At 51.5% G+C, this 69,822-nt stretch overlaps 5 protein-coding genes across 5 annotated transcripts in view; 2 read left to right on the forward strand and 3 right to left on the reverse strand.

Moving 5' to 3' along the window:
• Positions 1–1,095, reverse strand: part of LOC147526046 (olfactory receptor 14J1-like) — a 10,057-nt gene extending 8,962 nt beyond the window's left edge. The window contains exon 1 of the mRNA XM_086630611.1: positions 954–1,095. Coding sequence (XP_086486737.1) covers positions 954–1,095 — 142 coding nt within the window. The remainder of the gene's footprint in view (positions 1–953) is intronic.
• Positions 1,096–15,239: 14,144 nt separating this feature from the next.
• LOC147526047 (olfactory receptor 14A16-like) lies at positions 15,240–16,196 on the reverse strand. Its single transcript, XM_086630612.1, has one exon. The coding sequence runs from the start codon at positions 16,194–16,196 to the stop codon at positions 15,240–15,242; it is 957 nt and encodes a 318-aa protein (XP_086486738.1).
• Positions 16,197–21,086: 4,890 nt separating this feature from the next.
• LOC147526048 (olfactory receptor 2AP1-like) lies at positions 21,087–21,485 on the forward strand. The gene has a single exon (XM_086630614.1). The coding sequence runs from the start codon at positions 21,087–21,089 to the stop codon at positions 21,483–21,485; it is 399 nt and encodes a 132-aa protein (XP_086486740.1).
• Positions 21,486–38,264: 16,779 nt separating this feature from the next.
• Positions 38,265–46,855, forward strand: LOC104372825 (antigen WC1.1-like). The gene is made up of 14 exons (XM_086630615.1): positions 38,265–38,685; positions 40,323–40,631; positions 40,865–41,170; positions 41,713–42,039; positions 42,126–42,440; positions 42,788–43,102; positions 43,566–43,628; positions 43,713–44,027; positions 44,445–44,483; positions 44,744–44,881; positions 45,435–45,530; positions 45,974–46,045; positions 46,254–46,410; positions 46,708–46,855. The coding sequence occupies exons 1-14, from the start codon at positions 38,265–38,267 to the stop codon at positions 46,853–46,855; spliced, it is 3,021 nt and encodes a 1,006-aa protein (XP_086486741.1).
• Positions 46,856–66,241: 19,386 nt separating this feature from the next.
• Positions 66,242–67,205, reverse strand: LOC147526049 (olfactory receptor 14J1-like). Its single transcript, XM_086630616.1, has one exon. The coding sequence runs from the start codon at positions 66,971–66,973 to the stop codon at positions 66,242–66,244; it is 732 nt and encodes a 243-aa protein (XP_086486742.1). The 5' UTR covers positions 66,974–67,205.
• Positions 67,206–69,822: the final 2,617 nt, after the last annotated feature.

The following is a 69,822-nucleotide window of genomic DNA, read 5'->3' on the forward strand; positions in this document are numbered from 1 at the left end:
GACTACACTTTCTCTCCTTCTATGTAAAGACAGATTTATAGAACTCGTCCCTTTTAACTGGTAATGTTGGAGTTTGCTCAAGTAGCCCCTGCTTTGGTTCCTCTCCGCCATTGGCTGTTTTCCTCGACAGTCCTGCCTTGAGGCACAAAGTCCTCAGAGACCTTGTTGGTGATAACTGAGTCAAAGAGCACACAGAATATCTCAGACCTATCTATACCTACTCTTCCTACATTTAGGGATGATCCATACTGTCCCTGCTGCTTCTTTAACTGTCCCTGAAGTAGTAACAGCTCGTTAAGGTGCCCTTGAATTTACTTTCAACTGTGTTTTGTTATAGACCATGTCCGTGCCTGGAGGATGCTCTCCCTCGTCCTGGTCATGTCCGCAGCTGAAGGTATCAGCGCACATCTGGGCTGTAGCACCTCAGGTGTAGCACCAGGCCAAGCTCTCACTTGTCTGCAGGAAAGCTGCCACCAAGGGTCCAAGGCCCCGTGTGCACAAAGGCTTGGCTTCCAAGCAGAGACATGCCGAGTGGTTGGTGGATGGAAACACAGAGGTGAAATTGATGCCAAGAGAGTGAGCCAACCCTGCTGTCCCCAAGGCCAGTGAGAAACAGGGCTGGGAAGGACAGCTCAGGAAATAAATGTTTTTTATGTCAATGGTTTCTCTGCTGAGGGCCTTTGCCAGAGGTGAAGCTGATCTCCAGGAATGACAAGGTGCTGCTGACAGGCCCACTGTGAGAACTGTTGGTCTGTTCCTTGACTGTGCTGTCCAGGGGGTGAGGAAAGGCTGATGGAGAGAAAAATCAGAAGTTTGAAAGTGTAGGCACGTGCACGGAGACTCCAGTGATGTGCTTCCTATCCATGGACTGCCCTACATCTCCTGGGTAGAGAAGGGCCAGACCGTGCCACACTGCAGTGGTGGCCATCAGTTTCGTGTGCAAAGGCACTGACTCAGTTGCTGGTCAACGAAAACCGAATCTGCCTGAGATGCCACCTGGGCTTGCCCAAAGGCACCGAATCTGTCTGCAGGGCTGTCTGGGGTGTCTGTCACACACTCGCTCTGAATGCGGATGGCTTTCCTGTACAGGACCATCGAATTAGATCAGAGATAAGGAAGAAATTCTTCACTCTGAGGGTGGTGAGGCACTGGCACAGGTTGCTGTCCTGGTTTTAGCTGGGACAGGGTTAGCTCTTCTTTTTAGCAGCTAGAAGAGCTCCGTGTTTTGGTTTTACTCAGAGGCTCGCTCTGAGAAGAATGCTGATAGCAAGTTGATGTTTGTGGTTGGACGTGAGACTGCAAAGACTTTTCAGTGTGCCGGAGTGCAGAAGCACGGCGGGATAAGGTGGGAGCATAGCCGGGACAAGGGGGACACGATTCCCCTTGTGATTTGTGGTGGAACTTAAGATTGAGGGCCAAACTGGCTAATTAGTATTCCATATCATGCAGCGTCAGTCTATCTCAGGTGCAGGATCTGGCTTTTGTCCTTATTGCATCTCATGAAGTTCCTGATAGAACAGCCCTCCTGCCTGTCAGGTTTTTCCTGAATGGCGTTCCTAGGGCACTGGAATGGTCATCCCAGTTTAGTGTTATTGACAAACATGGTGAGAGTTGCCTCCTCCAGGTCACTGATACAGCTGTTAGACTGTATCTAGAGTGCAGGAGAGTCTGCTGTGCCGCCCCACCATGCCCCAGTATGTCCCACTGGCCTCAAGGTAGAGTATGGCTGCTTCACCACTGCTCCCTTACCCTGATCCTCCCACTGGCGTTTTATCCATCCGTTCCTCTACCCATCCAGATTAAAATGTCCTAACTTGGTGTCGTGGGTTAGGCTGAACCTCCCCACACAGCTGGTCACTCCCCCACCCCCAGGAATGAGGGAGAGAATTAAAGGAGAAACGGGAAACCCGTGGGTTGAGATAAGAACAATTTAATACAGATGATTTAATACACAGGGTAGGTGCTCACCACCCCCTCGTATGCGAAGCCCGTCTCGTCCCGAAGCTGCAATCCCGGACGAACGCGAGGCCCCGAAATAGAGAGGGGCAGAGAGAGAGATAGAGATAGAGAGAGAGAGTGCTCCGAGAGTGGGAGTGCTGGGAGAGAGAGAAAAAGAAAGAAAAACAAAAGAGCAACAGCGCAGCAAGCGCAAAAGAGCAAAAGCGGCAATTTTGGTGTTTGATAATCAACAATTGGGATTATCTTGCCAGGAGCTATTACTATTGTGGGGGCGCAGGTTAGACTTGTGCCTGTTGGAGTACAGCTCCCCCATGGGGATGGCCCCAACAATGTAAGGGGACTCAATTAAAAGCAGAAATTAAAAAAGGGACGGTTGTCTCCAATTGTACAGCCCATTCTTGTAATCCAGTTAACCTAACTATTATAAATCCAAAACAATGGAAAGACCAGGACGTAAAAATTGGACTGTTAATTTATGGACCTGGGGAAAATCAGGGAGTTGTTTTTACACATAATAATTAAAGAAAAGACAAGGCAATCAATACAGCACAGATTATTATTCAACTCCTTCTATCATGAAATGAAAAAAGGAGTAAAATATGAAATTCCCACAATAGCTAAAAATTTATTTGTAAATCTTGCAGAGAATATTGTTAAATCATTAAATGTAACTAATTGCTATGCTTGTAGAGGAACAAATCAAGGTGAACGATGGCCATGGGAGGCCATGGAAAGCAATATAAGTAATTCCCAAATATGGAGAAAAATAGAAAAGGGAAATAGGAAACAACAATGGGTACTCCACACAAGTATAATTGGAAGGAGTTGCTGGCAAAATCTGAAAGATAACGGAAAACAAGTAGGTAACCTGGAGTGTGAAGGAGGTTACCTATGAAATAAAACTTGAAATAATTGGAATAAGAGGGGAAACCCACTGGAAATGAATAATCAATTTAAAAATTGGACCAATGGAACCAATATACCAAATGGTTAGCCAGCTCCTGAAGGACATTATTGAATTTGTGACAAATTAGCTTATGCATTTTTGCCGGAAAATTGGACAGGGTCCTGAGTATTAAAAACCATAAGACCCAGTTTTTTCTGTTACCCATAAATCAAGGAGAGCGACTGGGAGTTCAAGTATATACAGAAACCGATGAGTTAAAAAGAAAGCGCTATAAGCGGAGTTTGCAAATTGGAAACTGGAAAGATATCGAATAGCCACCTGAGAGAATCATTGCCTGTTATAATCCAGCTACATGGGCAGAAAATGGATCCTGGGGTTATAGAACCCCAATATATATGCTGAATAGGATAATAAGATTACAAGCAGTGCTGGAAATAGCAGTAAACAAAACTGGGGATGCGCTTGGATTAATTGCTAAACAAGAGACCAAAATAAGAACTGCTTTGTACCAAAATCGCCTCGCCTTGGACTATTTGTTAGCACAAGAGGGAGGTGTATGCGGAAAATTTAATCTTAGTAATTGTTGTTTGACAATTGATGATGAAGGAAAAGCTATAGATGAACTTGTAAAGGAAATGAAAAAGGTAGCTCATGTCCCAGTTCAAACTTGGAATGGAATCAATCTAGGAGAGTTAGGAGGATTTTTTTTTAAATTTCATGAATGGTGATTGGCTAACCAAAATTGGAATAGTTATACTAGGAACATTTGGAGGATTGTTAATAATTCCATGTTTGATACCTTGTGTCATTAGGCCAGTACATTTGGCTATACAAGGAATGCAGATATCTGCAGTACCTGTTAATTCGGAATCACAGAAAGGAAAAACTCATTCCCTGCTAGTAATCAAAACAAGGGAAGATCAGGGACTGACACCCATTCAGCAAGTGCTGACACAATTGGAAACAAAAACACGAATCAATACCATCAAAAAAGAAAATGGGGGATTGTGAAATATGTTCATTTGATTCGTGTCAGTATGGGACAACGGATGGATGTGCAAATAGGTGTCGAGGAGCAGGGTGTGCTATTCAAGATAAGTGATTGTCTTAGTTTAAGATCTCTGTGAAATGCAAAAACGTGAACCTGCGAAATGCCTCATGATGCTGCTGACCAGGAGCCCCAGTTGTGAAATGTGTTCCCCTGATACATGGCGATATAAAACAATGTCAGGGCCGCACGGTGAAATATGACCTTCTCTGTATAGGTAACCTTTAACCATTCTGTTCCTTCTTATATAACTGTAGTCCTAGAGAAAGCAGAATGGTATGGATATAGTTCTCACTTCTTGCAAAAGCCACCTAATGTTTTGGGTTTTTTTTTCCTCTTCTTTTGCTTTACTGCCAGTTGCAAGGTGTTAGACAAGAGGGGCCTGGGGGCCTGTACGCGCTTAATCTCTAATCTCGCTTAACCACTTTTAAGTCAGCTTGCTTAAGTCATGTATCTGCAAGTTGCATAACCCTTGTGTAAGATAAGCAGGAGCCAAGATGGAGAACAAGGACGGTCCTGATAACTTCTCAGAGCACAGTCATGATGACTTGGCTAGTTTTCTGGGGAGGTGAAAAAGTCATCACGAGGAAGACATACAGCCTTCATCCCTGAGACCCCTACTCACGACCACCAGGAGACACTGCGCACGCGTAACTGGGAGGGTTAGGGGTGGAGACTATGGAGATGACTTCTCTGAACTCATTCTAATAAGACCACCTTTTCTCGGAAATAATTAAGAATATGTATTAGTAAAAGCAATATAAACCAGAAATAAGAACCATACGGGGTGTGTCTTGGTGGAGCAGAGACTCCCGGCGCACCCAGCGCTGTTTGCTTGCTTTTATTCGCCTAATAAATTGTAAACTTTAATTGGAGTTCTGTTTGGGACTCACTCATTTATCACACCAGCTTTGTGTTATATGTTGGCCCATGAGATCCTGAGGCACCACTGACCTCACCATAGCGTTCCCACCCATCTCCTCCCTGGAGCCTATGACCTGATCAGATGGTTAAGCGAATGAAGGGGGCTCGTGAATCTACAGGCTCTGGATAATATGACCAACGGAATTAATGTGGGTCAGAATGAGCTTTTGGGGGAAGGTCCGTATCGTATGCCAGGGTCACGCACAGGCAGGATTGCACCAGGCAGTTTTCCAACAACTGACTGAGTTGGCTCTGAAACCCTTAAGACATGTCCCTGACCTCGGGGCAGGGGAGGCTGCCTTTGCTTCCATTGGGCAGGGAGCACAGGAACCTTATGCACGTTTCCTTGATCAGCTGCGAACGGCAGTTCAGAGACAACAGGCACATCAAGGATAAGAGGGTCATTAGGAGCAGTCAACATGGCTTCACTAAGGGGAAGTCAGTCATACCTGACAGCCTTTGATGAGGACATCACCCAGTGGGTGGATGATGAGCAGTGGATGTGGTCGTTGGATGAAGTCAGTAGTCTTCCTCGCCTTGTCCCCGGGGTGACCCCAGACTTTACGTATGCGCTTTACAGGCTTCTCCTGCTCAGCACCATGTGGTTGGCAACAACATCAACTGGCTTAGGCTGGGACACCAAAATGCTGAGTGGCCCCTTTAAGAAACGAGAGCCACACACGTACCGTCCTGCTTCCTCAGAGCCTGTGGCTGTACAAGAACAAACAGAATGGTCAAAAGTCACATTCACAGAGAAGATCACACTTCGCTGTGCTGCCCCAGCATTGCTCCATATTGACACGACTCAGGTGTACGTATCTCACACCTCCAATCCCTGACATTCTGTGATTCTGTGAGTAGAGGGGGACAATCCCTCCCACTGCTCTCCTGACCACGCTCCTGCTCATACAGCCAGCACGCTGTCGGCCACCTTGGCTGCCAGGGTCACTGCTGACTGCTGCAGCTTGGTGACCAACTAGGACCTTTTCTGCTGAGCTGCGCCCCAGCAGGGGCTGTTGCCCAGGGTCAGGCCACCCCACGGGCAGGACTTGCATTTCTCCTCTCTGCAATCTAGTAGCTCCTTGTTGGCCCACTCTGCCATCCTGCCGAGGTCCCTCCGGAAGGCAGCCCTCCAGTGTACGTGCTGGTCCCCTGCCTCGGTTTTGTGTCCTCTGCAAACTCTGTGAGCTCCCCGGGGACACTGAGAACATCATGAAGCCCAAGGAGAGGCCCAAACGCATCCAAGCCAGTCTTTTACTGCCCTCTTTCCCCACCCTGGCTAGACAGCCCCTTCCCAGCTTTGATACAGATGTATTGCAGCAGACAGCGGGTGGTGGGGTGACCTTGGCTGGCTGTCAGGTGCTCACCCAGCCGCTCTCTCACTCCTCCTCCTCAACAGTGCAGGAGGAGAAAAACACCAAAACAAAAAGCTCATGGCTTGATATAAAGGCAGGGACATCACTTCTCAATTAGCGTCGTGAGCAAATGAGACTCAACATGGGGAAAATTAATTGAATTTATTATCAATTCAAATAGGTTTGGATAGTGAGAAAAAAAATGTTACAAAACTTTCACAAAATAATCAAGTAGAAAAATCAGGTAGAACAACTGAAAAGCAAAATGTGTAAGTTCGGATTGTTAAGTTTAATAAGTAGCTATAGAGGCCTCACTAGAAAAATTTCTGGATGTTTTCAACCAAGGAACATAAAGACCTCGCAGGCCAGTCGCTGGATTTCTGTGTGTATCGTTTTAAGGCAGAGAACCATGGAGCTCTCACCAGCTGACCACTGGGAGATCTTTTATTGGTTTAAGAAACAAATGAAGTGGTCACAGACATCAGTTCTGCTGCTTGAAACCCCCCTTCGTTACCCCTTCCCATCTTGATTTGAATATCAAGGATTGTAATCCGTAAAAATAAGTGCAATTAACCAATGATTGTTATAGGGTAGGAATATTGATAAGGTGATGTAACTAACGAAACCAATCATTTTAAAGGTCAAATTTAAGAGTGAGAATAATATGCAATTTTACGTAAAAGAACTTCTGTAATGATTCAACAAATAAAAGTATGTAAAAACCTACAGACTTTGATGCTAAGTCGGACACGCTTGGATGGAGCTATCCCCGTGTCCCCAGCGCTGAAATACAGAAGTGCCTGTTCATCTGCCTCGTGTAGGTGAATTTTATTCCCGGCTGGTACCAGTCTTGGTGACCCAGATGGGACCTTGCGAGTGAGACTGGAAGGGATCGAGCGCTGATCGAACTCCGGCCGGCGACAAGGAGTTCTCAGGGAGGACTGTCACCTTTGACCCATAAAGCTCCTCGCTACGTTCCTCAGAGAAGGGTAAGGCACTTCTTTCAGAACTGGGTGGCACAGCCTGCCCGTAAGGCACAGCGAGAGCTGCCAGTGTTGGGCGCGGGGGGCACCCGCTGGGCTGCGTTTGACGCCCCGGTGTCTGCCTGTGACTCAAAGGTGAAAGCTGTGGCTGGGTCAGATGTTTTTTGGTGACTCTTTTGAGTACTTGGGTTGTTCACTCCTTGGAGTGCTTGTTTGGGATTTGTTTGTCCTGTTTTGTGTGTCCTGCCTGGTACCGGTTTCTGAGTATTTTGTTTGGTATTTGTTTATTGTGCATTCTGTCTGTTTGTTCTATGAATATTCTCTTTAATATTTGCTTACAGAGTATTTTGCTTGTGTTTGTCTTTTGGGTATACTGCTTGGTATTTCTTTTCAGTGTTTTGTTTGGTAATTGTCTTTTAAATATTTTGTTGTGAGATGGAATCAGGACTTGTAGAATTGTTTAAGAACAGAATTTCTTGGAATGATTTATAGGTAATATTGGATAAGTTATTAGACAGTACTGAAAAACGGATGGTGTTAAAAACCAGAAAAGGACAGACAGAGGCAGTACTCATGATTAATATGCTTTCTGCAACTTTGGAACAGAATTTTTCTTTGGGAGACCCTCAGTGGGACCCGAATGAAACAGAACACAGGACAAGATTAACTTGATACCAAAAATGGGTGTTAAATGGAATAAAAACATGCAATGCCAAAAGCTTTGAATTGGTTTAACCTATGTGAAGTAAACCAAAACAAGAATAAATCTCCGTGTTCTTTAAAAAAAAAAAAAAGAAAGAGACTGTTTAAAAAAAAAATACACTGACTTGAAATTGGAGATGGAGGCAGAACAACAACAATGGACTCTGATTTTTATGGGACAGTTGGCTCCTGATATAAGGAGAATGCTCCAAAAATTAAAAGGATTGCCCTAAATTGAAAACAAGTCAGTGAGAAGCTGCAAGGATGATGACTTTAGATGAATGAAGGAAAGCGGAGGGGAACCCAGCTGAGCCTCTGGTTACAATTAAGCTGAAAGATAATAAAGTTGAATTTTTAGTAGATACTGGAACAACATATTCTGTTTTAAACACTTGTAGAGGAAAATTAGGAAATAAAGTGGCTAACATAATTGGAGCGATTGGGAAACAGGAAAATAGACCATTCTTTCAACCCCTAGATTTGAAATTTGGAGATAAAGTAATGACACTCGAATTCTTGTACATACCAGAATGTCCAATACCTTTGTTGGGGCAAGACTTGCTATTCGAATTAAATGCACCAATAGTTTTTGAAAAAGGAGAAATCCTTTCAAAAATTCTAGAATCCAAAACAGGGGAAATACTGATGCTACAAGAAAAAGTCAAAGGACAAATCCCACGAGAAATAGGTGAGGCTGTCATACCCATGATCTGGGACACAGACATATCTGGTAAATCAAAGACAGTGCAGCCTGGAAAAACAGAATTGAAAGAACAGGCAAAGCCAGTAAGAATCGAACAGTATCCAATTAAACTTGAGATCAGACAAGTTTACCATTTGTGTGGGGCCCGGAACAGCAAAGGGCCTTTCAGGAGTTAAAATGGGCCGTGATGATGGCACCAGCATTAGGACTCCCAGACCAAACCAAAGATTTCCAGTTGTTTGTTCATGAAAGGCAACATCTTGCCCTTGGAGTGTTGACCCAGAAGATTGGGTGTTGGAAAAGACTGGGTGCTGGAAAAGACTGGTTGGATATTTCTCCAAATCGCCGGACGCCGTAAGCAGGGGGTGCCCTACTCGCCTCTGAGCAGTCGCTGCGACAGTGATGCTCATGCCAGAGGCTGGAAACTGACTGTGGGAAGAACCAGAATGGTGCATGTGCCACAGATGGTAATGACTGTGTTAGAACAAAAGGGGGCCATTGGCTATCCCCTAGTAGGATGGTGAAACACCAAGTATTTCTGACAGAGCAGGATGATGTAATTTTGAAAACAACTAACCTGATCGACCCTGCAGTCTTTTTAAGTTGTGCACAGGAAGAAGAACAAACAGAACATGACTGCATGGTGACTATCAACCACATGTATTCCAGTCGAGAGGACTTAAAGGACACACCGCTGGAAAATCCTGATTGGGAGCTGTGCAGAGATGGCAGCAGCTTCGTGGAAAATGGAATTCACTACGCAGGATATGTGGTGACGACTGAAAACTCTGTTATAAATGCAAATTCTTTACCTTGCACAACTTCAGCTCAAAAGGCAGGGCTGATTGCCTTGACCAGAGCCTTAGAACTAAGTGAGAAAAAGAAAGTAAATATTTGGACTGATTCGAAATATGCCTTTGGTGTAGTACATGTCCATGGAATCTTGTGGAAAGAAAGAGGATTACTATCCTCTCGAGGAACAAACATCAAATATAAAGACGAAATTTTACAATTAATACAAGCAGTCCAGAAACCGACTAAGGCAGCGATCACACAATGTAAAGCACCAGTCAGGAAATACCAAAACAATTATAGGAAATAATTTGGCAGACAGAACTGCAAGGGAAATTGCAAAAAGGAATACTTTACAAATGGCATTGATTCCTACAAAGACCATTGCATTACCAAGAGATAAACCTAAATACTCAGAAGAAGATGAAAAATTAGGAAAGTTATTAAATGCAAAGAAAAATTTGACAGAATGGTGGGTGACAATAACAGGTCAAGTAGTAATCCCACCATCTTTAATGAGGGAAATAATACAAACAGAACATAAGGAATGTCATTGGGGAGCAGAAGAGTCAATAGCTCTCCTAAGGAGGTATATAGTCTCAGTAAAAATGCCAGAAATAGCTAAAATGACAATCACAAAATTTGAGATATGTTTAAAAAGCAATCCAGTTATAAAGAGAAAGGTTCAAATGGGAATACTGAAATCAGGAATGGAACCAGGAGATTACTGGCAAGTAGATTTTTCAGAATTACGCCAGCAACATGGATATCGATACATTCTGGTAGGGGTTGATGCTTTTACAGGATGGCCGGAAGCCTTTCCCTGTCAAACCAATCAAGCAAAGGAAGTCATTCAATGGCTACTGCAAGAAATTATCTCGAGATTTTCGGTAGCCATTGGAATTTCCTCAGATAGAGGTTCACATTTCATTGCAGAAATAGTATAAGGTGTTTGTAGAATTTTGGGAATCACTTGGGGTTTACACACATCTTGGAGACCACAATCTAGAGGGAAAGTAGAAAGAATGAATCAAATATTGAAAAGACAAATTGGTAAAATATGTCAGGAAACTAATTTGAAGTGGCCTCAGGCACTGCTGCCAGCCCTTTTACGAATTCGAGTTTAACCAAAAAGTGGAATATTAGTTAGTCCTTATGAGTTACTGTATGGGAAACCCTATGAGTTTCCTGACCCAAATCTGAATATGCATCTGAAAGGAAAACAAGATGTCCAGAACTATCTGCTTTTTTAGGAAAGACTCTAACTGCGTTTCAGGGTGCGGTTGTCTTGAACAGACCTCTGTCTTTGGAGAATCCAGTGCACGATTTCCAACCAGCAGATCATGTCTACGTGAAGACGTGGACTTCTGAACCTCTCAGGAACGTTGGAAGGGACCTTTCCAAGTATTGCTGACTGCCTTCACCGCCATCAAGATTGCTGAATCGAATGCTTGGGTACATGACACAAGGGTAAAGAAACTCCACTGTTGTGGAGAATTGTAAATAGGGATCCTGAGACTTCAAAATTGACTTTGAAATATGTTTAATTTTGTGCATCATTCTGAAAATTTTGGAAAATGGATACTGTGGTGGAGACTAATGTTAGTGGGAGCCTGGTTTGGAATGAGAATTGAGCAACATGAAATATAAGTGAGATATGAAAATCCATTAAAATTGAAATGTGATTTTACTCAAATTCCAGACTTCAATCTTGACAAATTGCAGGTGATACACGATACTTCAAAAGATGAAAGTCAGTGTCGTTGTTGGCCAGAATACGAGAAATCAGACTACAAAATCTCTACAATAAAGTCCCAGGTCCCTACAGAGGTCACAAAGGAGAAAAGGATAAGAAATAAAAGAGAAATAGAAGCAGAACAATTAATATGCCTCCCAAGAAAAGCTAAAGAAGAGGATATAATGTTAGGATTGATCAACGAATTTACCAAATTACAAAAGGTGTCACAAATTACTGCTTGTTTACCCATACCAAGAGCAGTGGGTGAATCAATTCCATGGGGAATTCTAACCATGAATTTGACTAAATTGGAACATAAAAATGAAACTACACAATGTAAACAACAAACAGTTATAAAACGGCAAGAAAAAGTGGAATTTATTAGAGAACAGTGAAAAGTTGCAGGAAATCGAGTTGATTGTGAGAAACTATTAAATCATGTTTTTACTAAGATAAGAAGGTTTCGGAATGTAGGATGGTTCTTATGATCAGCCAAGAAAGAAACACGTAAGCCAAACGATCATGGAATGGAATTGTGATAAAACTGTTCAAACATCGGATAAGGTGACAAGTTGGGACTCTGTTTGGTCAATGACCATTTTATCACAATCCCAGCACACGGCAAAGGCTTCTTGGAGTTTTACTTGGGACGGGTCAATTTTTACAACTTGGCCATCAGCACAGGATAAAGGAAGCTCAGCACGAGAAAAAGAGAACCCAGTGTCATGGTGGAAATGTGAAAAGATATAGAATTTCAGTACTGGTGACAGAATAATCCAGGATATTCCCAATCCAGCAGTCACTTTAAAATATGGATGTCTTTGTCGAGGCCTTAAAAACAGCCTCGTATTGACCAAAACCTAAACTCCTAAAAGAGGAACAATATTCAGTTGCAAAAAATCTTCAATTCCAAGTCCAGGACATTTGGTTTGGGCAATGAGTGATGGAACCTGGGCAACACATTTACCTCTGGATGGCAAAGTAAAACAAATAACTCTAGGCATGACAGCATTATGTCCGATTTGGAAAAAGGCTCCTTTTAGACGAACTTTAGAAAATTTGAAATTGGAACGAACAAAAACGTCAGAAATAAATGAAGAATAGAATGAACCTTCTTCAGGGGTAAAAATTGGTTGGGCACTGGAATCTTTATTGACACCTTTGGCAATCTATAGAAACAGAGAATGGGTATATCAGCTAACAGGCCAGGTAGAAAAACTGGCAAATAACCAGAAGGGGATTCAAGGATTTGAATGTACAATCACCAGCCACTTTGAAAATGACTCTACAAACTAGAATGGCTTTAGATCTGCTCTTGCTCCAAGAGCGTGGTATGTGTGGGTACCTGAGAGACAGAATGAACCACTGTTGTATACACGTTCCAGTTGTGACTCAAGATGTAGAACATGACTTGGACTTACGAGAGAAAGTGGAGGACAGCACTCAAGAACTTCAGCAAAGCATGCAAGGAAGTTGGATAGATAAAATTTTTAACGAATTAGGATGGAGTTTGAGTTCTTGGATAAAATCATTAATTAACACTGCAATTGTCTTGTTAATAACCTTTTTGGCAGTTATTTTGATTTACTGTTGTTTGAAAAAACAAATAACTAACAAGATTGCATTTAATCGGATGATCATCCAGGCAGTGGCCAGACAGCAGGATGAAATAAACACAATCCCAAGACTTCCACTAGCATAGAGTGAATGAAGTGCTGATAATGTACTAAAAAGATTATTCACCTTTGAGCATTAAGATGAAAGTATTGAAATGATTTTCAAAACTTTCAAAGGAGGGAAATGTTACAAAACTTTGACAAAATAATCACGTAGAAAAGTTAAAATAGTGTTATGGTTTGAAGTGGGGGGGGAGCTCCGGGTGGCAGAAGCTGCCCATCACACCGGACTCCCATCCCCCTTGGGGCTTGAGCCAATCGGCGCCTCTGCGAATTGCCCTATTTACGTCGGACAAAGGAACCGGAAAGGTGTGCCTGTGCCCAGGAGCAAGGAGAAAGGAGGGGGGCACGGCCCCCACTCCTGGCTCCCGGCCGGGCCGATGCCCGCCCCGTCGAGGATGGCAACGGCGGAGCCGCTTGGGGAACTCGGGGAGGGCCCCGCTCCTGGGGCGCCCACCGGACCGAGTTCACCCAAAATTACTGAGATCTGAGAGAAACGGCCACACAGATAAGGGGTCAGTGAAGATGGGACGGAACAACGTGTGCCGCGGCTGAGCCCCCCTTGTGAGTGGCCCCTTGCAGCCAGCCCTCGGTTGGGTGAGCAGAGACCCACTCGCAGCCCGTGGAGGACCCACGTCGAGCAGAGATGCCAGAGCCTGAGCACAGTGCATCTCGAGCCCGTGGGATGCTCCCGCCGATGGGGAGGTGTTTTGTTAAAGGAGATGCCTGAGCCTGAGACTGTTGTGACTCACGGGCACAGGGCGAGGCGCATTTACGTATTTTGCATTTACGCATCTCAGTCTGTGCGGAGGCGCATTTCAGGTCAATACGACGACCCACGCCGGAGTGCATCTAAAGTTTGTTGATGACCCACGCCAGAGCAAGTGGCTACAGCTCCTTAAAGCCCAGGGCTGGTAAAGCCCGCACTTGGGGCAAATCTGATGGGGTAAGGATTTGCCTCTTAGCAGGCAGGATTCACGCTTTCGCCGTGAGTAGGGCATCCATTGGAGCAAGGGAAAATGGTGTAAGGACTCCTCCTCCTTTAAGAAAGGAGCGGCAGTAACAACATGGATGAACTGACCTGCACTGCCCCATTCCCTGTCCCCCTGCACTGCTGGGGGGAAGGTAGAGCCGGGAACAAAAGGAAAGGGGGGTGGGGAGGTGTTGTTTTTAAGATCTGGCCTTGCTTTCTCTTTATCCTCTCAAGTAACTGGTTTTGTTTCCCTTTGTCTTTTTTAAGCAACTGTTAATAAATTTTATATTTTTTTTTAGAAAACTGTGAGTCTGTTTTGCCCGGGACCATGGTTGGTGGGTGCTCCCTCTGTTCTTGTCTCAGCCCTCAGTCCTCTTTTATTATAAAACTACAACAGTCCTTAAATTCACTGCCATGTCCTGCTACTTCTCCTGCTGTTATCTTGGGCTGATGGCTCACCACAAGCAGGGTGAGCCATTCGCATGTAAACTTTTAGAGCTGGGCACCTTGAGAAACTCAGGGATTTGGTGAACAAAAACTGTTTAAGTCTTACAAGGAGAAGTAGCCAGTCTTGCATCGGGGAGAAGAATAACCCCGTATGTTTGGGAATCTGACAGGCTGAGCAGTGACTCTGAGGAGAAGGGCCTGGGCATTATGAGGGACATCATGTGAGCCAGTGCTGCATGCTCACCATGAACAAAACCATCTGCACAGGGGGATGTGTTAGGAGGAGCATGGTCACCCAGACATCTTGAGATTTTATTTCCTTCCAGAGAGCAGTGGTGTGGCCACACCTGGACTAGTGTGTCCCTCTGTGGGAGTTGCTGCTTCAGACAGGTGGGGAGGAACTGGAGAGTGCCCAGAGAAGGTCTGCACATGTCCTGTACTAAAGGCATCAAACCCCATCATTGCCAACCTCTTCCATCCCAACACAACCCCAGAAACATTCAGAACCTGAAGAACCACCACGCTCTCCAGACAGCTCCAGATTCCCCACCCAGAGGTGTCCCCTGTGTGAAAGCCATGGATGTGTTCCTCAGTTACACTCACCATCTTGCCTGTAACCAATGACTGGTGGCTCCTAAATACAGTCCTATGTCTCTAGAAGGTCACCAAAAGATGTTTAGTCCTATAGAAGAACTTCAGGGTTACAGTTCCACAGGCCTCTGCAGAATGAGCCCACCATGAAAGCACTGAACCTGGGAGATCCCATTTTATCAGTATTTCTATTTTTATATTGACATTTACAGATGCTGTGAAAGAGGACAGCTCTGAGCCAGTGTCAGAAGCACTTTTATAAAGGAATCAGGTGAGACAAAGCAGGAACATGTTGCAGCTTTAATGACACGAATGCAAACCTCTGTGTAGGAACATAATAACCAAGAATGACAATAACCACAGCAATAATGATAAATATAATGATTAAAACCAGAAAAAATTAAACCAAAAAAAAAATGGAATCAGATAATGTGACAGTCATTAGAGGAGAGAGGTGGTAAATTTTTCCCTTTTGAAAAATGTCTGTGAAATCGGTTTCCTGACAGCGTCCTTGAGCTCCTGGTTCCTCATGCTGTAGATGAGGGGGTTCACTGCTGGAGGCACCACCGAGTACAGAACAGTCACCAACAAGTCTAGAGCGGAGGAGGAGATAGAACGGGGCTTCAGGTAGGCAAAGATGCCAGTGCTGACAAACAGGGAGACCACGGCCAGGTGAGGGAGGCACGTGGAAAAGGCTTTGTGCCGTCCCTGCTCAGAGGGGATCCTCAGCACAGCCCTGAAGATCTGCACATAGGACACCACAATGAACACAAAACACCCAAATCCGAAACAGACACTAACCACAAGAAGCCCAACTTCCCTGAGGTAGGAGTGTGAGCAGGAGAGCTTGAGGATCTGGGGGATTTCACAGAAGAACTGGTCCAGGGCATTGCCGTGGCAGAGGGGCAGTGAAAATGTATTGGCTGTGTGCAGCAGAGCATTGAGAAACCCAGTGGCCCAGGCAGCTGCTGCCATGTGGACACAAGCTCTGCTGCCCAGCAGGGTCCCGTAGTGCAGGGGTTTGCAGATGGCAACGTAGCGGTCGTAGGCCATGATGGTGAGAAGAAAATACTCCCCTATAATCAAAAAGAGAAAGAAAAAGAGCTGTGCAGCACATCCTGAGTAGGAGATGTCCTGGGTATCCCAGAGGGAACTGGCCATGGCTTTGGGGAGAGTGGTGGAGATGGAGCCCAGGTCAAGGAGGGAGAGGTTGAGAAGGAAGAAGTACATGGGAGTGTGGAGGTGGTGGTCACAGGCTATGGTGGTGATGATGAGGCCGTTTCCCAGGAGGGCAGCCAGGTAGATGGCCAGGAAGAGCCAGAAGGTCAAGAGCTGCAGCTCCCGTGTGTCTGCAAATGCCAGGAGGAGGAACTCAGTGATGGAGCTGTTGTTGGACATTTCCTCACTCTGGCCATGGGAGCCTGTTGAAAGAGAAGAAGACATTGACAATTTAGAGCAGATTTCTTTGAGCCAGTCCTATGCTGTTTCTTAAAAAGTTTCCTCAAAATTACTTCTCTTGCTTTGAGGAAACTTAATTCAACTCCTTTCAGTGAGCTCAGCCTTGTGCTGCTGAGTGAGGGCACTTTCTTGGAAGAGGCAGAAGTCCTCATCTTTCACATTGCTCCCAGCCTGAACACTGGTGAGCCCTGAGGGACACCATGTCTCCCTGTGCCCTACTGCAGAGTCAGGAGAGCTGCTCTGCCCACGAGTGACCTGCTGGTCACCGTACAAGTGCCCTGTGCTTGCACCTCTCTATTCAAGGCTGATCTTAGCTCAGTAGACTCCAGTTTCAAATCTCTTTCTCCAAACTCTCCTCTCTTTCCCCGTGCAGCTGAGCAGAGAGTGATGCAGAGGGGTGGCCTGGCTCTCTGTGCCTGGAGCTGTCCTTGCCGGGGCTGTTTCTCTGACCCCAGGTCTCCTCCCTGTCAGTGCTCACAGACCCCATCCCACCCGCTGGGTGCTCAGCTCTGCCCTGCAGACCCCTCCTGACAGCTGGGCACTTCCCAGGGGCATCTCTGGGTGGGCAGGTCCTAAGGAGTAGGTCAGAGAAGCACTGATGCTGCAGGCAGAGGTGATGCTGGTGCTGTCTGTAGGTAGGGGAGTGGGGGAAGGCACTTATGAGGCTCCTGGCAGATCTGCTGATCCCTCACTGTAACAGATCAGGAGTCTCAGGGACTTACTCAAACTTGACAGCATCTTTCCCCTCTCCCTTGGAAGAAAGCTGAAATCACAGACCCTGGAAAGTTCTTAATGTTTAAGGTAGCCCCTGCCTTGACATCGCTCTGGAAATGAGGCCTCTGACGTTGTCCTGGGGCTGATCTGGAGCTGTGAGCCGCCATGACCCACATAGCACCCTCTCAACAGCAGAAGAACCCTCTCCTGCCAGGAGTTGCTCCTTTCAACCACACTTTTCCCCACAGCACCATGGGGAGCTCCCCGGGCAGCTGAGTGCTGACCCTGGCAGGCGGCAGAGTCCCTGCCCCAGCACACAGCCCCTGGGCTGCAGGGACCCTGCTGGGAAGGACAGCCCTGGGCACCCCTGGCTGCACACCCACCTTCACACCCTGCAGCCGTCCCTGGCAGAAGGCAGCCATCATGCCCTGTCCCTCTGACAGTGCAGCAGGGCAGCCCTGCTCTGGAGCGTGTCCTCCTCCTCCATAGAAGAGAGAGATCCCACCGGCTGTGGGTTGTTCCAGCTTCACACGATCCCTCCCCGAACTGCAGCTGCCCGGCCCCGCACCCAGAGACTCACTGTGCCACGGGCTGTGAACATTTCTCCTCTTCTGAGCTCCCAGCACCCTCCCACCCCCGTCTGCCTTTAACCCCTCCGTGCCTCCCCCCTCTCCCCTGGGTGCCTGCAGGCAGTGCCCCCAGCCCTGCTCCTGGGCACAGCTGTCTCTCTGCAGCGCTGCCCGCTTGCCAGGAGCTCCCTCCATCCCAGGAGCCCGGCCCAGCTCAGCAGCACAGGACCAGCCCAGCACATTTAATGACCCCTCTGGTGGGTTTGGTGCTGACTCCAGGACCCTCAGGCAGTCAGAGGCAGTTGCAGATGCCTCTCAGGAAGTCCAAGTCAGAGGCAAACTCCAAAGTTTCTTGCAGAGTTAATGGGTCCCCCTGAGGACCATCACTGGCAAAGCCTCTCCAGGTGCTGGTTACAGCAGACAACTGGAGGCAGAGATGACAGGTAGGCAAAGGCAAGGAAAAGGTGGAACAGATCCTGAGGAAAGCTGGATGTGTTACCTTGAGCCAAAGGGCCAAGTTGTGACCCCCAGCCCCTGGGAAGGGAGATCCTGTCTCTCACACGGTGCTCAGGGCCCTTCCTGGGGCACTGCAATGTGGGGATGTGCAATATCAAGGGCAGAGCTATGGGACGACACCTCCCAGGCTCTCGGGTGGAGAAGGGGAGGCAATGAGACCCGGTGCCTGTAAGGACAAGGGGCTTCCTCAGAGGCATCAGTGGCAGAGACACCAGCCACAGCCGAGGGGAGAAAGATCTCATCTCTGCTGGGGGTTTCTCAGTTTCTTCATCCCTCTACCATCTCCACCATAGGCTGTCCTACCACACCTTGCTCTCACCTGAGCATCTTCCTTCCTGTATTGGTATCCCCCATCCTCCCTGACTGTTCCTGGAAACACGGAGCCTTGGGCTGATCCAGTCTCCCTCTGAGAGACTTGTTACACCACAGCACTGCCTGTCCAGTGACATTTCTTCTTCCTCATGTCTAGTCTGGACCTCCCCAGCTGCACATTGCATCATTATTTCTTTGTCATGCTGTTTCTTACTACAGAGAAAAGCTTCATCATCTCTGAAACCACCCTTCAGGCACTCTCAAGCTACTCCTATACTTTCTGGAGCCTCCACACTGCTTGGCCAAAGAACTCCAGGTCCCTCAGCCACCCGCACAGGTCAGGTGTACTAGGTCCCGAGCCCCACCTTGAGAGAACTCCATTGGATACACTGCATCTGCCATTGTTCATAGTGTCCACACTCTACTGGCTCATGGGGCATCCCTTGTAGTGCCCAGGCCCTTCTCCTCAGAGTCACTCCTCTGCTGGACAGATCCCAGACTGTCCTGATGGATGAGGTTATTCCCTCTCCGTCCCCCACCACCAACTGATGCAGGACTGGCCACTTGTCCTTGTAAAACTTGAAGAGATTTCTGTTTGTTGAACCCCAGGTTTTCTCGAGGTCCCCATGGACTGAAGCACCATTTGCTCAGCTTTTCATGTTTGCATGTGGCTGATTCATCTTGGTTGTGGTATTTGTCACAAGACAACAGCAAGAGGAATTGCAAGGCACTACAAATACCCCTTCTTAGATAAACTGTAGTGCGGGAGAAGAATGAGGACACCTGACACGATCAATGTGATCAAACAAGTGAACCTATCTTTATTTACATTCAGCGTGTTTTATAACCTTGCAAGCAAATAGCCCGCCTCTTAGTGTGATTGGTTGTACCAAAGGAAGCAGCGTCACTATAGTGTCCATTTTCCGTTCCGCATCCGGGGGTTGTCCACGCCCCCCTGCAGCTCTGCAGCTCTTCAGCATTCCAGCGTATGTCATCAGGAAAGGCTGGATTGTTCACCTGTCCGTTAACCCTTAGATATCTTCTGACACTGTGGGTCTTGGGGGTCTGGGACTGACAAAGCCATTGGTCTGGACTCAGAGGGGAAGTTGCCCTTTATGGGAGAGAGCAGCAGGAACCCATGGAGCTCTGCCTGGAGACAGACAATGAGTCAGCTGGTAGCTGAACAGCCAGCAGGAGCGGGCAGAAGCACATGGGCAATGCTGTGCTGGGTGGATGTCTGCTATGCACCCCACTGATCAGGAAGAGGAAGTAGCTGAGGCCTCTTCAGACAACTGGAAGAAGCCTCATGTTTGCAGGTCCCGTTCCTCATGGCAGACCTAAACTATCCCAGCATGTGCTGCAGGGGCAATGCAGTGAGGTTCCAGCCATCCAGGAGGGGTTTGGAGCTCATTGGTGACGTCTTCCTTACAAGGGTGACGGAGGAGCCAGTGAGGTGAAGTGCCCTGTGGGGCATCGTACTTACAGACAAGGAAGAGCTGGGCAGGGGTGTAACGGTCAGGGAGGAGACGGTAAAGTTGAGGCTCCTGAAAGAAGCAAACCCAGAGGTTTTTCCTTTGGTTTGTACGCGTTGTCTGTGTTGCTTTTTTAATTTTTTATTTTTCCCTCTGACAGCCAGAATGTTCTATCAAAACCGTTTTTCAGCAGGAAAGCTGTCAGTGACTGAGGAGGAATCTGTTTACAAAACTTTCTGTTCTACCTGGCACAGTGCAAGCGTGGAGGGAAAGACAGTCCTGAAAACGGGAGAGCTTTAAACACAAGATGTTTGTCTTTTCCCTCTTTGGCTCTGGTTTGGAGTGAAAACTGAACCTTTCCCAGAGAGTAAAACTTCCCTCTTCTCAAACTGTCCCTTTGCCTTCACTTCCCACACATCTCCTCACATGTCACCATCCTCGTGCCGCTTTCTCTCCGTTTCTCTCCTAATCAAAAGGTGAAAGCCACTTTGCTGAGGTGTTTCCAAGAGAACGCCTCACTGCAAGATCTGTTTGAATTAACTAGAGGAAGAATGGATGAGAAAAAGCCCATTTTTTCTCCATTGACTGTAAAGAGGCTCTTGGGTGAAGAGCTCAAACACAACAACTTCCATATTGCTCATCGTGCATTCCTACCCTAACCCCCACACGGAGTTTGCTCTTAGTGCATAAAATGATGTCTCTTTGCTCCAGGATTATTCTCCTCTCCTCTGTTTTCCTTCCAGCCTTTGCCTGAATGTCCCCATGAATCTCTTTTCTCATCCTTCTTCGTTCTTTCATTGTGTCTCATTTTCTTTAAACCTCCTGAAGCACTGTTTCCTCCACTGACCATCTGCCCATACTGCAGCTCAGAAGCAGAAATGTTGAACCATCCGAGTGCCACAGAGTTCCTTCCCTTGGGCTTCCTCTCCCTCCACCATCGGGAGCACCTCATGGCAATCACTCCCCTGGCTTTGTACCTGCTGATCTTAGGGGGACACCTGCTGATCATTCCCCTCGTTCTTGCTGAAAGAGATCTCTACAGGTCCATGTGCTTTTCCTCTGTAACCTCTCCTGTTTGGAGATCTTCTTCACTACATCCTTCACACCCAAAGCCATAGGAAACTTGCTGATGGGCAGCACAGCAATTTCCTACCCAGAATGCTTAACTCAGGGCTACTTCTACTCCCTTCTGGGCTACATTGACTTTCATTGACTTTTTTCTTCTGACTGTCGTGTCCCATGACCATATGTCACCATCTTCAGTACCCCATGCTCATGAACGGTCTTGCCTTCGGCTACTGTTGGGCTTGTGGACTGCGGGCTTCCTGGCCGCCGTTGTCTCCACAGTCTTGGTTGCCAAGGTGATGCTCTTCTGCAGTGCCAATCGTTTTGACCGCTTTTTCTGTGACAGCGTGCTTTTGATCAAGTTGTCCTGGGCAGAAACACAGATTGTTCAGCTGATCACCTTCATGCCTTTGTCCATCATCCTCCTGCACTTAATGAACATGATAGCAATGGCCTACCTGTACATCATTAACACCATACTTAGCTTGTTCTCCATTCCCTCACAGCACAAGACATTCTCTACCTGCTCTTCTCACTTCATCATTGTCATCTTGGTCTATGGTAGCTGCATCTTCCTGTAAGTCCATCCTGCGAGTCACCACATCTCCTATAACAAGACCGTGGCCCTTAACACAGTCGTCACTACTTTGATGAGTCCCTTTATTTTCAGCCCCAGGAACCAGCTGATGGAAGATGCTCTCAAGGCAGGCTTGAAGAGAAGGCTGATGATCTTCAGGAAACAATTTCTCACCTGAGAAGAAATTTTGTAAGTGAATTTTGAAAGGCGAGAGGGGTGAGGAGGGCAAACACATGATTATGATGCAACTGGGGAAATGAGACCTTTCTTCCTTAGGAGCATGAAATTTCCTGAAATGAATATCACACCAGGTTCTCTCCTGCAACAGCTCATCATAAGAAGACCTTACACAGAATTGCCTTCATAGAAGGCATGGCGAGGCGAGGCGAGGCGAGGTGAGGGCAAGGAGAGTCAGGGCGAGGAAAGGGCAAGGCGAGGAGTGGTGAGGCCAGGCAATGCAACCGTGAGGCGAGACAAGGGAAGGACAAGGCGAGGCGGACAAGGCGAGGCGGACAAGGCGAGGCGAGGTGTCCTAGTTTCAGCTGGGACAGTCACCTCTTCTTTTTAACAGCTAGAAGAGCTCCGTGTTTTTTCTTTTAATCTGACACTTGCTCTGATGTTTGTAGTTGGCACTGAGGTCTCAAGAACTTTTCAGCTTGCCGTGTTCTTGACAGTGTGCAGGACAGAGACCGACGGGCCTTGGTCAAGGGATGGTGAGCAATTACACCGTACATCGCTCGTTCGTATTTATTTATCATTGTACATATATGTATGGGGGAGCATGGCCAGGACAGAGGGTCCTTATGATTTCTCTGCCCATGGCAGGGGAGTTGGAACTAGATGATCTTTAAGGTCCCTTCCGGCACTAACCATTCTAAGATTCTATGATTTGTGCTTAGACTCAGGATGAAGGGCCAAATTGGCCAATTAGTATTCCACATCATGCAACGTCATGCCCAGTATAAAAATGAGGATCAGCCGGAAAGAAGGGCCTTTGCTCTTCCGGGACTCTCACTCTCGGACTCTCGGAGTGCTCTCTCTGTCTCGCTCTCTATTTTTGGGCCTCTCGCTTGTCCGGCATTGCGATATTGGGACTTATCTGTTTTGAGATTGTTAGTTCGGGACGAGATGGGCCACGGTCAAGGGGTGGTGAGCAGTTACACCGCACATCACTGGTTTGTATATATTTATCCTTGTACATATCTGTATATATTAATATATTAGTAGTAGTGGTATTAAATTGTTCTTATCTCAACCCACGGGTCTCTTTTCCTTTTTTCCTTTAATTCCCTTCCTCATTCCTGGGGGGTGGGGGAGGGTGAGTAAGCGCCTGTGTAGAGTTTAGTTGCTGGAGTGGCGTAAACCACAACATCTCACTAGCCCTCTACCGTCTGGTGAATGCACCAAGGAAACTGGGGCCTTGTTGGTGCAATAACGAGGAGACTTGTTGGTTACCAAGAGCCATTGCTGGTTACCCAGAAGCCCCTGTTGGTGCAGTAATCTTTAGCTCTCATTGGCTACCTGGAGACCTTGTTGGATACCGGGTGCCTTATTGGTTGCCAGGAGCCCTTGATGGTGCGGTTACTGGGAGCCCTTCTTAGTGTATCTACAGGGAGCCCTTGCTGGTTACCAGGAGCCCTTGTTGTTGTGGTTACCAGGAGCCCTTGTTGGTGCAGTTACCGGGAGCCCTTGTTGCTTACCGAGAGCCATTTTTGGTTATTGGGACCCATTGTTGGTTTACAGAAGCCCTTATTGGTTATTGAGAGCCCTTGTTGGTTACCAGGAGCCCTTGTTGGTTAATGGGAGCCTTTGTGGGTGCAGTTACCAAGATCCTAACTTGGTGTGGTTACCAGGAGCCCTTGTTGGTGTGGTTACCTGGAGCCATTCTTAGTTACCAAGAGCCATTGTTGACGTAGTTACCAGTATCACTTATTGGTTATTTGGGAGCCCTTGTTGGTGCGATTTCCAGAATTCCTTGTTGGTTACTCGGAGCCCTTGTTGGTTACCAGGAGCCTTGTTGGAGCGGTTACCAGGAGCCCTTGTTGGTGCGGTTACCAGGAGATCTTGTTGGTTACTGGGAGCCCTTTCTGGTTACCGTGAGCCGTTGTCGGTGCAGTTACTGGGAGCCCTTGCTGGTTGCCTGGAGACATTTTTGCTTACCAGGATCCCTTGTTGGTGCTTTTAGCAGGAACCCTTGTTGGTGCAGCTACCAGGAGCCCTTGTTAGTGCGGCTATTGGGAGCCCTTGGTTACTGGGAGTTCTTGTTGATGCGGTTACCGGTAGCCCTTCTTGATTACTGGGAGCCCTTGTTAGTTACCAGGAACCTTTTTCAGTGCAGTTACCGGGAGCCCTTGTTTCTGAAGTTACCATGAGCCCTTGTTGGTTACCAGGAGCCCTTGCTGGTTACCCGGAGCCCTTCTTGGTGCGGTTATCAGGGGCCCTTCTTGGTGCGTTTATCAGGGGCCCTTCTTAGTAAATGGAGAGCCATTGTTGGCGCACTTACCTAGAGCCCTTATTGGTTACTGGGAGCTATTCTTGGTGTAGTTACTGGGAGCCCTAGGTTGTGTGGTTGCCATGAACCCTTCTTGGTTACCAGGAGCCCTGGTTGGTTACTGAAAGCCCTTGTTGTTTGTCGGGAGCCCTTCTTATTTCGGTTACTGGTAGCCCTTATTGGTTACCAGGAGTCATTGTTGGTTAGTGGGAGCCCTTGTTGGTTTCTGAGAGTTTTTCTTGGTGCAGTTACTGGGAGCCCTTGTTACTGCGGTTACCAGGAGCCTTTGTTGGTGCAGTTTCCAGAATTCCTTGCTGGTTACCAGGAGCTCTTGTTGGTTATTGGGAGCCCTTTTCGGTGCAGTTACGGGAACCCCTGTTGGCGAGGTATACCAGGAGCCTTAGTTGGTGCGGTTGCCGGGAGCCCTTGTCTGTTAGAAGGAGCCCTTGATAGTTACCAGGAGCCCTAGTTGGTGCGGTTACCAAGATTCCTTGTTGGTTACCAGGAGCCCTTGACAGTTACTGGGAGCCCTTGTTGGTGCGGTTACCAAGATTCCTTGTTGGTTACCAGGAGCCCTTGACAGTTACTGGGAGCCCTTGTTGGTGCGGTTACCAAGATTCTTTGTTGGTTACCAGGAGACCTTTTTGGTTACTGGGAGCTCTTGTTGGTGCAGTTGCAAGTACCCCTTGTTGATTACCAAGATCCCTTGTTGGTGTGGTTACAAGAAGATCTTGTTGGTTACCGGGAGCCCTTGTTGATGTGGTTACCCAGAACCCCTGTTGGTGCGGTTTCTGACAGCCCTTGTTGGGTATTGGGAGCCCTTCTTCATTACCAGGAAACTTTGTTGGTATGGTTACTGGGAGCCCTCCATGGTTACCAGGAGCCCTTGTTGGTTACCAGGAGCCTTTGTCAGTGCGGTTACCAGGATCCCTTCTGGTGCTGTTACCCAAAGCCCTTGTTGGTGTGATTACTGGGAGCCATTGTTGGTGTGGTTACTGGGAGCCATTGTTGGTGTGGTTACTGGGAGCCATTGTTGGTGTGGTTTCCAGAATTCCTTGTTGGTTACCGGGAGCCCTTGCTATTTATCAGGAGCTCTTGTTGGTGCGCTTACCAGGAGCTTTGTTGGTGCATTTAACTGGAGCCCTTGTTGGTGCCATTACGAGAAGCCCTTGTTTACCATTAGCCCTTGTTGGTGCACTTACCGGTAGCCCTTATTGGTTACTGGGAGCCATTGTTGGTTACCGGGAGCCCTTACTGGTTTCTGAGAGTTCTTGTTGGTGTGGGCATCAGGAGCCATTGTTGGTTACCAGGAGCCCTTGTTAGTGCAGTTACCGGGAGCCCTTCTTGGTGTAGTTACCAGGATTCCTTTTTGGTAACTGGGAGCCCTTATTGGTTATCGTGAGCCCTCTTTGGTGCGGTTACCAGGAGATCTTGTTGGTTACTGGGAGTCCTTGTTGGTTACCAGAAGCCATTGTTGGTGTGGTTACTGGGAGCCCTTGTTGCTTATCAAGAGCCATTGTTGATGTGGTTACCTGGAACTCTTATTGATTACTGGGAGCCCTTCTAGGTTACCGGCATCCCTTGTTGGTGCGGTTACCGAGAGCCCTCATTGGTTACCAGGAGCCCTTGTTGGTTACCGGGAGTCTTTGTCGGTGCGGTTACCAGGATCCCTTCTTGGCGCGGTTACTGGGAGCTCTTCTTAGTTACTGAGAGCCATTGTTGGTGTAGTTACTGGTATCACTTACTGGTTACTGGGAGCCCTTGTTGGTGCGGTTTCCAGAATTCCTTGTGTGTACCGGGAGCCCTTTGTTGTGCTGTTACCAGGAGTTCTTGTTGGTTACTGGGAGCCCTTTTTGGTGCAGTTACCAAGTCTTCTTGTGGTGTGTGGCCTGTCTCCTGGTCCATGAGGTGCTTTAGGCTGTGAAAAGAATCAAAACCCGCTCTTTGAGTAGGTTCATTTCATTTTACATCCTGACATGCAGGGCAGATGAAGGGAGCTCGGAGCTCCTAGGATCTCTGCAGCAGAGTTGGGGCTTCAGAGACTGGAACTGAAGGTAATGGTGGTGTCAGTGAACATCACAGAAAATTCTGGCTTCCTTTGTGCCTTTGCAACTAATCTGCGATCTGCCCCTTGCTGCTCTTTGGCTAAAAAAAAAAAAAAAATCAACTTCCCTATTCCACCTTCCCTTATGTGCCAAAAACAGATGAAAAGACACAAAGCAGGGATGACACAGGGGCAGTATTTTCTGAGATATAATTTTTAAATGATTAAAAAAGATAGCAGAGAGAGAAAAAACATCATCAGTGGTTAACCCTTGCGGACCTACAGCTGTTTTGTCAGACAGAATGAGTCAGGAAGGAAATTGAACAGCTTCAGTTTATCATCACCGAGCAAAAAGAAGGATTTCAGGCGTTCCCTTACAGCACCGCCCTGTGACTGTTATAAGGGACAGTACCACTAATTCCAAATCATTCTTGAGAGCTTCTTTGTTTTTTTCTCATGTCCAAAGCTCGGGCTGCTCAGGCCTTAAACAGACTCCCCCAAACCTCTGCAACCCAAAATTCTCCCTCTGTCTGTCATCCTTTTACCCAAGATATTTCTCTCGCCAGCTGCGGGAGGGAACATCAGGGATTGCTTCAGGCTGTTCCACAGCAGGTTCCCCTGGAGCCCCAGGGACACCTGGAGGGAGCCCAGAGGGGGCAGAGCCAGTGACGCCCTGGGCTGGTCCTGTGCTGCTGAGCTGGGCCGGGCTCCTGGCATGGAGGGAGCTCCTGGCAAACGGGCAGCGCTGCAGAGAGACAGCTGTGCCCAGGAGCAGGGCTGGGGGCACTGCCTGCGGGCACCCAGGATAGACCTGGGAGGCTTAAAGGCAGTTGGAAGAGTGAGGATGCTGGGAGCTCACTGAGGGAGAAATCTTCACAGCCCTCTGCGTGGTAAGTCCCTGGGTGCAGGGCAGTGCAGCTACAGTTCCTGGAGGGATCTCCTAAATCTCGTACATCTGACAGCTTAAGGCATCTGTCAGGAGGGTTCTCGTAGTTTCTCTGTGGTACAGGACGATGATGTGCTGCAGAGCAGGGCTTCCCTGATACAGCGTCAGAGGGACAGGGCATGACGGCTGCCTTCTGCCAGGGACGGCTGCAGGGTGTGAAGGTGGGTGTGCAGCCAGGGGTGCCCAGGGCTGTCCTTCCCAGCAGGGTCCCTGCACCCCAGGGGCTGTGTGCTGGGGCAGGGACTCTGCCGCCTGCCAGGGTCAGCACTCAGCTGCCCGAGGAGCTCCCCATGGCGCTGTGGGGAGAAGTGTGGGTGGAAGGAGCAACTCCTGGCAGGAGAGGGTCCTTCTGCTGTCAAGAGGGTGCTGTGTGGGTCATGGCTGCTCACAGCTCCAGATCAGCCCCAGGACAATGGCAGAGGCAGCATTTCAAGAGCAATGTCAAGGCAAGGGCTACCTTAAACATTGAGACCTTTCCAGGGTCTGTGATTTCAACTTTCTTCCAAGGGAGAGGGGAAAGATGCTGTCAAGTTTGAGTAAGTCCCTGAGACGCCTGATCTGCTACATTGAGGGATGAGCAGATCTGTCAGAAGCCTCATAAGTGCCTTCCCCCACTCCCCTACCTACAGACAGCACCAGCATCACCTCTGCCTGCAGCATCAGTGCTTTCAGCATCATTACTCCTTCACTACATTGCCTTGTCCAAAGTCCTTCTCCAGCTTTCTTGTAGCTCCTTTAGGTACTGGAGGGTGCTGGAAAGTCTCCCCGGAGCCTTCTCTTCTCCAGGCTGAACAGCCCCAACTCTCTCAGTCTGTCTTCATAGCAGAGGCTCTCCAGCCCTTGGATCATCTTCGTGGCCTCCTCTGGACCCGCTCCAACAGCTCCGTGTCCTTCTTGTGTTGGGGATTCCAGAGTTGAATGCAGTAATGCAGGTGGGGTCTCACAAGAGCAGAGGAGAGGGTTAGAATCCTCTCCCTCGACCTGCTGCCCACGCTGCTTTGGATACGGCCCAGGATACAGCTGGCTTTCTGGGCTGCTGTAGTTGTTTTATAATAAAAGGACTGAGGTTCGAGACAACCCACCAACCATGGTCCCGGGCAAAACAGATTCGACCTTCTTAAAACAAAACAATTTTTTAACAGTTGCTTAAAAAAGACAAAGGGAAACAAAACCAGTTACTTGAGAGGATAAAGAGAAAGCAAGGCCAGATCTTAAAAACAACACCTCCCCATCCCCTTTTCCTTTTGTTCCTGGCTCTACCTCCCCCCACAGAGGTGCAGGGGGACAGGGAATGGGGAGTGCAGGTCAGTTCATCCATGTTGTTACTGCTGCTCCTTTCTTAAAGGAGGAGTCCTTGCACAATTTTCCCTTGCTCCAGTGGGTCTCCTACTCGTGAGGAAAATTCACAAACTTCTCCAGCGTGAGTCCTACCCTCAGGACGCAATCCTCCCGCATTGGATTGCTCCCGTACGGGCTTTATCACAGTCTCGGATTCTTAGGGAGTTGTTGCCACTCGCTTCGGCATGGGTCGTCCCACGGACTCTAGATGCCTCACGACCTCGTCGTGCATCCCATGCTCCATCATTAACAGTTACTTGTCATGCATTCCATGCTCCACGACCTCTCTCAGGCTCAGGCATCTCTTCCCCGATGTGGGCTTCTCCAAGGGCCGCGAGTGGGTCTCTGCTTCGCCGAGCCCATCTTGGCTGCAGGGGGGCCACCTGCCGTCTCACCACCAGCTGCAGGGGAAACTCAGCTCCGGCACACCTCCTCCCACTCCATCTTCACTGACCTGCTGTCAGTGTGGCCGTTTCTCTCAGATCTCAGTCCTCTCTGGGTGAACTCAGCCCAGCGGGCACCCCGGGAGCAGGGTGCTCCCTGAGTTCCCCAAACGGCTCCGTCACTGCCATCTTGAGCATGTGGCGCCGGCCTGGAGCGGGCAGCCGCCCAGCTGGGGGCCAGGGAACGAGGGCAGCGCCCTCCTCCCCTCTCCTCGCTCCTGGGCAAAGGCACATCTTTCCAGTTCCTTTGTCCCAGCTTAAATAGGGCAATTCGCAGAGGCGCCGATTGGCTCAAACCCCGAGGGGGATGGGAGTCCGATCTGGTGGCCAGCTCCTGCCACCAGAACCTCCCCCCCGCCCTCAAATCATCACACTGAGGAAGCCAAATCGGAGAATCCCAGAGTGGTAATTCTCAGCAGATTGCCTTTTTTCTGAGGATCTGTACCACCTGCCCAGTACGCCACTCGTGTAGTTAAGGAACAATAATGATTTCCAGGTATAGGAATTAAAAACACACCAGGACCCCGAAAACCTCCTGCCTCGTCCTCACTTAGTAAAATCCGATCTCCCCCTGTAAGGGAGACTCGCCACACCTATGAAATGGAAAGATGACCGCATGCAAATAGTTCTAGTCAATGGCTCAGTGTCCAAGTGGAAACCAGTAACGAGGGAGGGCTGTCCCTCAGGGCTCCGTACTGGGACCGGTACCACTTAATTTCTTCAGCAGTGACATAGACAGTGGGACTGAGTGCACCCTCAGTGAGTTTGCAGCAGGCACCAGCTGTGGGGGGACAGTTATTCGCTTGAGGGGAGAGATGACATCTAGAGGGACCTGGACAGGCTTGAGTAGTAGGTCCGTGTGAACCTCAGGAAGTTCACCAAGGTCAAGTGCAAGGTCCTGCACCTGAGTCGGGGAAATGCCCATTGTCAGTAAAGAGTGTGAGATGAATGTGAATTGAGAGCAGTGTCGCTGTTGTGCCGGGGATGGAGAGAAGAACGACACAGAATTCAGGTGCAGGAGAAAATGCCAACGCCAACAGCAGCAGCAGCAGTATCAGCCGCGGCAGCATCAGCATCAGCTGTTTATTAATTACAAATCCGTATATATATATAACATGGTTCACAAGGATGGCCAAGGCAATTGGTCGCTTGACCATCCACCTCCCAGAGTGATTGGCTAAATGCTACAACACCCATTTCAAAACAACTTTCCCAGTGTGCCATAAACAAGACTGCATAACAAGCTACAGGTGCAAGATAAAGTCTTAGTTTACAAAAACCTCAAACTGTTTCTCAGCCAGCCTGCGTGGGAAAAAGAACTTTCACAGGATGCTGCCATCAGCTCTTCTTGGGTTGCCGTGAAGACCTGTGGGAAAGACGGTGTCTTGAGGTCACTTCACCTTGAGAGTAACGTCCCATGGGAAAGCACCTGAAGGCAGCACTGGGATGTCCTCCTTGACCTGAAGTTCCTGTGTCCATTCCTCACGCGCCGGGACATGTCCAACGAGTGCAAAGCAGGGTGCTACTCTGTAGGGCTTAGGTGCTTCCCAGCCCCTGGGAGTGGCAACAGGAGGCCAGGGAGACACTACAACTGCTGCAGTGCACAGCCTCTACGTCTGCAAAGGAAGGCCTCTGGTCTCTGAACACCCACGTGTGTATGATGAGTGTACGAGGCCAGCTCAGATGAGGACACTTGACAGACACCTGGAATTTCTGTGTGTTACTCCAGGAATGACCTCCACTGTCCCAGTGAGATTCATCCCATCTACCTTGGATACGATCATCACAAATGATCCTGGTCTTCTAGTCACCTTGTGGGTGTCTGTCTTCCAAGTGAGAAGCAATAGGAGAGGAGGAAATGTCCTCAAATTGTGCCAGGGGAGGTTTAGCTTGGATATTAGGAAAAATCTCTTCACCAAAAGGGAACTAGGTGATCTTGAAGTTGAAGACCTATCTAAAGCCTCCTTCCATCTCCTCCCCATCCCTGGATATGGGGATGACAGTTCTGTACTCAGTTGTGCCTCCAGCCATGAACCCCCTCATCTACAGCATCAGGAACAGGGAGCTTAAAGTCACACTGAAGAGGCCGATACAATTAGTTTTCTGTCAACAGCAGTACGATGCTCATGTCAATTTAAAAGTGATTTAAAATTCATCTGGGAACTTCCTGCAGTTTGGGTACTTTTTCTGTGATAACCATGTTTCTCCATGTCTACTTGGATGACTCTAGTTCCCCAGAGGCATGAACTCAACCTGTCTGACCCACAGGCCTGATCACGTCTGTCTGGCACAACGGTACAGCTGCCTCCCCTGTCGCATCTCTGTAATGAAAGGGGATTCCTTCAATGCCCGGTCTGGACGTTGGACTCTTCTTCCAAAACTGAGGTCAAGCTGAAGGAATTGCCCCCACCAGGCCGTGGTGCTGGGCTTTGGTTCTCTATGGGATGAGGGGAGGAGGAAATGGGGTGATGTGTTAGGTAATGGGCCTGGGCTGAGCCTGCACCTGTGGGTGCCCAGTTCTCCTGGAGATGGTGAGTGATCGACCAGGGTGAGTGCCTGGGACTGTCCCCATGTGGCTTTCAGGCACCACAGCCCGCTTGCTCTGCAGAGCAGTGCCACCAGCTCAGGGCCATGTTAAGGCCATAGCGAGGAGATAGGAGCGGTAAGTCAGGTCAGCATGGACACACTTCCATGGTGAAAGGCTCTCTGGGGGCAGGGACATGCCTGGAGAAGAGCAAAGGAGAGGTTCTATGCCTCCGGGGAGGAATACGTGACCAAAGAGACACCTATTCCTGCATGCACCAGCTCAGGGCAGGTTTCTGTATTGCTGGGGCAGCCAGAGGAGCCCCTGGGCCAGGAGCCTTTTCCGAGGAGAGGGGCTGATATCGATGAGCTTGTTGGCAGTAGACAAAGAGGATGTCTTGGAGACAGGAGCAGGGGACACAGGGAGACACTGGCCTCCATCTCATGCCATGGCTGGCCCTCAGCCTTGGGGCTGATGGGGAGGCTGAAACACCACTCTTTTCTTCTTTCCCTCCTCACACTTGGACGGACATCAGGAAACATCCACGAGCCTGGAGGATGCACAAACCTGCTGGGCTGAGGTCCCATCACCGCAGGGGAAGAGGAAGGGTTTGTGAAAAAGTTGGGAGTGCAGAGAGAGGATGGGAGGGTGGTGTGCGTGGCAGCACGTGTGTAAAAAACAAGAAGAAAAGTGAAGAAGTGGGGGGTAGGAGTGTGGCAAACTGTAGGGAAATAGGTTGAGTTTGGATTTTGAAGCAGCAGAGAAGGAGAATGTGCTGTTCAGTGCTGGATACGGAGCTAAATCGAGGATTCAAATGTCTCTGGGGGCTGGGACATCTGGGGTGATTGGGAGCATTATCAGGGCTTGGGAAGAAGCTGCAAAAGGTTTTGGGCAACTCAAAGCCTTTAGCAAAGCCACAGCTTGGTGTTTAAAGAAATAGTGAAGGCAGAGAGTTATCAGTAAAGCTTGGGACAGCATGGGGTCAGGGTGAGGTGGGGAAGCAGGGCTGGTGGTTAAACTCTGCAGAGAAAGAGGCACAGGCATAGGAGAGTGCAGGACAGCCTGTGGTGGGGATGGCCCCTTTGTTGGGGATGGGAATTCCCAAACAGAGCTGAGATCCTTGTCTCATTGTCCATGGCTGCTGTCTCTTCCCCTGAGGCCCCTGGGAGGACACCAGTTCCTTACAGCCCCAGCGCTTTGTTGCTTCCTCCCCCACTCCATGAGGGAAAGAACCGTTCCCAGAGGATGGGGGTCAGGCTGGAACATCCTGCTTGATGGAACATGTCAAGTACTTTCACAGGCACCTCTGCATTGGATTTTCAACTCGTAAGCACTGCTTCTGACTTCCTGATTTAGGGACAGCCACCTTGGCTGCTCATTCCCTCCATGGTCTCTTCAGTGATGGCCCTCAGTGGGGCCCACTAACACCCTCAGGAACTTGGAGGTTTGCTGCTGACTTTTACTTCTCCAGAGGCCAGTTCAATCCGCTGTCAGGATCTGCAGTTCAGGAACTCGGCACCAGAGGGCTCATTGACATGCAAAATGCCCGAAGATGCCAAGTCTCTGGGTATAATTGCCTGAACTCCTCAATTCTTATGTGGTGAATTAGAGAGATTTCAGAAGTGAAAAGATTTCAATAGTCAATAACCATAAGAAAGGATTTCTTTGTCTTCCACTTTCCTTCATTTATCTGCTTACACACCAAGTGACATCAGCAATCTCCAACGGATATTGAAAATAAGCATCTCCAAATGGAGTCTGAATACACAGGGAATTCAAGACCCTGTATGTCAGACACTCTACGGCAGTATTGGTCCCTGCCTCCAACCCCACATTTCTCTCGTCAGCCACCTGGCACTTCCAGCACCTTTGTTCCAATCTGGGCTTTCTCCACTGCAGTCTGTAGCTGCGTGTTTCAGCCCATTGGCATGACGCTGCATGATATGGAATACTAATTGGCCAGTTTGGCCTCAATCTTAAGTTCCACCACAAATCACAAGGGGAATCGTGTCCCCCTTGTCCCAGCTATGCTCCCCCTTATCCCGCCGTGCTTCTGCACTCCGGCACACTGAAAAGTCCTTGGAGTCTCACGTCCAACCACAAACATCAACTTGCTATCAGCATTCTTCTCAGAGTGAGCCTTTTAGTAAAACCAAAACACGGAGCTCTTCTAGCTGCTAAGAAGAGGAGCTAACCCAGTCCCAGCTAAAACCAGGACACCTACACCTCTCAACCCCACCATTTCTCTCACTGTCCCCCTGGGACTTGCATCACTTCTCCTTACATCAGACTTCTCCACTGATCTCTGCAGCTGGATGTTACAGCTCCTTTGCACCATCTCCCACCTGTTTCCCTCAGGGAACTGGCTGCACTCAGGCACAGGAGGATTTTTCCTCTTTGCAAGCAAAGAAAAGTAAAGCATGATAAAGATTCAAAAACAATAAAACACACTCCTCCTCCATCTTATGCTAAGTAAAAACTGTCTCTCATGAGGTTGCTTTTATACAAGCGATAATCTTCTGAGAAATATTTTAGGCAGGGAGATACAAAAAGACAGATATAAACACGATTAAAGAGTTGCCTAAGGAGACAATTAAGACTGCTGAAAGACAGGTGAGATTTTACTCCCTGAAGGTCAAAACAGCAGCATTGGTAAGAGGCAACTGAATGAAGAAAGAATAAGGGAAGGAGAAAACTGGAAATAAAATGGAAAGGGCCTTTGCCCAGACAGTCTGCTGGAAAGGTGACTGGAGAAATGGTCATCGTATCCTGAACAGGTGTAAAGAGATGAAAGGTTAGAGAAATTATGCATGTGGTATAACAGGCAGAATAGTGGCAATGAAGTTACAGGAGAAAATCAATATTTCTTTGGAATGTCCCTTTTGAAAGGTCATGGGATTGGCAGAGATCTTTTTTAAGAGAGGACAAGCAGGTGTTGTAGCCAACTTTGAAAAAAGCCAAAAGTGCCACCCAGGGAACCCCAGGCTGTACAATCTCACACTGGTGAAGAGTGTGACATCAATTAGTGTCATCTTGGGTCACAGTCATCAACTGTCAAGATGGACTTTCCAAGGGTAGATGATGCCCCACGAACCTGACAACCTGTAGCTGAGCATGAGAAGATGAAAAGTGAATGTCATTTAGGTCAGCCTCAGCAAAACACTTGGCATCATCTCCCTCAATATTCTCGTACCCAAATTAGGACGTTTTAATCTGGATGGGTAGAGGAACAGATGGATAAAACGCCAGTGGGAGGATCAGGGTGAGAGAGCAGCGCTGAAGGGGCCATACCCTACCTTGAGGCCAGCAGGACATACTGGGGTATGGTGGGGCAGCACAGGGGACTCTCCTGGAGTCTAGATACAGTCTAACAGCTGTATCTGTGACCTAGAGGAGGCAACTCTCACCATGTTTGTCAATAACACTAAACTGAGATGACCATTCCTGTGCCCTAGGAATGCCATTCAAGGGAAACCTGACAGGCAGGAGGGCTGTTCTGTCAGGAACTTCATGAGATGCTGTCCTGGTTTTAGCTGAGACAGAGTCAGCTCTTCTTTTTAGCAGCCAGAAGAGCTCCATGTTTTGGTTTTACTCAGAGGCTCACTCTGAGAAGAATGTTGATAGCAAGCTGATGTTTGTGGTTGGAAGTGAGACTCCAAGGACTTTTCAGTCTGCTGTGTTCTAGCCAGAGTGCAGAGGCACAGCAGGATAAGGGGGGAGCATAGTTGGGACAAGGGGGCCATGATTCCCCTTGTGATTTGTGGTGGAGTTTAAGATTGAGGCCAAACTGGCCAATTAGTATTCCACATCATGCAGCATCATGCCCAGTATAAAAGTGAGGGACAGTTGGAAAGAAGGGCTTTTGACTTTCTGGGACTCTCACTTTCGGGCTCTCAGAGTGCTTTCTCTCTCTCTCGCTCTCTGTCTCGGGGCCTTCCGTTCATCCGGGATCGCGGTATCGAGTTTTATCCATTTTGGGATTGCAGCTTCGGGAGAGATGGGCGTCCGCCAAGGGGTGGTGAGCAATCACACCGTACATCACTCGTTTGTATATGTTTATCCTTGTACATATCTGCACATATATATATTGGTAGCGGTAGCAGTATATTGTTCTTATCTCAACCCACGGGTCTCTTTTCTTTTTCCTCTTTCCTTCTCTCCCTCATCCCTGGGGTGGGGGAGGATGAGAGAGGGACTGTGTAGGGTTTAGTTGCCGGAGCGGCCTGACCCACGACAACAACTCATAACCACAAAGAGGTGGCAGCATAGGGGTGTGAGGTTACAGTTAAAACAACAGATGAGCACACAGTTGTGGCGGTAGGAGGGGTGTGAGGTCACTGTCAATAGAACTCAGGATCACAAAGCAATGGCAGTAGGAGGAGTCTGAGGTCACTGTCAATACAACTGTTGAGCACACAGCGGTGAGTGTAGGAGGGCTGTGATGTCACTGTCAGTGTAACTGATGAGCACACAGCAGTGGCAGTAGCAGGGCATGAGGTCACATCACCGAAAGCACCCCATGGCTGTGGGGCTTGGTTCAGAGCAGCTATGTGCTATCACAGGGACATCATGGAGGACGGGATCTGCCCTGCCCTGTGTCTGTGATGCCGAAGGAGCAGCCCCTGCAGCCCTGGCTGGAGCAGTCGGGGCAGGGGTGGCTCAGGGGCACCACAGGGATGTGCCCGGGCACGGTGCCAGGAGGAAACCACAGACTTCCTGCCTGGGCGCTGCGGGGGAAGCGTGTCGAGTGCTGCGAGGTCACATGGGCTGTGGTTTGTGCACCTGCAGGCTGCAGCTCCCGAGCCACCCGTGGGGAATAACGGCCCCTGGGTGACAGCCCAAGAGTCAGGGATATGTCTGAGCTCTGGGCTGCATGTCTGCTGCCAGGACAGGGACATGTCTCAGCTCTGGATCCTGTGAGGGACCTTCTGCGAGGCTCTCCAGGGAGGGATGGGTTGAGCCAGTGCTCCTGGGATGGGGCTTTGTCCTGGGCTAAGGCCCTTTCCCACCTCTGCTCCCAGCACAGCGGGGTGTGGATCAGGGGTAGGGGCTGTTCCCTTCCCGACCCAGCCCCCAGTGCAGTCCCAGCCCTGTGGTTCCCATGGTATGGGGATGGCTGGACACTCGCACCTTGGGCTCTTGGATGTGCCCAGCATCGGAGATGCTCAGTGCTCCTGGTCCACATGGCGGGGTCGAAGGAGCGAAAGACCCATTTCCCCCACTATGACCGGCCCTGTCCTGTGACAGCCTCCCACCACAGTGATGTGACACCTGCAGCGGAGCCATCCCTCATATATGGTCATGAATGGCGCTGGAGAAGTTCATTGGAGGGCTGGGCTGCGTCGGAGGGCAGATAGCTCCCAACAATGTCTAAAAAGGTGCTGCTGCTTCGATTGGCTCCTCCTGTAGCTGGGCTGGCGTCTGCAGAGATATATTGCCGTCCCATCATCATCGTTCCGTGAGTCCGCAGGAGCTGTGGCGGGGAGTGTGGCGCAGCAGGGATGTGCTGGCAGGGCAGGAGGCTCAGGATGGGCAGAGAGGGACTCCTGTCCCCTCAGATGCTGTGGCTGCTCCTCTGGGTGCAGCTGTGCAGGGGTAAGTACCGGGTCCCTTGTCCCACAGCCCAGGGCCAGCGGGTACCAGTGCGGTCATTGGGATCTGGCAGGAGTTGCTTTGCAAGGTGCTCCCAAGACAAGGGGCAGAAGGTGCCATGGACCCTCAGCTCTTCCCCGTGCCCATCAGGGTGGGAGAGAGTCTCTCCTTTTCCAGAGTTCCAGTCTTTAGGGCAGTCTGCGGCTGGCTGGATTCCTAGACACCGGGTCCTGGGGTACCATTTTGGGACCTGCTATTCCCCAGCACTGTGCCTCTGGAGCTGGTGGTGGCCAAGGTGGTGATGGCAGCACCCAGAGATGCCCAGGGCACTGCCTACCTCTGGGGTCCCTGGAGGGTTTGTGTGCTGCTCACTCCAGGTTTAGGTACCTGGAGTTGTTCAGGCATTGCAAGGTCCTACATCTGGGTCGTGGCAATCCCAGGCACAAATACAGACTGGGTGGTGAATGGATCGAGAGCAGCCCTGAGGAGAAGGACTTGGGAGTACTGGTGGACGAGAAGCTCAATATGAGCCGGCAATGTGCTCTTGCGGCCCAGAAGGCCAACCGCATCCTGGGCTGCATCAAGAGGAGCGTGGCCAGCAGGTGGAGGGAGGTGATTCTCCCCCTCTTCTCTGCCCTCGTGAGACCTCACCTGGAGTACTGCGTCCAGTTCTGGAGCCCCCAACATAAGAAGGACATGGACCAGTTGGAGAGGGTCCAGAGGAGGGCCACGAAGATGATAAGAGGGCTGGAGCACCTTTCCTATGAGGACAGGCTGAAAGAGTTGGGGCTGTTCAGCCTGGAGAAGAAGAGGCTCCGGGGTGACCTTATAGCGGTCTTCCAGTACCTCAAGGGGGCCTACAGGAAAGATGGGGAGAGGCTGTTCAGGAGGGCCTGTTGTGATAGGAAAAGGGGTAATGGTTTTAAAATAGAGGGAGGTAGATTCAGATTGGATATTAGGAAAAAATTTTTTACCATGAGAGTTGTAGAACACTGGAACAGGTTGCCCAGAGAGGTGGTGGATGCTCCATCCCTGGAGACGTTCAAGGCCAGTTTGGATGAGGCCCTGAGCAACCTGATCTAGTTGGAGATATCCCTGTTCCTTGCAGGGGGGTTGGACTAGATGACCTTTGAAGGTCCCTTCCAGCCCTAACCATTCTATGATTCTATGATTCTATGATTGCTGGGCTGGGGATGAGTGGGTGCCCAGAGGAGTGGGTGCCCCATGCAGGACTGGGCAGTGTGCAGGTGGTCATCGGCAGGGAGCAAGTGGCCATTGGGGTGGGGAAAGGTGCCTTGTGTAGTGAGATGGTGAATGACCCAGCAGAGCTGGACCTGGGCATCCCCAGCCTTGCACAGCCCGTGGGGATAGAAGGGACCCCAGCGCTGTCGTGGGAACAGCCCAGATGGGAGAGGATTCCCACCCTGACTCTACACGAGCAGGGACTTCCCCCAGTCCTGCACTGCTGGGCCTTGGTGCTCTCCTAACCGATCTCTTGTTGGTGTTTGAAGGGGCTGCGGAGGTGAGGCTGGCGGATGGCGGCAGGCGCTGTGCTGGGAGAGTGGAGGTGAAACACAGGGGCCAGTGGGGAACTGTGTGTAGTGACTACTGGGACATGAACGATGCTGCAGTGGTTTGTAAGCAGCTGGACTGTGGGTCTGCTGTTGGAGCTCCTCGGTACGGACACTTTGGCAAAGGATCTGGCCCCATTTGGATGGATAATGTTGTCTGTAAAGGCACGGAGTCTGCTCTGTCTGATTGCACGCACAAAGGATGGGGTGAACATAACTGCGTTCATGATGAAGATGCTGGAGTGGTGTGTTCAGGTAAGGGGAGAGCCTGTTCCATACCTCTGGGGCTGGGATTGTGGAAGGAACCTGGCTGTGCCCTCAGGGAGCAAGTCAGGCACCAGAGCATTGCCCAATGTGGCCGGTCGCACTGACGAGCTGGAACTGTCATTACTCGTGTCCTCGGTCCTTGGGGAAAGCCCAGTGGAAACCCACCCAAGGGTGCCCATACCCTGCCTGACACCTGAGGTGGCTCAGATGGATCCCCCACCCTGCCATGCATTGTCTTGATTCCCATCTTTCTCCTCCTGTTCCCTCAAGACCTGTCTGGCAGTGCTGAGGGCCAGGTCCTCCTATGCCAGTGGCACCAAGAGTGACCCATGGCCCCCCCAGTCCCAGGGAAGGGTGTGAGATGACCAGCTGCTTTTGGGTTGTGTCCTCTGACGAACAGGAGTCCCTTGGCTGAAGCAAAAAGAGTTGCTTGGAGAGGAAGAGTGCTGGGCTTGGGCAGAAGAGCAGGGTGGCATGTGGCACCTCGTTCTTCTCGCAGAGTCGCTCCATGAGAGTGTACGCACAGGGACACTGCCCCGTCCAGGCAGTGCTGACCTTCTGCCCAGCCTCTCCTGCCTGCCCCAACCCCTGGCTGCCCTGTGCCACAGGGGATTTGTCAGCACTTACTGGCTCTCCTCTGTGCCTGCCCTTGCACTGGGAGTTCATGTAAGCCCAGGGCTGCTCTTCTGTCCGCTCTCCTGCCCTCTGCCCGGCCATTGGCCAGGGACATGCATGCCTAGCAGTGCCCTCCAGCCAGGTAGATGCCTGAGCACGATGGTGGCACAGACACCGACCACAGGTGCAGTGTCACCGTATTTTTCCCATGACATGTCCCATCCACCGACAGCCCCAGACCTCCATAGGAACAGAGTGCATTTCTGGTGGCAGCACGGGGTTCCTCACACCTGGCCCTGAGCTCAGGGGGGCTCTGACAAGCTACAACAGCCAACAGCACTTGGGCCCATTTCCCAGGACCCCAAGTGCTCTGGGGGCTGCAGTGCCCAGGGACCAGTGCCAGGCAGCCCAAGGTGTCTGGGGCAGCAGCAGTTTGTCCGAACAGTGCCTGTCGCTGTGGGTTTGGGAGGGAAGCAAGTCCAGGAGTGCTGTGCTGAATTCCAAGGAGTAGCAGTGAGGGCCCTGATGTGTTTGTGCCATCAGCACTCCCGTGAGAGCAGCTGAGGTGGTTGTGGCGCTTTTTTGCCTTTCACCACCATGGAGACCAGATGGGATGCGGTCAGGGCACTGCAAGAGGGTTGTGGGAACTCTCAGGGGTCTTTGGTCACTCTAGGATCTGTCTGGCCGGTCAGAGGGAATAGCCCCTGCAAAGGACCTGTAGTGATCCACGACGGGGACCCTTAGAAAACTGTGACTTGCACTTTGGTCTCAAAGGTGCCGATATAGTCTGCAGGGCCTGCTGTGGGTCTGTGCTAGACACATACCCTTGAGTGCTGTGATGGTGTAGAGAAGAGGTGCTGGGGGGCCTGGATGGGTTTGTGTCACCCACACGGCCCCAAGAGCTTCCTCTGGGATGTGCCATGGGTGATCTGGTCACGGCTTCCTTGGAGGTGATGTGGGATGTGGGCATTTAACTGCCAGAGGGCTCTCAGTTGGCTTCTTTTTTCCAGGATTATTTCAACTGGTGGAAGGGAAGAGCCACTGCTCAGGACGTGTGGAGATCCTTGATGGGGACCTGTGGAAAACTGTCTGTGACTCACGCTTTGGTCCCAAAGCTGCTGACATGGTCTGCAGGGAGTTGCAGTGCGGTGTGGCCCTGCCTGTCACTAGGGGAGCTCGCTTTGGAGAAGGGGTTGGTCCCATCTGGGATGGAGAGCTGCAGTGTGTGGGGAATGAATCCCTCCTCGCCTCCTGCCTCAGGGGTTCCCCCAGGGTCCAGCCCTGCACCCACGCGAACAGCGCTGTTGTCACCTGCACACGTAAGGACTCGGGGTGGGGTGTCAGACACTGGGGCTGTGCTGAGGGTTGGGGAGCAGAGCACGGACCGTGCTGGGCCGGGCGTGAGGAGAGGAGGGGCGAGGGGTTGTCTGCAGCGGGAATATAGTGCAGAAGGAGAAGAAAGGCATGCTGTCCCTCTGGCCTCTCCGCCAGCTGCTGAGGGTACAAGAGCACCAGTCCATCCTCTCTCCTCCTCTGTCCCCAGAATACACAGGGTTCAGGCTGGTGAACGACAGCACAGCGTGTGCGGGGAGGGTGGAGGTCCAGGTGCTGGGCACCTGGGGGACCCTCTGTGCCTCCCACTGGGATCTCTCAGATGCCCACGTTCTCTGCCGTCAACTCGACTGTGGGTTTGCTGAGTCCGTTCCTGGAGGAGAGCATTTTGGGAGAGAGACTGGGCCTGTCTGGAGAGACGCATTCCACTGTGACGGGACTGAAGTCCACCTGGGACAGTGCCCAGCAACCACCATGGGGTCCTCACCGTGCTCCCATGGGAATAACGCTGCTGTCATTTGCTCAGGTGAGTGCTGGAGAAATGCTGCATTAACTCCGTTTGCCCTTGGCATGTGACGTGGCCACCCAAAGCAGGGGTCCCATGATGGTACCGGGCTGAACTTCTCCCTGGAGAAACCCTGGCTTCCCCAGGAGCCATCTGGAGAGCTTTGCCTGCTCAGACTGACCACTCCATGGGAGAGCTGAGGACTGGACGGAGGCAGGCATCTGCCCCCAGGCGTGGGCTTCTCTGTTCTCATCCTGTGGGAAGAGCCCAGGACATGGCTACGGGTTCTGCTCCCTCCCTCTGGCTGCAGACCACCGCATCCCATCCCCACTCTGCCCTGCAGAGCCCCATCCCACCATCCAGGCAGGAGCTGCCTGGGTGCCCTTAGCAGCAGCAGAGCTGGGTGGGAGCTGCAGAACGGGCCCAGGCTTTGCCCTCTCTTCTTGTTGGCACAAGGCTCCATCTTGTCCCATTTGGTCAGAAAGTCCTCCCTTGCCCGGCTCCCTGACGGGTGCTGTGCTCCCTCGTGCCACCGGTGGCTGTGGCATCTCTGCTCTGCCCAGGCGCAGCCAGCTTTGGATCCCTGCGGCTGGTGGGCGGAGGGAGCCGGTGCGACGGGCGAGTGGAGATCTTCCAGCACGGGACGTGGGGCAGAGTCCTGGATGAGCAGTGGGAAGTGCAGGAGGCCAGCGTGGTGTGCCGGCAGCTGCGGTGCGGAGAGGCAGGGACAGCCTACAGCCCCCCGAAGCCTGAGCGAGGGACGGGCCCTGTGGGGCTGCGAGGGGTGCGGTGCGCCGGGCATGAGGCCAACCTGACCCTCTGCAACACCTCTCTGCCCGAGAGCGCACGGGCAGCAGGGGTGGCAGAGGACGTGGGAGTCGTTTGCCGGGGTGAGTGGTGCTGCACGGGCCGCCCAGGCGATGGGGTGTGGGGGCAGCCGGCCCCGGACAGCAGCTGGGATTTGTACCCGCTGCAGGGAGCCGGCGGGTCCGGCTGGCGAACGGGGCCGGGCGCTGCGCGGGCAGAGTGGAGATCTACTACCAGGGCAGCTGGGGGACCGTCTGCGACGACGGCTGGGACCTGTCTGACGCCGGCGTCGTCTGTCGCCAGCTGGGCTGCGGAGGGGCAGTGGAGGTGGCCGGCTCCGCTCGTTTCGGAGAAGGCTCCGGGCAGATCTGGCTGGATGGCGTGAACTGCTCCGGGGCCGAAGCTGCTCTCTGGGACTGCCCTGCCGGGCCCTGGGGGCAGCACGACTGCGGGCACAAGGAGGACGCGGGAGTCGTCTGCTCAGGTCTGTGCTGGGAGATGCGGTGGGACCCTGGGGAGGCCGGGATGCAGGGAGAGCCGGGCACGGCCAAGGCTGTCCATGGCGGCCTCTGAGCCCCTGCCGAGCCCGTCCTGCCGACACACGAGCACAGGTGCCCTCAGTCCCACTGGGGTCCCTGGGGAGCTCAGCTGTCCCCGAGGGCTGGCGGGAAGGGCGGGGGTGTGTGTCCATCAGGGACTTCTCTGTGCCCCGGGGTGCACGGGGGCGCGCTGGCCATGGCCCTGCCTGACGGGGGGCCTGGGGAGTGCAGAAGTGTTCTGGCTCCCCCCGCCCCAGACCAGCCTGTTCCCCCTCCGTGCCTTTCCTCCCAGAGTTCGTGGCCCTGAGGCTGGAGAACAGCGACGGCTGCTCCGGGCGCCTGCAGGTTTTCTACAACGGGACGTGGGGGAGCGTTTGCTCCAACTCGATGACTCTCGAGACGGTGTCGCTGGCATGCAAGGAGCTGGGCTGCGGGGATGGAGGGTCCCTGGAAACACGCCTGCCCTATGGCAAGGTGTCTGGCCCTGCGTGGCTGGATAACTTGCAGTGTGGGGAGAAAACCAGCTCCTTCTGGCAGTGTCCCTCTGCTCCCTGGGACCCACAGTCGTGCGATGACCTGCGAGAAGAGGTCCACATCATCTGCAATGGTAACTCTGAGCCAGCAGGCACCAGTGTCACCCCAGCTCCTGCTCCCCACTGGGCACGGCCAAATGCAGAGGAAGAGCTTGGAGAGGCTTTTCCTTTCCATGTCAGACCCTTCTGCTGCTGGTGGCACCAAGGTGATCACAGCCACACACGTCCAGCAGCAGCTGTCACCCAGGCCGACAACAGGGCCTGGGGGAGGCAGAGGCAGCTCCAGGGGAGGTCTCAGAAGAGACCAGACAGGGTTCAGAAGAGCCTCCCCTCCATAGACAGGCGGCGAGCCAGACACCTTTTGGGGCTGAGCAGTTGGGGTCCCCCCATAGTCCTGCATGTGTCCCCTGAATGACCGGGGAAATGTCCACCTGCCATGACCATGAAGGTCCAGGGAGGCACGAGCAGAGCTCAGCCCTGCTCTCTTCTCCACCATCCCCCAAACCAGCCCCTTCACTACAGTGTTTCCTTCCTCAGGGGGACGCCCAGAAACACCCCCGGCCCCGTTGGCCCCGTGCCCCAACTCCACGAGCTGCACAGGTAGCTGCTCCTCCATGTGCCCCTATTGTCTGGCAGGGCTCTGCCTGCTGTCCCACTGCCACGGGAGGTCTTTGCCTTCTCCAGACAGGGAGAAGATTCGTGCCGTGGGTGGCACGGACGGGTGCTCAGGGAGAGTGGAGGTCTGGCACCGCGGCTCCTGGGGGACAGTGTGCGATGACTCCTGGGACATGCGGGATGCCGAGGTGGCTTGCAGGCAGCTGGGCTGTGGCCCCGCTGTGTCTGCCCTGCATGAGGCTGCGTTCGGGATGGGGACGGGCCCCATCTGGCTGGAGCAGGTGGAGTGCCGAGGGATGGAGCAGTCTCTGCAGGACTGCTGGGCCCGGCCTGGGGATGGCGGTGGGTGCCGGCATAAGGAAGACGCTGCCGTGCGCTGCTCAGGTAAGTGGCAGGGCTGGGAGCCCTGTCTCGGGTGTTGGCAGGGAGCTGGGGAAGGCCTTTTGGACCTTTTGGTCCTGGCATGGCCCCTGACCTCCCAAGAGCAAGAACGTTTCTGCGGAGTGCAGGAGCTTGGTGCCAGGCGGGAAGTAGCCTTGGTGGAACTGGACGTCCTCTGGCCACTGCCCGTGGGGCCCTTTAGCCCCAGGACTATCTCCTGGGATGCCTGTGCCATCCTGCCTGCTGTCTGGAGCAGAGGCCCTGGGCCCTGTCCCGGCCTCCCTTTCTAGCACCACAGGAGGGGCAGTTTGGGTGGGGTGTGTCAGGGACATCTACAGACACACGGTGTGTTGGGGAGGAGGCTTCCCGCTACCCGCACACTCACCCTCTCAGCCCAGCTCTCCTTTCCTTCCTCTGCAGCTACACCCAGTACAACAGCAGCATCCCCACTCCGAGCAGGTAATTTGTCCTCCCTCCAGGCCTGGATATTACTGGGACCAGGCTGTGACCCACAGCTGGATGGAAGGGGTTCTTGCTGGGGTGTGAAACTCCCAGGAGGAGGCACTGGGGGCATGGAGGTGGGATTGGGTAAGGTTGTAATTTACCCAGCAGGGCAAAAGCTTCCCCATCACTCACCCCTGTGGTGCTCCACCCCCTGTTGCCTTGTGTGATGGGGGGTCACAACTGGTGATGCGCCTTCCATGGTCTTGCCCACGCAGATCCCACACAAGGCCGCCTGACCAGCAGTGGGAGAGTCTCAGTGCCCATCATCATCTGCATCATCCTGGGGGCCCTTCTCTGCCTGCTCCTGGCCCTCCTGGCCGGGCAAGTGCTAAGTGCCAGGGCTGGGCGCAGAGGTGGGTCCTTCCACAGTGCTTCCATGGGGAGATACCTTCTGGAAGGGCTGTGGAGTGCTGTCAGGTGTCAGGAAGGGGTAAAGCAGAGTTGGGGTATAGACTGTGTGATGCCACCTGCCCCATGTGCTGTCCCATTGAGTGCCTGGCCATGGGGCACCAGCAGCAGGGGCTGGAGAAAGCCCAGAAGTGGGGTGAGAAGAGAAATGGCAGAGGAGGGATGGCCAAGGCTGGGGCTCTGCTATAGACCAGTTGGGCAGATAGAGGGCAGCTCCAGATGGAGAGGAAACCTGGGAGCTGCTCCAGGGTCATATAAGGGGGCCTGACCCAGGGGCCAGAGGACCATGAGCGCTGCCTCCAATGGGTGACACTGCCCCAGAGAATCTCCACAGCAATGCTGCCCTCTCTGGGGTTGTGGCATCCGTGCCTGGACAGTGCAGTGGGTCTGGGCTGTTGGAGCAGTGCTGGGCTGGCCCAAGGAACAGGTTTGGCCGAGCACAGTGGGGTCCCGTCGAACCTCTGCCTGACCCTGTGCCAGCCCTGCCTCTGTGCCCAGGGTCCAGGAGAGCTCAGGATCCCTTCCTCGAGGCTGTGTACGAGGAGATCGGTTACAGCCCAGCGTGGGAGAAGCAGGCCAGGTTTGGTCGCTCAGGTGAGTGTGGGTCCCCCCTGGAGGAACATCTGCAGGACCCTTTCTCCTGGCCCCAACCCACACCTGATCTCCTGAAGCCCCCCAGCCCATGGTCCCTGCAGTGCTGGGGCTGTGTGAGCTGTGGGGAGAGCATCCTGGTCTTGGGCTGGGGAGAGGAGACTTCTCCCAACCAGCTTTGCCTGTCCCAGCTGGACAGCCCCTCTCCTCCTGCCCCTGCACCCCATGTGACACCTGAGGAGTGAGGGAAGGGGCTGTTCTAGGGCAGCTCTGGGGGCACTTTTGAGAGAGGTTTTGTCCCGGGGGAGCAGGGCGAATTCCCAGCCCTCCTCCCCATGCAGCCCCAGCTCTGTGGGTCCCCCTTCCCCAGCAGCGCCGACCATGAGCCAGGTCAGCGGGGCTCGCTCCTCAACACCCGCTGTGCATCTCTCCAGGCTCCTATTCAGAGGAGTCCCTGACCCAGCTGCAGCCCTACCCTGGGGTCAATGAGGAGGAGGATGGTCTGGGATCAGCACCAGGTAAAGGAGGCAGGAAGGGCTTGATCTCCCTGCAGACATGTGATGGACAGAGGTGTCACTGAGCATCACTGTCAGAGATGGGGGGTCATGGGGGCTTCCTGTGGTGCTGCCACCACCACTGCCTCAGCACTGGGTCCCTGTGCATCCTCCTGTCCTCTGCTCTGCAGGACGTATCTGCTCCCTGTCACCAGCTCCCCTCTGCTTTCAGATGTTCTTGTCCTGCCCGGAGGTGACCCACTGGATGGCTATGATGATGCCAGGGAGGTTTCTGACTCTGGCGATAATGCTGCCCCTGGGCAGGGATCTTGGAAAATGCCCAGGGCACCAGAGGAGGGAGCAGGGCCCAGAGATGCTCCCAGAGGTGAGAGGGAGATTTAGCACTGCTGGTTCCTGGGGTGCCATTGCTGGTGCCACCCAAGTCGCTGCTGTACTGAGACCCAAAGCTCCTGGGAAGGGCGAACCTGCCCCGGGAGTTTTCCATGGAGGGATTGGGAGTGGGAGAAGGAGCTGAATGTGGTGAGGAGCAGGGAGGGAGGTGATGTACAGACCCTATGGGGTGAACTGCAGTGTCATCCCTTGTTGCTTGCAGGGGCCAGCCTGCGCTCCCGGAGAAGTGCCGTGGTCCCTGGAGCTGAAGGCGACACCTCGTCCCTGTCCCCGGGGAGCATGGGCTATGATGATGCTGAAGAGGTGTCCCTGGCACATCCCCATGAGGACACAAAGGCTGTGACACCAGAGCTTGGTGCACGACAGTCCCTGAACCCCGGGCCAGCAGAGCCCATGCCTGACGTGCCCCTGGGAGAGCCATGAGCACGAGGGAATCATCTCCCTGGGCCCATGGGCAGCAGAAACAGCCCCGAGTTTCCTCTGGTTTTATTCCCATTTTTACACTGTGCATCATATTTGTTGTTATTAAAAGTCTGTGGGGGCTTTGACCCAGAGCTGGTGCTTTGCTCGCCCAGGTGTTGGGGCATCTTCCTGAAGCTGATCAATGGCAGCAGAGAACAAAGACATGTCCGTGAGGAAGGGGCATGTCTCGGGGACAGCAGGATTGGGGTCAGGCTGTGGTCCCTGTGAAATAATCCTTCTGACAGAGACATTTCCATCCTGCTGGTCACAGGCAGCTTCTAGTCCAAATGGCTCTGATGGGTCCCGTGGTGCCCCCCAGCACCCATTCCCTCAGCCTGGGCTTTCCCAGCTGCTCTTTCCCCCAGGCCCTGCCTGGGCACTGCTGGTCTCACAATGAACAGGCCATGACAGAGCTGCCATGTCGGGGTGAGCTGTGGCCCCGCAGAAGGGAGCCCTAAGGTGGCCTCAGCACCCTGAACAGCTCAGACAGCCCCAGTGGGTTCAGAGCCCACAGATCACCTTCCACAATGGTTAAGAGCCACGGAAGGATCTTCTCCTCAGTGCTTTGGGAGGCAGAGGAGGAAGAGGCCAGGAGGATGGAGAAAGGATCCCCATGAGACATGCACTGCATCCCAAAGCCATGGTCCAGCCCCTGGTCTGGAAAAGGTCTAATGTGGGAGGATGCTCACGTGGGGCATATTTCCATGGCAGAGGAGATTTGGCGTCCATCCTCTAAAGCCGGTGCTGCTGGGAGCTGAGCCAGGGTCCCTCTCCCTTAGCTGAGGCTTTCACATGCCCCAGCACCCATGGGCAGAGAAACCTCTTACACAGGAGCTTGGCAGGGAGAAGGGTTTGACACCTGGGCAGGACCTGGCACCTGAACTGGTGGGTCTCCACCCCCCTCCAGCTCTTCCCCAAAAGGCTCCTCTGCTGCGGGCTGGAAAGTGCGTTGGCTGTCTGTGGGGAGTTGCTGCAGCTCAGCACTGCTGCAAACAGCAGGATCTGGCCCTCAAGGACAGGAGAGGAAGAGGTGGCTGTCACCAGCCTCCTCTCCCACTACAGCATTGCCCTGTTCCCTGCTGGGAGCTCCTCCAGCCCTGGGGTGACCCTGGGGGGACCTGGAGAAAGCCCAGGCTCAGGCATCCCTCTGCTCTGTACTGTCGTGGTTTAACCTGGCCGGCAACTAAGGGCCACGCAGCCGCTCGCTGACCCTCTCCAACACCTGGGGAATGGGGAAGAGAGTTAGAGGGGAAAAGGGAAGGAGACTCATCAGTTGAGATAAGAACATATTATTATTATTAATAATAATACAAAGTTAAAAGTAATACTGATGAAATAATAATAATAATATATGTAAATATATATATAATGATGTCAATACATACAAACAAGTGATTGTGATAGTTTGATGTGTGGGGGGTGCTCTGGTGGCAGGGGAGGGGATTTGCTCCCTGTGCCACCAGATCTGAGTCCCATCCCCCCTCGGGGGGTTGAGCCAAATTGGCGCCTCTGGGAATGGCCCTATTTAAGTTGGGACAAAGGGGCGGGAAAGGGCTTTTTGCTCAGGAGCAAGGAGAGAGCAGGAGGGCGCTGCCCTCGCTCCCGGCTCCCGGCCGGGCGACTGCCCGGGCCCGGGCCGGCGCCATGTGCTCAAGATGGCGCCGAGGGAGCCGCATGGGGGGCTCGAGAAACACCCTGCTCCCGGGGTGCCTGCCAGGCCGAGCTCCCCCAGAGAGGATTAAGATCTAAGAGAAAACAACCACAACGAGCGGGTCAGCAAAAATGGAGCAGGAGGAGGTGTACTGGAGCTGAGGATTCCCTTGCAAATCGGTGTGAGATGGCGGGCGGCCCCCTGCAGCCAGGGTGTGCTCGGCGGAGCAGAAGCCCACTCGTGGCCCGTGGAGAAACCCACGTCGGAAAAAAAAGAGATGCCTGAGCCCAGGAGAGGTCGTGGAGCAGGGGATGCACGACGAAGTACTGTTAATAATGGGCATGGAATGCACGACGAGGTCGTGGAGGCATCTGGAATCCGTGGGATGACCCACGCCGATGCGAGTGGCAGCAGCTCCCTAAGAGGCCGAGACTGGTAAAGCCCGAACTGGTGCGATCCATGGGGAAGGATGGCAATCCTGCGGGCAGGACTCACGTTGGAAAAGTTTGGGGACTTTTTTCTTCATGAGTAGGGGATCCACCGAAGCAAGGGAAAAATGGTGTAAAGACTCCTCCTCCTTTAAGAAAGGAGCGGCAGTTAACAACACGGATGAACTGACCTGCACTCCCCATTCCCTGTCCCCCTGCGCCGCCGGGGGGGAGGTTGAGCCAGGAACGAAAGGAAACGGGGTGGGGAGGTGTTGTTTTAAAATTTGGCCTTGTTTTCTCCTCTCAAGTAACCGGTTTCGTTCCCTTATGTCTCTTGTTCAGTAACTGTTAATAAATTGTTTTGTTTTAAGAAGAAAGCCTGAGTCATGTTTTGCCCGAGACCATGGTTGGTGGGTGCTCCCTCTCGGTTCTTGTCTCGACCCTCAGTCCAAAAACCACGACAGTGATGCACAGTGTAATTCCTCACCACCTGGTGACCAACGCCTGTCCCATCCCAGCAAGTGATCCTGAAATAGGTAAGTCCCAACACCACAATCCCAGAGGTGTGAGAGGCCCGAAAAGAGAACGAGAGAGAGATGAGACTCCAAGAGTCTGAGAATAGTCCCCCCAGAAGAGAAAGAATTCAACTTCCCAGTCAAACCTCATCTATGTACTGGGCATGATGTTGCATGATACGGAATACTCCATTGGCCAATTTGGTTCTCAATCCTAAACCCGAGTTTTGCAGCTGGGAAGTTTTCACAGCTACTTACAGAGGCTGTTTCCGCAGCTCCTCCTGTAAACCCAGCACATCACCTCATCAGAAACCAGTGACATCAAAAGCACCTGCAAAAGACAGGGAGCCATTCACACCCAGTAGCTTCTTAGACACCAGTCATATCAAAAGGAGTTGTACAAACCAGGTCCTGCACCTGCCCTATCAGCTGCTCAGCCACTCATGACATCAGAAGCACGGGCAAAAGCCAGTTGATTATTCATAACCAGCAGCTACTGAAACACCACTGACATCAGAAGCAGCTGTACGAGACAGTTCCTTCATGTGCCCTATCACATACTGAGCCACATATGACATCACAAGCACCTGCACAGGACAGGTGCCTCCACCAGACCTGTCAATAGGCAGATCAATATGACAAAACAAGAACCTCCACGAGCAGCAGGTCCTTTCATTCCCAAGCAGATACGAAGAAAACTGATCCCTGAAAGTACCTCTGCATGTCAGGGGTCTATTCCAGCCCTGCCACCTCATCAGTCATCAGTGACATCAAGAGCACACGCAAAAGCCAGGTGGTCATTTATACCCAGCAGCTTCACAGACATCAATGAGACCAGAAGCAGCTGTACGAACCGGGTCCTGCAGCTGCTCTGTCACCTGCTTGCCCACCTATGACATCACAGTCTCCTGCAAAAGACAGGTGGTTATTCATAACCAACTGTTCCTTAGACACCAGGGCCATCAGAAGCAGCTGTATAAGCCAAGTCCTGCAGCTGCCCTATCACCTACTCAGCCACTTATGACATCACAAGCACCTCCACAGCCAGGGGTCCTTTCATTTCCATGCAGATACAAGAGATACCTCAAAAAGACTTTTGCAAGCCAGGGGCCTCCTTCATCCCTACACTTCATCAGATATCAGTGACATCAAGAGCACATGAAAAACCAGATCGTCATTCATACCCAGCAGCTACTTAGAAATCAGTGACATCAGAAGCAGCTGTACATGCCAGGTTCTGCATCTGCCCTATCGCCTGCTCAGCCACCTATGACATCAAAACACCTGCAAGATCCAGGTGGTCATTCATTCCCTGCAGCTGCTTAGACATCAGTGGTTTCAGAAGCAGCTGAATGAGTCCAGCTCTTGCACCTGGCCTATCTCCTACTCAGGCAACTATGACATCACAAGTACCTGCAGAATCCAGGTGCCTCCACCTGACCTATCAGTATGCAGTTCCATATGACATCACAAGCACCTCCACAAGCCAGGAGTCCTTTCATTCCCAAGCACATACTCAGACAACTCACACCTCAGAAGGACCTTTGCAAGGCAGGGACCTGTGTCAGCCCTCCCACCTCATCGGTGTTGGGGCTCACCCAGCCGGCAGCTGGCCTACCACGCTGCTGCTCGCTCACTCCTCCCGCTCGGTGGGGTGGGGTGGAGAAAACCCAGAGGAAAGGGCCAAACTGGTGGGTTGGGATAAAGGCAATTTAGTAGGAGAAGAGAAGAAAAACGAGGAGGAATAATAACCACAACAGCACAAGAACAACACAAAACGAGCGCTACAGCTGCTCACTGTGCGGAACCGGGAACTCAGCCCGCTCGGACCTGCAAAGCGACTCCCCTCCCCCAGTTAGTTCCCCCAATGTATACTGTGAGCATGACATCACATGGTATGGAATAGCCCCTGGCCAGGCTGGGTTAACTGCCTGCACTCTGTCCCCTCTCAGCTTCCTGCCAAAAAGTTAACTCTTTCCCAGCAAACCTCAGGACAAGCAGTCGTCACTGACATCAAAAGCACATGCAAAAGCCAGGTGGCCATTCTCGCCCAGGAGCTACTTAGACATCAGTGACATCAGAAGCGCCTCTACAAGACAGGTAGGCAGTCATACCCAGCAGCTAGCTACACACCAGTGGCATCAGAAGCAGCTCTACAAGTCAGTTCCTTCACGTGTCCTGTCACGTCCTCAGCCACCTGTGAGGTCACAAGCACCTGCACGAGCCAGGTGCCTCCTCCTGCGCTGTCACATATGCAGCTCAGTATGACAACACAAACGCCCCTACGGGCCAAGGGCCCTTTCATCCACAAGCAGATGTTCAGAGAACAGGTACCTCAAAAGGGCCTTTGCAAGCCAGGGGCCTGTGTCAGCCCCGCCACCTCATCAGTCCTCAGTGACAGCAAAAGCACCTGCAAAAGCCAGGTTTGCATTCGTACCCAGCAGCAACTCCAGACATCAGTGATGCCAGAAGCATCTGTACCTGCCAGGTCCTGCACCAACCTTACCATCTACTCAGCCACTTACGACATCACAAACACCTGCAAAACCCAGGTGCCTTCTCCTGCCATATCAGATATGCAGCTCAGTACTAAAACACAAGCCTGTGGTCATTTCATTTCCAAGAAGATACTGAAAAAATGGTTACCTCAAAAGCACCTTTGCAAACCAGGGACCTTCTTTAGTCCCAGCCTGGGAAGACTATTACCTATTACTGCTCTTCCATGTGGGTGGTGATGAGGCCGCAACAAGTAGTCCAAGGGCCATCAAAAGAGACTTTAAGGCCCTGGGGTGGTTGGTAAGGGGATCTGGAGCACAGGTTATTTTTTCCTCTCTCCTTCCAGTTGCGGGCAGTGACACTGGAAGAATTAGACAGGCCCAGCCTATTAATACGTGGCTCCATGACTGGTGTCACCACCACTATTTTGGGTTTTTTGATAATGGGATGGCCTACACGGCACCAGGCTGGCTGGCACGACATGGCATTCACCTTTCTCAAAGAGGAACGAGGGTCTTGGCATGACAGTGGCGGGGCTCATCGACATGGCTTTAAACTAAACTTCACGGGGGAGGGGAATAATATGAGGCTGGATCAAGACAAGCTGAGGGCACCTGAAGAGCAGCAGAAGGGAATTCCAGACACTCCAGCCAGTCAGTCAGATTCCCTGGGGGCACAACTGAAATGCCTCTATGCAAACACACGCGTACGGGGAGTAATCAAGACGAGCAGCATGGAGATCCTCTGTGGGATGGGACACAGGCTGGGTTAGCTGTTGTCATGGAGCGCTGAGGTGCTCTGTAAGGGGATGTGGAAGAACAGTGTCTGCTCCTTCAAGAGTACGTGGTCAAGGAGCTTGTCAGTGCATCGAGGGAGGACAAGAAATGGAGTAAGCTGTAAATAAGAAAATACAGGGACACAAACCTGACCAAGAAATGATAACGGAGGTGATGGTAAGAACCAAACCTGGTCCATTACTCTGATGGATGAGGACATTTGGGAGGGTGAGACTGTTTATTCCAGCGAGGGTATTTGATTGGGGACCTTGTCAGTTAAGAAACCAAGGAAAAAAGGGGTAAGCTGGAAACCGAAATACAGACACACAGACCTGACAAAGCAAACATGGAGACATTGACAAGGAACCCTCCTCACCCACAGAGCATTTTCATAGAATCATAGAATCATAGAATCGTTAGGGCTGGAAGGGACCTTCAAAGGTCATCTAGTCCAACCCCCCTGCAAGGAACAGGGATATCTCCAACTAGATCAGGTTGCTCAGGGCCTCATCCAACCGGGCCTTGAAAGTCTCCGGGGATGGAGCATCCACCACCTCTCTGGGCAACCTGTTCCAGTGTTCTACAACTCTCATGGTAAAAAATTTTTTCCTAATATCCAACCTGAATCTACCTCCCTCTATTTTAAAACCATTACCCCTTGTCCTATCACAACTGGCCCTCTTGAACAGCCTCTCCCCATCTTTCCTGTAGGCCCCCTTGAGGTACTGGAAGACCGCTATAAGGTCACCCCGGAGCCTCCTCTTCTCCAGGCTGAACAGCCCCAACTCTTTCAGCCTGTCCTCATAGGAAAGGTGCTCCAGCCCTCTTATCATCTTCGTGGCCCTCCTCTGGACCCTCTCCAACTGGTCCATGTCCTTCTTATGTTGGGGACTCCAGAACTGGACGCAATACTCCAAGTGAGGTCTCATGAGGGCAGAGTAGAGGGGGAGAATCACCTCCCTTGACCTGCTGGCCACGCTCCTCTTGATGCAGCCCAGGACGCGGTTGGCCTTCTGGGCCGCAAGAGCACATTGCCGGCTCATATTGAGCTTCTCGTCCACCAGTACTCCCAAGTCCTTCTCCTCAGGGCTGCTCTCGATCCATTCACCACCCAGTCTGTATTTGTGCCTGGGATTGCCATGACCCAGATGTAGGACCTTGCACTTGGCCTGGTTAAACTTCATGAGGCTGGTACGGGCCCACCTCTCCAGCCTGTCGAGGTCCCTCTGGATGGCATCCCTCCCTTCCAGCGTGTCGACGGCACCACACAGCTTGGTGTCATCGGCGAACTTGCTGAGGGTGCACTCCATGCCACTGTCCACGTCACCGACAAAGATGTTGAAGAGGGCCGGGCCCAACACGGACCCCTGAGGGACGCCACTCGTGACCGGTCTCCACATGGACATCGAGCCGTTGATCACTACTCTCTGAGTACGGCCATTGAGCCAATTCCTTATCCACCGAGTGGTCCATCCATCAAAGCCATGCCTCTCTAGTTTAGAGAGAAGAATGTCGTGCGGGACAGTGTCAAAAGCTTTGCACAAGTCCAGGTAGATGATATCCGTTGGTCGACCCTTGTCCACCGATGCTGTCACCCCATCGTAAAAGGCCACCAAGTTGGTCAGGCACGATCTGCCTTTGGTGAAGCCATGTTGGCTGTCACCCACCACCTCCTTGCTCTCCATGTGCCTTAGCATGGTTCCCAGGAGAATCTGCTCCATGACCTTGCCAGGCACAGAGGTGAGGCTGACCGGCCTGTAGTTGCCCGGGTTCTCCTTGTTCCCCTTTTTAAAAATGGGGGTTATGTTCCCTCTCTTCCAGTCATCGGGGACCTCGCCAGACCGCCACGACTTCTCAAATACAATGGCCAGTGGCTTGGCAACTTCATCCGCCAGTTCCTTCAGGACCCGCGGATGGATCTCATCAGGTCCCATGGACTTGTGCACCTTCAAGTTCCTCAGATGTTCCTGAACCTGCTCTTCAAGTACAGTGGGCGGTGGTTCATCCTCACAGTCCCTGCTAGTTCTTTCCACAGCTTGGGTGGTAAGACAAGAGGCAAGGTGTCCTGTCACCTTTTGAAGGTGTCCTGTCACCTGTCACTCAGCATCGCACATATCCCCATCCCACTGCCCCCAAGAAGAGCCCTGAACATCCTTTGAGGGAAAGGATCCCCCTTCCTGTGGGATCAGGGCTTGGCTGTCTGGCTTGGTGAATCACATGAAGGGCTGACTTGGCACCAGAGCCAACTCACATTTGATTTTCCATCCTGAACTGGTGCCTCTAAATTCCTGCTTTTCCAGTCCCCAGGGATGGTAACCTTGTCTGGTCATCCCCTCCATGGTCTCTTCAGCTGTGACCCTCAGTGGGGCTCGAGAACACGCTCTGAAACTGGGTTTGCTGCTGACTTCCACCTCTCTAGAAGCTTATTCAATCCACTTTCAGCATCTGTAGTTCAGGAACGTGGCACCAGAGGGCTCATTAACATGCAAAAAAACTCGGCCAAGTCCCTGGGCATAATATTCCTTAAGTCTTCAGTTCCATGTTGTTCATTAGAGCGATTTCAGGAGTGCAGTCAAAGTGAAAAGATTTCACTACTATATAATAATAAAAGAGAATTTCTTCTTTACCACTTCGATTTTTCTCCATACAGATTACGCTGTATCAGCAATCTCCAATTGACAGGGAATCAGAACATCTCTTAATGGACTCCGAGCATGTAGGGAATCAAGACCCTCTATGTCCAACACTCTATGGGCAGTCTTCCTCCCTACCTCCAACCCCACCATTTCTCTCATCAGCCACTCAGGACTTCCAGCAGCCTTGTGCAGATCTGAGCTTCCTCCACTCAAGTCTGTAGCTACAAGTTTCGGCCCAGTGCCACCAACTCCTTGCTTTACTTGGGTAGCAAGCTGCTCGCAGACACTGAAAGGAGTTTAGTTGCCAACAAACACAATCAAAGTAAGGCACAGTTCGATTAATCACAAAATACACCCCTCAGCTTCATCTCAAGTCCATGTTACCCCCACTGAAGTCCACTTTCCACACTGGCTAGCCTTAGACCAGTAGACAACACAGTGCTGTGTCAAGCACAGAAGCAAAGACCCCCCAGGACACCCCCCGCTTAGAATGTGTTTGCCAATATTTGCTCTTTGCCCACAGCGAGTCACACACCAAAGTCACGAGCTCCCTCGATTCACAGATGGACGCAAAGAGACAGAGTGAAGGCAATGCTCTCTTTTGCATGGCAACTCTGCACCCATCCCAACATATCTGGGTTACAGGAACATCTTCAAGTAGACTCTGCAACACCTGCACCCACACATTTTTCATTCGCTGTAGGGTAAATTACATGTGACTCAGTTGCAGGTGAAGGCAGGGATGAGAGTGATCACCTCTAACGCTGGACACCTTGGGTGCAATTGTCCAGGCTTCTCTTTCTACTCAAGAGAGAGAAATTGGTTGTCTTGACTGAGATGCTTTGATGCACCATGTCTGGTCACCAGCTCATGCTCCAGAAGGGCTCCTGTCAGTCCTGCATCACATTTCTCTGCCCCTTGTGGGGCCTTGAGCTACCTCAGGGCATCTTGGAGGCCGTGGCCATCTCTGTGTGGACCACTGCATCAGCTCCTGAATGAAGTTGTTAGGCCGAAGTTGAAAAAGAGGCAGAAAACACCTTGGTGGAATAAATGTGTAAGAACTTTTCATTTTTAGAACCTTGACACTGGCTTGTAAATTCTCCTGATTTTTTTCAGAGGACACGGCCATGGAGCAGCAAGCTGATGACACTTTCTCTCCTTCTATGTAAATACAGATTTATAGAACTCGTCCCTTTTGACTGGTAACATTGGAGTTTGCTCAAGTAGCCCCTGCTTTGATTCCTCTCCACCATTGGCTGTTTTACTCTAGAGTCCTGCCTTGAGGCACAGAGTCCTGGGAGACCTTGCTGGTGATAACTGAGTCAACACACAGAATATCTCAGACCTGTCTGTACCCACTCTTACTAAATTTAGGAATGATCCTTTCTGTCCTTGCTGCTTCTTTAACTGAAGAAGCGCTTCAGAAGTGCTTCTTTAAAGAAGTGCTTCTTCTCCCTGAAGTAGTAACAGCTCGTTATGGTGCCCTTGAATTTACTTTCAAGTTTCAACTGTGTCTTGATATAGACCATGTCTGTGCTTGAAGGATGCTCTCTTTGAAAACCAGCTGTACTGAGCTCTGCTGCCCTTCCATTCTACTGACCATGAGACTCCTCTGAAACTCTCCAAATAGACTGAAGTTTACTCCTCTAATGTCTGACATCTGCAGTATCATATTTCCATTCCTCATGCCCCAGGGAGCTGGGACCTCACTATTTCATGGACACAACTTCCAAGGCTTACACTGACCTGCAGTTCACCCACCAGCTCTTGCTTGCTGGCAAGTATCAGATCCAGGTTTGCATTACCCTTCTTGGCCCATCTGGCAGCTGTGCTAAGGAGTTCTCCCAAGACACTCCAGAAACCGCCTGGACTGTTCACATGTTGCTGTCTTCCCCTTCCAGAAAACACCAGGGTCAGTCAAGCCCCCAGTGAGGCCCAGGCTCCTACAGCCAGAGACTTCCCTGGAGCGTTTAGGCAACACTACGCCAACTGACCCACCTTGAGGGTTCCTCGCCTCCCACCATGATGTCACCTTTACTGGCCCCTCCTCTGTCCTGTGGAGGAGTTCCTCTCCGAGACTGGCAATAATATTCTTTCGGGTATGGACAATCCCTGTTTGGGCCCCAGAGCACAAGGTTACCAACTAGATTACTTTTGTCCTTCAAGTTAGCCTAACGGCCTTAAAAGGAAATATAGTTTGATTGCCTGCCAAGATGCACGCCTCCCGGATGCCTCTCCGATGACCGCAATGAGGAGACTAAAGGGATGAGCTTATTACCTGTGGTCTGCTAGCGCTGCCCTATCACTATAGCCCACGAGAGTGTGTTTACGCTAAGCAAGCCAATTGTAGAATGTAGTCGTGTCACGCCACATTCCGCTATATAACCTGTGTGTTGTTTGTAATAAACGAGCATGATTTTCTAACCATATTGGTGTATGGTCATGACTCTGGGCCGTCCACAGAAGGGCTCTGCAACACTGTCCCTCGCTCACAAGGTGTCACGCTGTAATGTGAAAATGACCGGTCTGTATAATAAGGTCAAAGGTTGCTGGGCCTTTTGTATAGATATATCTTTGGTGAGTGCACCAGTTCGGTAGTTCTATAGCCCAACCTCCTTATAACAAGGGCAAAAGTCTCCAGAACTTTTGTATATATCAGATTTTATTCGTGACAGGATATAGATTCGTAGATAGCCAGTGACAGTGACTGACTACAAAACAATTTTGATTAAAATACTGCAGAGATAATATGAAACTATTACTGATCAGTGATAATACCAAATAGCTAGTGAGATGTTAGTAAGTAAATGCACATAACACAGAGTTCTTACCCAATAGGCGTCCCTATGGGGGGAGAAGAGAGGTTCAGCCCAGCGACTGATCCCGGACATTTTGATGGAGGGGCTTCTCCCTGACATGCCCTTTGTCTTTTGCCATTTTATACCATTTTCATTTCTTTTAGGTGGAGCTCGAGTGACTCTGGTCGTACATAACTTCATTAGGATTGGTGTAAATTTCTCTCGTGAGGGGTGGTCGCAGCTCGGAGGCGGGTGGAGGTGTGATTTGGTAGCTGAAGGACATGATTTCACCATCACTGCTGAGGCAGTGTTGTGATTCATCTTTATCCTCACCAGGCGCCCCTTATCCCTGAGAACAGGGATGAGCCGTGATACCTCTGTACCAGTCTACTCCCCATTTCAAGGGTATTACATAGGCCTTGTTTGTTCCTGGGAGCAGCAGCTGTGTCTCATCTCAGAGCTGCTCTGATATTACAGCTTATGTTGAGATGTAGCTGAACTTTGGGAGACAATGTTCTCCTATTCCCCTCCAATTTCAGTTATTTTCCCACAGTCCCGGCATGGCAGCCCTGCCAGGGAGCACTTGTTCTTCCAGAGCTGCTCTCTTTTCCCTCCCACACTCTCTCTCTGAGCCCTTGGGTTTGGTGTCAGCCCTGAGCTCTCTGGCAGCTTGGTCACAGTCCTGCGGGGTGGCAGCCCTGCGACCGCAGGCAGGGGCAGGCAATGGGCACTGCTGTGACAGAGCTGGCCTCCATAAGAGCAGTTCCAGATTTGGGGGAAGGAAGAGGGGTTTGGCCAACAGAGATTGGAAGAGGTAAGATCCGTTCAGGTAATTTTGATGTCACTGAGACACTGACTGTGGAAACATTCAGGTCAGGCTGTTACCCTTTTTCTACCAAGAGCCTTAAATCCTGACCCTACCCCTACATATGACCCCTCATCCTGAAAGGAATCCACTACTCTGATCCCTCATCTCCAAATCCACCACTAAACCAAAGCCAGACACATCACCCCTTCCCTGTGCTCTTACCCTATGGATCACCCTAATTGCCTGCACATATGCTTGGCATTAAAATATTGGCCATAACCCCAGCCCTCACCCCAACCCAAAACAAAATCAAAATCCACAAACCCAGCCCATACCCTCACACGCACCAGACACTCTCAGCAAACACCAAATCAACCCTAGAAACCTTCGCCTAGTTCCTAACCATGAAAAGGGAGCTCTAATCCCTAAAGCTTAACCTGAACACCCAACCCCCAAAGCTTTTCTTTCCCACACTCTGATTCTCTCACCTTCAAACCTTTCGTAACCCTGACTGAAGCTGTTGGGCCCCTGGGGGCAGGAAGGGGATGGTGAGTTCCCAGAAGAGCCGCAGGGAACCTGAGGTTACCTGCATCTCATCAGGTCATAGGCCACAGGGAGGAGATGGGTGGGAACGCTATGGTGAGGTCAGTGGTGCCTCAGGATCTCATGGGCCAGCAGGAGGCACAAGGCTGGGAAGGTGGCTGTGAGGTCACTGGTGTCTCTGGAGTTGAAAGGCCAGCAGCAGGTACATGGCAGGGAAAAGGCCTGTGAGGTCACTTCTTGCTGCAGGAGCTGATAGGTCAGCCCTTGAACCGCGGCTGGGATATGTGTTTTTAGGCTCACATCTGCCAGCGCCCCTGATAGGAAAGCAGAAGACACGTGGTTGGGACATTGATTTGGGAATCCCTTGAAATACCTGGTAGGCCCATCCAAGAAGAGGGCTTGGCTGTGGCTGTCATGTGCTTTCCCCCGAGCACCTGATGGGACAGCAGCACACGCTTTGGTTGTGTTTCTGCAAGAAGCTGAAAGGCCAGCAGCAGGCTGGTGGCTTGGAACATCATGGTGAGGTTCCTTCTGTCCAGTCAGCTGGTGCAGCAAGTCTTGCAGATCCGTCTGTAAAAGAGTTGTTCCATTTTGTTCCTGTGATCACTTGCAGTGTTTTCCTACAAGGAAAAAAATTCGAACCATTTCTGCTGCCCCAAAAGAGGCTGTTTCCATGTGAATTTGTTGTGGCCGTGTCAGACACAGGGAAGGACATGCAGTTGGCCCAATCACCGATACCAGGTGGGAGCTTCCTGCAGACTTCTCATTCAGATTCATTCTGCAACCCAGGAGCATGATCTGTACAGCACAGCCTGAAGGCCAAGCTGGACGCAGAGCACAGCACAGGCCTGGGTCTGCTGAGGTTTACTGTTAGGTGGATCACTCACTCCTTGAGGTACAATGGTCTTTTGGTCAGGGTCACTGACCCAAGGAATCTTGGGAAGAGGATGAGTTGCCCTCTAGGCAGCTGGAGGAAGGGACACAATTTTAGGATCTGGTAATACTTTGGGATTTTGAAGATCAGGGACCTCTGCTAGAAGACCTCAGTTACAGGGAAGGTGGAGGGTAATCCCTGACCCAACATGATGAAAATGCTCTCCTAGATATTTTCTTCCACAAGAAGACAAGGCAGGATTGGAGGAATGTGTGGAGGGCAGCTTTGGCTGTAGTGAGAGCGAGGAGGTACAGCAGAAAACTCTGAGGCAAGTCAGCAGGACAAATTGTAGTAGGTCTGAGTAGAGAGGAAGGATGACCTCCACCAACCTACTGGCAGTGCTCTGCCTAATGCTGCCCAGATGCCCTTGTTCGTCTTTGCTGCAAAGGTGCAAAGCCAGGAGAAGGCTTTGGAGAGACCTGATAACAGCTTTCTCACATGTTCTTGGGTATCAGCAAGTAAATGCAGCCAGGTTCACACTGTTGTGCATGATGGGAGGATGAGGGCCAATGAGCATCAGGTGAAATAAGGGAGGAAAAACTTTCTCCCCTTCAAGACACTCAAGCACTGCAGTGGATTTTTCAGAGAACTTGTGTCACCTCCATCCTTGGATGTTCTAAAGCAAATAAAGTCCTGAGCAACCTGCTCTGACCTCACAGCTGACCCTGTTGAGAGGAGGAGGTTGACCTAGAGACCTTCTGAGGTCCCTTTCAGTGTAAATGATTCTGTATTTCCTTCCAAAACAGATCATCCCTTCATGATGGGAGGTTCTCGAGGAGATCTGCCAGGATGGGGTTTGGGTCCTCTGTGGAGAGGCTGAGGGACCTGAGCTTCTATAGCCTGGTGAAGTGCAGGCTCAGGACACTACAGTAGTAGCCTGCAACTGCTTGAAAGGTGGCTTCTCTTGATAGTGAGATGAGAAACCGCAAAGTGCAGCCTGGAAGGTTCAGACTGGAGATGAGAAAAAAGAAATCTCACTCAAAGGGTAATATTGTGATGCAAGAGGTCACCCAGAGGGAGTCTGGATCAGTCCATGGCTATGTGTTTCAAAGACAAAACAGAGAGGGCAGAGAGACATCAGTGAAGGTATAGAAATGGTGGGGTGAGAGCCAGGTGGGAAAGCAGGAAAGGTATCAGCAACCTGAAGGGAAAGAGGTGCAGGTGTGGGACAGTGTAGGACAGCCTGCAGTAAGGATGGCCAAGGACTCTAGCAAAGCTGAAAAGTCCAACAGGACTGAGGTCTTTGTCCCCTTGGCTGTACCAGTTGCCTCTGCCACCAAGGTCAGTGAGTCAAAACATTCATCTGAGGGTCTCAGGATGTGCCTTCCCAGGACCTGGGGGTCAGGGCTTGGCCTTTCTGCTTCACAAAACAAACAAAAGGCTTTTCTCAGCATTACAGCCACCTGCTCAGGGCCTTTGCCTACCTGCAATCATGGCCTCCAATGATCTGCTCTAACGAGTCCTTGGGGAGGTTTTGTCAGTAATGGCCCTCAGTGGGGCCAATCAATGCTCCAAGCAAGTTTGGGATCTGCTTCTGACTTGAACTTGTTGAGAGGTTTGTTGAGTCATCTCTCAGTATCTGAGGTCCATGTAATGAGCCTCAAATGCCCTGATGAGCTCTTTATCTTCTTGTAATTTTCTTCAAGACTTCAATTATAGCTAATTGGAGCTCTTTCACAGTGTAGTTAAGGAGGAAGATTTCAATGTACACCTGATCAACATTATTTTTTATTTTAAAGGGAATATTTCATTCCTTTTTAGTTTAGAGAAGAGGTTATAGCAGCATTCTCCAAGTGATAATGATCCTGAGTTTCTCCTCAGGAGATCTAGACTGGTAGGACAAGCAGATCCTTGAGGTCTGACACTGTATGGACAACCTTGCTCCTCACCTCCCAACCCCACCATTTCTCTCACTGTCCCCCTGGGACTTGCATCACTTTTCCTTACATCAGACTCCACTGATCTCTGCAGCTGGATGTTACAGCTCCTTTGCACCATCTCCCACCTGTTTCCCTCAGGGAACTGGCTGCACACAGGCACAGGAGGATTTTTCCTCTTTGCAAGCAAAGAAAAGTAAAACATGATAGAGATTTATAATAAAACACACTGCTCCTCCACATGCTAAGTACAAACTGTCTCTCATGAGGCCGCCCTTCTACAGAGCATAATCTTGTGAGAAATATGTTAGGTAGGGAGATACAAAAAGACAGACATAAACACAATGAAAGAATTGGCAAAGGAGACCATTAGACTGGGGAAAGACAGGTGAGCTTTTACCCCCTGAAGGTCAAAGTACCAGCATTGGTGAGAGGCATCTGAATAAACAATGCATAAGGGAAAAAAAAAATGGACAAAAAAAAAATTCATAGAATTTCATAGAATTTCTAGGTTGGAAATTTCTCTCAAATCTCTCTCTTGCCTTTCTTGATGGTAGGTTTGATATTTTCCTTTTCCAAGGACCTTGGAACCTCCTTGATTGCTCTGGCTTTTCCAAGATGTTTTAGAGAGGTCTCATGATAATGCCAGCCAGCTCAACAATGACCTATCTGTCCCTTCCTGGGCCCAAAACTTTCTCTATGACGCACTTCCAGAAGAATGCCTAGGAAACAGACCACACTTGCCCGTGTCCTAGGGGCTTGTTCAGAAGAGAATTGGAAGTGATTTCTTCCTGCAGGCCCACAACTCCAATGTGCAGCTCACAGCTTTTCTGAGCATTTTTCTCCCTCACCTCTCCCAAATCACTAGTGAGGTGAGAGGAGCGGTTGGAGAACACCTTCTGTCTGCCCATTCTGGGTGGGAGAGCTGCCCTAGGGTGGCAGTTCTGATGCACACACCAGATGCCCGTGTGAACAGGAAGAAGAGGACAGGGACTAAAAAGCAGGTTATGAAAGCAAGCAGCAGAAATGTCATGGTGTTACTGCAGGAGAGCTCCAGTGACATCACAGAAGACATGATCCACTCCGCTGAGGTCACAGAATTGTATCTGGGACAAGAAGGAAATGATTACTGTAGATGAAAGAAATATCTGCAGCCCAGGTGCAGCTTCTTTCTGCATACAGACCTTCCAGATCAGGAACCATGTAGAGAGAAGCGGGTGGCACAAAGCCTGGTACTGGTTATAGGATGAGGCCATGCTCAGGCCTGCAAAGTGAGGAAATGCCCCACGCCTGCAAAAGGTGCTGATAACGGCACTAACGCTGCTGTGAGAGGAGATGTTACCTGCGTGGAAGAACATCTGTGTCTTTGTTAATTGCTTAAATAAATTGGTAAGAGCATTCAGAGAGGTGAAACATGAAAGGGTGTGTGCCTCAGAGTGCATTCATGCTCCCCAGATGGGCTCTGTGCCTTCTGAAAGGTGAGAAATGGCTTCTTCTGAAGGGCAATGTCAGTCATGCTTCAGAACCCTTTCTGACTGCACAGGTGAGATGCTCCACAGTCATGCTTCTTTCATAGTGTGCATTTGAAGGCACAGGCCAGAAAGCCAAGGAAGGATGATGGAGCAGACAGGGGCATCTTGAGTGCTATTACTGAGCACATACAGGCTAACCGGGTGATCATGCCCAGTCAACATGGGTTTATGAAAGGCAGGTCTTGCCAATCAAACCTGATTACCTTCTATGACGGGGTGACCCGCCTGGTTGACGAGGGAAGGGCTGTGGATGTAGTTTTCCTTGACCTCAGTAAAGCCTTTGATACAGTTTCTCATAGTGTTCTGGTTGAGAAACTGGTAACTGCTGGCCTGGATAGGCACACCCTCCTTTGGGTTAAAAACTGGCTGGATGGCCGGGCCCAAAGAGTGGTGGTAAATGGGGCTAAATCCGGCTGGAGGCCGGTCACCAGTGGGGTTCCCCAGGGCTCAGTGCTGGGTCCAGTTCTGTTTAACATCTTTATCAATGACCTGGATGAGGGAATTGAATGTACCCTCAGTAAGTTTGCGGATGACACCAAGCTGGGAGGCTGTGTCGATCTGCTCGAGGGTAGGGAGGCCCTTCAGAGGGATTTGAACAGACTGGATCGTTGGGCTGAGGCCAATGGCATGAGCTTTAATAAGGCCAAGGGCAGAGTCCTTCACTTGGGGTATAAAAACCCCAAGCATCGCTATAGGCTCGGGGAAGAGTGGCTGGAGAGCTGCCTGGCGGAGAAGGACCTGGGAGTGTTGGTTGACTACCGGCTTGATATGAGCCAGCAGTGTGCCCAGGTGGCCAAAAAGGCCAATGGGATACTGGCGTGTATCAAGAATAGTGTGACCAGCAGGAGCAGGGAAGTGATCCTGCCCCTGTACTCGGCACTGGTGAGGCCGCACCTGGAATATTGTGCCCAGTTTTGGGCCCCTCGCTTTAAGAGAGATATTGAGCTCCTGGAGCGGGTCCAGAGAAGGGCGACTGAACTGGTCAAGGGGCTGGAAAATAAAACTTGTGGGGAGCGGCTGAGGGAGTTGGGGCTGTTTAGCCTGCAGAAGAGGAGGCTGAGGGGAGACCTGATTACAGCCTACAAATACTTGAGAAGGGATGGTGGGGAGGTGGGGGAAGGGCTCTTTACATTAGTGATGGGTGATAGAGCAAGAGGAAATGGGTATAAGCTTAGTCAGGGGAGATTCAGGTTGGATGTTAGGAAGTATTTCTTCTCTGAAAGGGTTGTCAGCCACTGGAATAGGCTGCCCAGGGAGGTGGTTGAGTCCCCATCCCTGGATGTGTTTAAGAATAGGGTGGATGATCTACTTGAGGATATGGTTTAATGGGGGATTAGGGACGGTTGGACTGGATGATCTCTAAGGTCTTTTCCAACCTAGAAATTCTATGATTCTATGATTCTATGATTTGCAATGACCCTGTCCACGGCAGGTGAGAGAAATCTCATGGGGATGGTGAGGGTTAAACCTGGAGTCACACACAGCAGTGTCAGGGCTCTGTCAGGTGTCTGCCCCTGAGCTGCCCTCGTGCACTCATCTCACACACAGGGCTGCTCAGAGACACGAGCCCTTCCCTCACACACGCACAGACGGTGCACTGCAGCAGTCACAGTGTCTCCCTGACCTCCTGCTGCCATTCCCCGGGGCTGGGAGGCACCTCAGCCCTACGGTGTGTCACCCTGCTCTGAGCTTGTCTTGGTTGTCCCATGGCATGGCAGGGACACTGCTGTGTGCCCCCACCCTGAACACTCACACACTTTAGCTGTTCACTGGTGTTTTCTGTTGTGGTCAATCTCCTGGGCATGTTTTGAAAACGACTTTGGAATAAGAGCTAAGCCTTCCTGCACTGCCCTGAGAAGATCCCCTGGTATGATGGAACCGCTCTTAGGGAGGCCAGCTCTGTCACAGCAGTGCCCATTGCCTGCCCCTGCCTGCGGTCACAGGGCTGCCACCCCGCAGGGCTGTGACCAAGCTGCCAGAGAGCTCAGGGCTGGCACCAAACCCAAGGGCTCAGAGAGAGTGTGGGAGGGAAAAGAGAGCAGCTCTGGAAGAACAAGTGCTCCCTGGCAGGGCTGCCATGCCGGGACTCTCTTCCCCTCCACCTCTGCACACAGGGACTGTCCGTGCAGCACTGAAAAGATCTTGGAGGAAGGATCTCAAGGAAAAAAAAGTCACTGCAAGGCCCTTTATTTTGTTTAATCACACAGAGCGCACAGCTCCTCATTTGCACAGCCACTTGGTCAGGGAAGGAAAGCAGAGAGTGAGCGAGAAAGAGGATGACAACATCGCTACGAGTGAAAAACCACCAATAACAACAAAAATTACAGATGACAGGCTGGGCCTGCAACAAGTTTTATTGTAACTGCTGTGCAGAAGAAAATGGGTGGTTTATTGCTTCCAAATACCATCCAGTCATCAGTTTGCTCAGGGCATCCTTGAGCTCCTGGTTCCTCATGCTGTAGATGAGGGGGTTCACTGCTGGAGGCACCACCGAGTACAGAATTGACACCAAGAGATCAAGAGATGGGGAAGAGATGGAGGGGGGCTTGAGGTAGGTAAAGATGCCAGTGCTGACAAACAGGGAGACCACAGCCAGGTGAGGGAGGCACGTGGAAAAGGCTTTGTGCCGTCCCTGCTCAGAGGGGATCCTCAGCACGGCCCTGAAGATCTGCACATACGACACCACAATGAACACAAAACACCCAAATCCTAAACAGGCAATAACCACAATCAGCCCAACTTCTCTGAGGTAGGAGTGTGAGCAGGAGAGCTTGAGGATCTGGGGGATTTCACAGAAGAACTGGTCCAGGGCATTGCCGTGGCAGAGGGGCAGTGAAAATGTATTGGCCGTGTGCAGCACAGCACTGAGAAACCCAGTGGCCCAGGCAGCTGCTGCCATGTGGACACAAGCTCTGCTGCCCAGGAGGGTCCCGTAGTGCAGGGGTTTGCAGATGGCAACGTAGCGGTCATAGGCCATGATGGTGAGAAGACAATACTCAGCTGTGATAAAGAAGATAAAGAACAAAAGCTGCACAGCACATTCTGAGTAGGAGATGATTCTGGTGTCCCACAGGGAATTGGCCATGGCTTTGGGGACAGTGGTGGAGATGGAGGCTGAGGAGGAAGAAGTACATGGGGGTGTGGAGGTGGTGGTCACAGGCTATGGTGGTGATGATGAGGCCGTTGCCCAGGAGGGCAGCCAGGTAGGTGCCCAGGAAGAGCCAGAAGGTCAAGAGCTGCAGCTCCCGTGTGTCTGCGAATGCCAGGAGGAGGAACTGGGTGATAGAGCTGCCGTTGGACATTTGTTCACTCTGGGCATGAGGGCCTGTTGAAAGAGAAGAGGACATTGACAATTTAAAGCAGATTTTTTTTTGAGCCAGTCCTATTGTGATAGTTTGATGTGTGTGTGGGTGTTCTGGTGGCAGGAGAGGGGATTTGCTCCCTGTGCCACCAGATCTGAGTCCCATCCCCCTTGGGGGTTGAGCCAAATCAGCGACTCTGCGAATTACCCTATTTAAGTTGGGACAAAGGGATGGGAGGGCGTTCTTTTGGTGGTCTTTTGCTCAGGAGCGAGGAGAGAGCAGGAGGGCGCTGCCCTCGCTCCTGGCTCCCGGCCGGGCGGCTGCCCGGGCCCGGGCCGGCGCCATGTGCTCAAGATGGCACCGGGGGAGCCGCATGGGGGGCTCGGGAAGCGCCTCGCTCCCGGGGTGCCCGCCGGGTCGAGCTCCCCCAGAGAGGATTAAGATCTAAGAGAAAACAACCACAACGACCGGGTCAGCCAAGATGGAGCAGGAGGAGGTGTACTGGAGCTGAAGTTTTCCCTTGCAATCGGTGTGAAGATGTCAGGCGGCCCCCCTGCAGCCAGGGTGCACTCGGCGGAGCAGAGACCCACTCGTGGCCCGTGGAGAAACCCACGTCGGAAAAAAAAGAGATGCCTGAGCCCAGGAGAGGCCGTGGAGCAGGGGATGCACGACGAGGTACTGTTAATAATGGGCATGGAATGCACGACGAGGTCGTGGAGGCATCTGGAGTCCGTGGGACGACCCACGCCGACGCGAGTGGCAGCAGCTCCCTAAGAGGCCAAGACTGGTAAAGCCCGAACTGGTACAATCCATGGGGAAGGATTGCAATCCTGCGGGCAGGACTCACGTTGGAAAAGTTTGGGGACTTTTTTCTTCGTGAGTAGGGGATCCACCGAAGCAAGGGAAAAATGGTGTAAAGACTCCTCCTCCCTTAAGAAAGGAGCAGCAGTAACAACATGGATGAACTGACCTGCACTCCCCATTCTTTGTCCCCCTGCTCCGCCGGGGGGGAGGTAGAGCCAGCAACGAAAGGAAACAGGGGTTGGGGAGGTGTTGTTTTAAGATCTGGCCTTGTTTTCTCTTTCTCCTCTCAAGTAACCGGTTTCATTCCCTTGTGTCTCTTGTTAAGTAACTGTTAATAAATTGTTTTGTTTTATGAAGAAAGCCTGAGTCATGTTTTGCCCGAGACCATGGTTGGTGGGTGCTCCCTCTCGGTTCTTGTCTCGACCCTCAGTCCAAAAACCACAACACCTATGCTGTTTCTTAAAAAATTTCCTCAAAATTAGTTCTCTTTCTTTGAGGAAACTTAATTCAGCTCCTTTTGGTGAGCTCAGGCTTGTGCTGCTGAGTGAGGGCACTTTCTTGGAAAGGGCAGAATCCTTTTTCTTTCACATTGCTCTCAGCCTGAACACTGGTGAGCCCTGAGGGACACAAGGTCTCCCTGTGTCCTACTGAAGAGTCAGGAGAGCTGCTCTGCCCACGAGTGACCTGCTGGTCACCATGCAGGTGTCCTTTATTTATTGCACCTCTCTCCTTTGGAGGATGATCTCAGTAACAATGTACTAGAAGAAGAAAGTCGACTTCTGTGAGCTCAGAAGAGCCCAGGTTCAAAGTTCATTTCTCCAAATTCTTACATCTTTCCCCGTGCAGCTGAGCAGAGTGATGCAGAGGGGTGGCCTGGCTCTCTCTGCCTGGAGCTGTCCCTGCCGGGGCTGTTTCTCTGTCCCCAGGTCTCCTCCCTGTCAGTGCTCACAGACCCCATCCCACCCGCTGTGTGTTCAGCTCTGCCCTGCAGACCCCTCCTGGCAGCCGGGCACTGCCCAGGGGCATCTCTGGGTGGGCAGGTCCTAAGGAGTAGGTCAGAGAAGCACTGATGCTGCAGGCAGAGGTGGTGCTGGTGCTGTCTGTAGGTAGGGGAGTGGGGGAAGGCGCTTATGAGGCTCCTGGCAGATCTGCTGATCCCTCAGTGTAACAGGTCAGGAGTCTCAGGGACTTACTCAAACTTGTCGGCATCTTTCCCCTCTCCCTTGGAAGAAAGTTGAAATCACAGACCCTGGAAAGGTCTCAATGTTTAAGGTAGCCCCTGCCTTGATATCGCTCTTGAAATGCTGCCTCTGCCATTATCCTGGGGCTGATCTGGAGCTGTGAGCAGCTCTGACCCACACAGCACCCTTTTGACAGCAGAAGGACCCTCTCCTGCCAGGAGTTGCTCCTTCCACACACAGCTTCTCCCCACAGCACCGTGGGGAGCTCCCCGAGCAGCTGAGTGCTGACCCTGGCAGGCGGCAGAGTCCCTGCCCCAGCACACAGCCCCTGGGGTGCAGGGACCCTGCTGGGAAGGACAGCCCTGGGCACCCCTGGCTGCACACCCACCTTCACACCCTGCAGCCGTCCCTGGCAGAAGGCAGCCATCATGCCCTGTCCCTCTGACAGTGCAGCAGGGCAGCCCTGCTCTGGAGCGTGTCCTCCTCCTCCATAGAAGAGAGAGATCCCACAGGCTGTGGGTTGTCCCAGCTTCACACGATCCCTCCCCGAACTGCAGCTGCCCTGCCCCGCACCCAGAGACTCACTGTGTCACGGGCTGTGAACATTTCTCCTCTTCTGAGCTCCCAGCACCCTCCCACCCCCGTCT

The sequence above is a fragment of the Tauraco erythrolophus genome, unplaced genomic scaffold (assembly GCF_009769465.1).
Source record: "Tauraco erythrolophus isolate bTauEry1 unplaced genomic scaffold, bTauEry1.pri scaffold_40_arrow_ctg1, whole genome shotgun sequence".
NCBI classification, from domain to species: Eukaryota; Metazoa; Chordata; class Aves; order Musophagiformes; family Musophagidae; genus Tauraco; species Tauraco erythrolophus.

Coding starts and splice junctions, on each gene's coding strand:
- LOC147526047 (XM_086630612.1), bottom strand. CDS start 16,196: ATGTCCAACAACAGCTCCATCACTGAGTTCCTCCTCCTGGCATTTGCA.
- LOC147526049 (XM_086630616.1), bottom strand. CDS start 66,973: ATGGCCAATTCCCTGTGGGACACCAGAATCATCTCCTACTCAGAATGT.
- LOC147526048 (XM_086630614.1), top strand. CDS start 21,087: ATGTCACCATCTTCAGTACCCCATGCTCATGAACGGTCTTGCCTTCGG.
- LOC104372825 (XM_086630615.1), top strand. CDS start 38,265: ATGGGAGAGGATTCCCACCCTGACTCTACACGAGCAGGGACTTCCCCC. Junction 44,028..44,444: donor CGCTGCCGTGCGCTGCTCAG/GTAAGTGGCAGG, acceptor CTTCCTCTGCAG/CTACACCCAGTACAACAGCA. Junction 46,046..46,253: donor TGGTCTGGGATCAGCACCAG/GTAAAGGAGGCA, acceptor CTCTGCTTTCAG/ATGTTCTTGTCCTGCCCGGA.